Source organism: Dendrobates tinctorius, unplaced genomic scaffold (genome assembly GCF_039654945.1).
Source record: "Dendrobates tinctorius isolate UK_male_01 unplaced genomic scaffold, ASM3965494v1 ptg000189l, whole genome shotgun sequence".
NCBI lineage: Eukaryota > Metazoa > Chordata > Amphibia > Anura > Dendrobatidae > Dendrobates > Dendrobates tinctorius.
In genome coordinates, this window is record NW_027361856.1 from 9,767,982 (window position 1) to 9,832,500 (window position 64,519).

Sequence of the window (64,519 nt, forward strand, 5' to 3'; positions counted from 1 at the left end):
GCGCTGCTTCCCTTCCGAGCTCTGCCATGCGCCCAAATAGTGGTTTACCCCCACATGTGGGGTATCAGTGTACTCAGGACAAATTGCACAATAACTTTTAGGGTCCTGTTACCCTTGGGAAAATAAAAATTGGGGGTGAAAAGATCATTTTTTTGGAAAAAATATGATTTTTTAATTGTACCGCTGTACGTTATAAACGTCTGTGAAGCCCTTGTGGGTTCAAAGTTCTCACCACATATCTAGATAAGTTCTTTGGGGGGTCTAGTTTCCAAAATGGGGTCACTTGTGGGGGGTTTCCACTGTTTAGGTACATCAGGGGCTCTCCAAACGTGACATGGCGTCCGATCTGAATTCCAGCCAATTTTGCATTGAAAAAGTCAAACGGCGCTCCTTCCCTTCTGAGCTCTGCCATGCGCCAAAACAGTGGTTCCCCCCCACATATCAGGTATCAGCGTACTCAGGACAAATTGCACAATAACTTTTGCTGTCCAATTTCTCCTGTTACCCTTGGTAAAATAAAAGAAATTAAACCTGATGTATTTTTTTTGTGAAAAAAAGTTAGATGTTCATTTTTTTTTAAATATTTAAAAAAATTCCTGTGACGCACCTAAAGGGTTAATAAACTTCTTGAATGTGGTTTTGAGCACCTTAAGGGGTGCAGTTTTTAGAATGGTGTCAGTTTGGGTATTTTCTATCATATAGACCCCTCAAAGTGGCTTCAAATGTGATGTGGTCCTAAAAATAAAATGGTGTTGTAAAAATGAGAAATCGCTGGTCAATTTTTAACCCTTATAACTTCCGAACAAAAAAAAAATTTTGGTTCCAAAATTGTGCTGATGTAAAGTAAACATGTGGGAAATGTTACTTATCAAGTTTTTTGTGTGCCGTATCTCTGCGATTTAAGGGCATAAAAATTCAAATTTCCGTTTTTTTCACAAATAAACGCAAGTTATTTGAATGAAATTTTACCACTATCATTAAGTACAATATGTCACGAGAAAACAATGTCAGAATCACCGGGATCCATGGAAGCGTTCCAGAGTTATGACCTCATAAAGGGACAGTGGTCAGAATTGTAAAAATTGGCCCTGTCATTAACGTGCAAACCACCCTTGGGGGTGAAGGGGTTAATGAGAAACAAATGAACTTTTTTGAATTTAGCAAATGGCTGCAATGAAATCAAGAGTGAAACATTTGAAGGGGTCTGAATACTTTCCGTACCCACTGTATATATATATATACAGTGGGGAAAAAAAGTATTTAGTCAGTCAGCAATAGTGCAAGTTCCACCACTTAAAAAGATGAGAGGCGTCTGTAATTTACATCATAGGTAGACCTCAACTATGGGAGACAAACTGAGAAAAAAAAATCCAGAAAATCACATTGTCTGTTTTTTTTTCATTTTATTTGCATATTATGGTGGAAAATAAGTATTTGGTCAGAAACAAGCAATCAAGATTTCTGGCTCTCACAGACCTGTAACTTCTTCTTTAAGAGTCTCCTCTTTCCTCCACTCATTACCTGTAGTAATGGCACCTGTTTAAACTTGTTATCAGTATAAAAAGACACCTGTGCACACCCTCAAACAGTCTGACTCCAAACTCCACTATGGTGAAGACCAAAGAGCTGTCAAAGGACACCAGAAACAAAATTGTAGCCCTGCACCAGGCTGGGAAGACTGAATCTGCAATAGCCAACCAGCTTGGAGTGAAGAAATCAACTGTGGGAGCAATAATTAGAAAATGGAAGACATACAAGACCACTGATAATCTCCCTCGATCTGGTGCTCCACGCAAAATCCCACCCCGTGGGGTCAGAATGATCACAAGAACGGTGAGCAAAAATCCCAGAACCACGCGGGGGGACCTAGTGAATGAACTGCAGAGAGCTGGGACCAATGTAACAAGGCCTACCATAAGTAACACACTACGCCACCATGGACTCAGATCCTGCAGTGCCAGACGTGTCCCACTGCTTAAGCCTGTACATGTCCGGGCCCATCTGAAGTTTGCTAGAGAGCATTTGGATGATCCAGAGGAGTTTTGGGAGAATGTCCTATGGTCTGATGAAACCAAACTGGAACTGTTTGGTAGAAACACAACTTGTCGTGTTTGGAGGAAAAAGAATACTGAGTTGCATCCATCAAACACCATACCTACTGTAAAGCATGGTGGTGGAAACATCATGCTTTGGGGCTGTTTCTCTGCAAAGGGGCCAGGACGACTGATCCGGGTACATGAAAGAATGAATGGGGCCATGTATCGTGAGATTTTGAGTGCAAACCTCCTTCCATCAGCAAGGGCATTGAAGATGAAACGTGGCTGGGTCTTTCAACATGACAATAATCCAAAGCACACGGCCAGGGCAACGAAGGAGTGGCTTCGTAAGAAGCATTTCAAGGTCCTGGAGTGGCCTAGCCAGTCTCCAGATCTCAACCCTATAGAAAACCTTTGGAGGGAGTTGAAAGTCCGTGTTGCCAAGCGAAAAGCCAAAACCATCACTGCTCTAGAGGAGATCTGCATGGAGGAATGGGCCAACATACCAACAACAGTGTGTGGCAACCTTGTGAAGACTTACAGAAAACGTTTGACCTCTGTCATTGCCAACAAAGGATATATCACAAAGTATTGAGATGAAATTTTGTTTCTGACCAAATACTTATTTTCCACCATAATATGCAAATAAAATGAAACAAAAACAGACAATGTGATTTTCTGGATTTTTTTTTCTCAGTTTGTCTCCCATAGTTGAGGTCTACCTATGATGTAAATTACAGACGCCTCTCATCTTTTTAAGTGGTGGAACTTGCACTATTGCTGACTGACTAAATACTTTTTTGCCCCACTGTATATATATATATATATATATATATGGTTTTTAGCTCCAGGCAGTGTCATTGGCGCCTTCCGACACTGTTTCCCCATACACTGCGCTGTGTGTGCTGCAGTGATGCTGCTCTGCGGAGACCATACCGCCACCGCCACTCCTTGATATTTTGTATAAACATCAGCCGCTGGCACTGAAACAAATGTCCTAAGAATGAAGCCAGAGGAGATCAACATGGCGGTGTGTGAAGGGCACAGCGCCAAGTGACCCAGGTCAGGGTGTGCTATAATCTGAGGAAACCTACTGAGGAATCTGGGACACGTCAGACCCAAAAACAGCCACACCTGCTGTCAACGCTCCTACCATCGTGTGGCATTGCATGGGGTAGTAGTTGATGCCATGACCACGTACCATCACTGCTGTATTTCTGGTGTCACGGTGGTTTAGTGCTGTGTTCCAGGTGTCCCTGTGGTTTAGTGTTGTGTTCCAGGTGTCATTGTGGTTTATTTTTGTGTTTCTGGTGTCCCTGTGGGTTTAACGTTTTGTTCCTGGTGTTCTTGTGGTTTGGTGTTGTGTTCCTGATGTCTCGCTGGTTTAGTGTTGGGTCCCTGGTGCCTGTATGGTTTAATGTTGTGTTCCTGGTGTCCCGGTAGTTAGTTTGGGGTTCCTGGTGTCACTATGGTTTAGTGTTGTGTTCCTGGTGTCCTTGTGATTTAATGTGTTCCTGGTGTCCCTGTGGGTTTAACGTTTTGTTCCTGGTGTTCTTATGGTTTGGTGTTGTGTTCCTGATGTCTCGCTGGTTTAGTGTTGGGTCCCTGGTGCCTGTATGGTTTAATGTTGTGTTCCTGGTGTCCCGGTAGTTAGTTTTGGGTTCCTGGTGTCACTATGGTTTAGTGTTGTGTTCCTGGTGTCCTTGTGATTTAATGTGTTCCTGGTGTCCCGGTGGTTAAGTGTTGGGTTCCTGGTGTCTCTATGATACAGGAAAGATGTATATCTTTGTACCGTGTTAGCCAGTAGATAGAAAAATATTCAGAATTGAGACTCCTCAGTGGTTGATACCTTTTAATTGCTAACTGAAAAGATGGTAACACATTGCAAGCTTTCAAGACTACTCAGGTCTCTTCTTCAGGCTAGACTAATAGACTCTTCAGATTTTGTATTAGGGTAGCCTGAAGAAGAGACCTGAGTAGTCTCAAAAGCTTGCAATGTGTTACCATCTTTTCAGTTAGCCATTAAAAGGTATCAACCACCGAGGACTCTCAATTCTGAATATTTTGGTGTCTCTATGGTTTAATGTTGTGCTCCTCGTGTCCCGATGGTTTAGGGTTGTGTTCCTGGTGTCCTGTGGTTTAGTGCTGTGTTCCTGGTGTCCCAATGGTTTAGTGCTGTGTTCTTGGTGTCCCCATGGTTTTGTGTTGTGTTCCTGGTGTCCCAGTGGTTTAGTATTCCTGTGGTCTCTGTGGTCTATTGCTGTTATCCTGGTGTCGCTGTGGTTTAGTGTTGTGTTCCCAATGGTTTAATGCTGTGTTGCTAGTGTTCCGGTGGTTTAGTGTTGTGTTCCTGGTGTTCTTGTGGTTTAGTGTTGTGTTCCTGATGTCTCGCTGGTTTAGTGTTGGGTCCCTGGTGTCTGTATGGTTTAATGTTGTGTTCCTGCTGTCCCGGTGGTTAAGTGTTGGGTTCCTGGTGTCCTTGTGGTTTAATGTGTAGCGGGTGTCCTGGTGGTACAGTGTTGGGTTCCTGGTGCCCCTATGGTTTAATACTGTGTCCTGGTGTCCCAGTGGTTTAGGCTTGTACTCCTGGTGTCCCGGTGGTATAGTGATGTGTTCTTGGTGTTCCCGTGGTTTACTGTTGTGTTCCTGGTGTCCCAATAGTTTAGTGCTGTTTTCCTGGTGTCCCAATGATTTAGTGCTGTGTTCCTGGTGCCCTGGTGGTTTAGTGTTCCTGGTGTCCCTGTGGTCTATTGCTGTTTTACTGGTGTCCCTGTGGTTTAGTGTTGTGCTCCTGTTGTCCCAATGGTTTAGTACTGTTTTCCTGGTGTCCCAATGGTTTAGTGCTGTGTTGCTAGTGTTCCGGTGGCTTAGTGTTCCTGTTGTCTCTGTGGTCGATTGCTGTTTTCCTGTAGTCCCAATGGTTTAGTGCTGTTTTTCTGGTGTCCAAATGGATTAGAGCTGTGTTGCTAGTGTGCTTTAGTGTTCCTGTTGTCCCGGTGGTTTAGGGTTGTATTCCTGGTGTCCCGGTGGTTTAGTGCTGTATTCCTGGTGTCCCTGTGGTTTACTGTTGTGTTCCTGGTGTCCCAATAGTTTAGTGCTGCTTTCTTGGTGTCCCAATGATTTAGTGCTGTGTTCCTGGTGTCCCTGTAGTCTATTGCTGTTTTCCTGGTGTCCCTGTGGATTAGTGCTGTTTTCCTGGCGTCCCAATGGTTTAGTGCTGTGTTGCTAGTATTCCGGTGGTTTAGTGTTCCTGGTGTCCCGGTGGTTTAGGGTTGTATTCCTGGTGTCCCAGTGGTTTAGTGCTGTGTTCCTGGTGTCCCTGTGGTTTACGGTTGTGTTCCTGGTGTCCCAATAGTTTAGTGCTGTTTTCCTAGTGTCCCTGTGGTTTAGTGTTGTGTTTCTGTTGCCCCAATGGTTTAGTGCTGTTTTCCCGGTGTCCCAATGATTTAGTGCTGTGTTACTGGTATCCCGGTGGTTTAGTGTTCCTGGTGTCTCTGTGGTTTATTGCTGTTTTCCTGGTGTCCCTGTAGTTTAGTGTTGTGTTCCTGTTGTCCCAATGGTTTAGTGCTGTTTTCCTGGTGTCCCAATGGTTTAGTGCTGTGTTGCTAGTGTTTCGGTGGTTTAGTGTTCCTGGGGTCCTGGTGGTTTAGGGTTGTATTCCTGGGGTCCTGGTGGTTTAGTGCTATGTTCCTGGTGTCCCTGTGGTTTACTGTTGTGTTCCTGGTGTTCCAATGGTTTAGTGCTGTTTTCCTGGTGTCCCAATGGTTTAGTGCTGTGTTCCTGGTGGCCCCGTGGTTTAGTGTTGTGCTCCTGGTGTCATGGTAGTCTATTGCTGTTTCCCTGGTGTCGCTGTGGTTTAGTGTTGTGTTCCTGTTGTCCCAATGGTTTAGGGCTGTGTTGCTAGTGTTCCGGTGGTTTAGTGTTGTGTTCCTGGTGTCCCTGTGGTTTAGCGTTTTGTTCCTGGTGTTCTTGTGGTTTGGTGTTGTGCTCCTGATGTCTCGCTGGTTTAGTGTTGGGTCCCTGGTGTCTGTATGGTTCAATGTTGTGTTCCTGGTGTCTTGGTGGTTAAGTGTTGGGTTCATGGTGTCACTGTGGTTTACTGTTGTGTTCCTGGTGTCCTTGTGATTTACTGTTGTGTTCCTGATGTCTCGCTGATTTAGTGTTGAGTCCCTGATGTCTGTATGGTTTAATGTTGTGTTCCGTGTGTCCCGGTGGTTCAGTGTTGGGTTCCTGGTGTCACTATGGTTTAATATTGTGTTCCTGGTGTTCCTGTGGTTTAGTGCTGTGTTCTTGGTGTCCCTGTGGTTTACTGTTGTGTTTTCCTGGTGTCCCAATAGTTTAGTGCTGTTTTCTTGGTGTCCCAATGATTTAGTGCTGTGTTCCTGGTGCCCCGGTGGTTTAGTGTTCCTGGTGTCCCTGTAGTCTATTGCTGTTTTCCTGGTGTCCTTGTGGTTTAGTGCTGTTTTCCTGTTGTCCCAATGGTTTAGTGCTGTGTTCCTGGTGTCCCTGTAGTCTATTGCTGTTTTCCTGGTGTCCCTGTGGATTAGTGCTGTTTTCCTGGCGTCCCAATGGTTTAGTGCTGTGTTGCTAGTATTCCGGTGGTTTAGTGTTCCTGGTGTCCCGGTGGTTTAGGGTTGTATTCCTGGTGTCCCAGTGGTTTAGTGCTGTGTTCCTGGTGTCCCTGTGGTTTACGGTTGTGTTCCTGGTGTCCCAATAGTTTAGTGCTGTTTTCCTAGTGTCCCTGTGGTTTAGTGTTGTGTTTCTGTTGCCCCAATGGTTTAGTGCTGTTTTCCCAGTGTCCCAATGATTTAGTGCTGTGTTACTGGTATCCCGGTGGTTTAGTGTTCCTGGTGTCTCTGTGGTTTATTGCTGTTTTCCTGGTGTCCCTGTAGTTTAGTGTTGTGTTCCTGTTGTCCCAATGGTTTAGTGCTGTTTTCCTGGTGTCCCAATGGTTTAGTGCTGTGTTGCTAGTGTTTCGGTGGTTTAGTGTTCCTGGGGTCCTGGTGGTTTAGGGTTGTATTCCTGGGGTCCTGGTGGTTTAGTGCTATGTTCCTGGTGTCCCTGTGGTTTACTGTTGTGTTCCTGGTGTTCCAATGGTTTAGTGCTGTTTTCCTGGTGTCCCAATGGTTTAGTGCTGTGTTCCTGGTGGCCCCGTGGTTTAGTGTTGTGCTCCTGGTGTCATGGTAGTCTATTGCTGTTTCCCTGGTGTCGCTGTGGTTTAGTGTTGTGTTCCTGTTGTCCCAATGGTTTAGGGCTGTGTTGCTAGTGTTCCGGTGGTTTAGTGTTGTGTTCCTGGTGTCCCTGTGGTTTAGCGTTTTGTTCCTGGTGTTCTTGTGGTTTGGTGTTGTGCTCCTGATGTCTCGCTGGTTTAGTGTTGGGTCCCTGGTGTCTGTATGGTTCAATGTTGTGTTCCTGGTGTCTTGGTGGTTAAGTGTTGGGTTCATGGTGTCACTGTGGTTTACTGTTGTGTTCCTGGTGTCCTTGTGATTTACTGTTGTGTTCCTGATGTCTCGCTGATTTAGTGTTGAGTCCCTGATGTCTGTATGGTTTAATGTTGTGTTCCGTGTGTCCCGGTGGTTCAGTGTTGGGTTCCTGGTGTCCCTATGGTTTAATATTGTGTTCCTGGTGTTCCTGTGGTTTAGTGCTGTGTTCTTGGTGTCCCTGTGGTTTACTGTTGTGTTTTCCTGGTGTCCCAATAGTTTAGTGCTGTTTTCTTGGTGTCCCAATGATTTAGTTCTGTGTTCCTGGTGCCCCGGTGGTTTAGTGTTCCTGGTGTCCCTGTAGTCTATTGCTGTTTTCCTGGTGTCCCTGTGGTTTAGTGCTGTTTTCCTGGTGTCCCAATGGTTTAGTGCTGTGTTGCTAGTATTCCGGTGGTTTAGTGTTCCTGGTGTCCCTGTGGTTTACTGTTGTGTTCCTGGTATCCCAATAGTTAGGTTCTGTTTTCCTGGTGTCCATGTGGTTTAGTGTTGTGTTTCTGTTGCCTCAATGGTTTAGTGCTGTTTTCCTGGTGTCCCAATGATTTAGTGCTGTGTTCCTGGTGTCCAGGTGGTTTAGTGTTCCTGGTGTCTCTGTGGTCTATTGCTGTTTTCCTTGTCTCACTGTGGTTTAGTGTTGTGTTCCTGGTGTCCCTGGGGTTTAGTGTTCCTGTTGTCTGTGGTCTATTGCTGTTTTCCTGGTGTCCCTGTAGTTTAGTGTTGTGTTCCTGTTGTCCCAATGGTTTAGTGCTGGTTTCCTGGTGTCCCAAAGGTTTAGTGCTGTGTTGCTAGTGTTCCAGTGGTTTAGTGTTCCTGGTGTCCTGGTGGTTTAGAGTTGTATTCCTGGTGTCCTGGTGGTTTAGTGCTGTGTTCCTGGTGTCCTGGTGGTTTAGAGTTGTATTCCTGGTGTCCTGGTGGTTTAGTGCTATGTTCCTGGTGTCCTGGTGGTTTAGAGTTGTATTCCTGGTGTCCTGGTGGTTTAGTGCTGTGTTCCTGGTGTCCCTGTTGTTTACTGTTGTGTTCCTGGTGTCCCAATAGTTTAGTGCTGTTTTCCTGGTGTCCCAATGGTTTAGTGCTGTGTTGCTAGTATTCCGGTGGTTTAGTGTTCCTGGTGTCCCTGTGGTTTAGTGCTGTGTTCCTGGTATCCCAATAGTTAGGTTCTGTTTTCCTGGTGTCCATGTGGTTTAGTGTTGTGTTTCTGTTGCCTCAATGATTTAGTGCTGTGTTCCTGGTGTCCCGGTGGTTTAGTGCTGTGTTCCTGGTGTCCCGTTGGTTTAGTGCTGTGTTCCTGGTGTCCCTATGGTTTAGTGCTGTGTTCCTGGTGTCCCGGTGGTTTAGTGCTGTGTTCCTGGTGTCCCGTTGGTTTAGTGCTGTGTTCCTGGTGTCCCTATGGTTTAGTGCTATGTTCCTGGTGTCCCTATGGTTTAGTGCTGTGTTCCTGGTGTCCCGGTGGTTTAGTGCTGTGTTCCTGGTGTCCCTATGGTTTAGTGCTGTGTTCCTGGTGTCCCGGTGGTTTAGTGCTGTGTTCCTGGTGTCCCGTTGGTTTAGTGCTGTGTTCCTGGTGTCCCTATGGTTTAGTGCTATGTTCCTGGTGTTCCGGTGGTTTAGTGCTGTGTTCCTGGTGTCCCGGTGGTTTAGTGCTGTGTTCCTGGTGTCCCAGTGGTTTAGTGCTGTGTTCCTGGTGTCCCAGTGGTTTAGTGCTGTGTTCCTGGTGTCCCTATGGTTTAGTGCTGTGTTCCTGGTGTCCCGGTGGTTTAGTGCTGTGTTCCTGGTGTCCCGGTGGTTTAGTGCTGTGTTCCTGGTGTCCCGGTGGTTTAGTGCTGTGTTCCTGGTGTCCCGGTGGTTTAGTGCTGTGTTCCTGGTGTCCCGGTGGTTTAGTGCTGTGTTCCTGGTGTCCCTATGGTTTAGTGCTGTATTCCTGGTGTCCCTATGGTTTAGTGCTATGTTCCTGGTGTCCCAGTGGTTTAGTGCTATGTTCCTGGTGTCCCGTTGGTTTAGTGCTATGTTCCTGGTGTCCCGGTGGTTTAGTGCTGTGTTCCTGGTGTCCCGGTGGTTTAGTGCTGTGTTCCTGGTGTCCCGGTGGTTTAGTGCTGTGTTCCTGGTGTCCCGGTGGTTTAGTGCTGTGTTCCTGGTGTCCCGGTGGTTTAGTGCTGTGTTCCTGGTGTCCCTATGGTTTAGTGCTGTGTTCCTGGTGTCCCGGTGGTTTAGTGCTGTGTTCCTGGTGTCCCGGTGGTTTAGTGCTGTGTTCCTGGTGTCCCGGTGGTTTAGTGCTGTGTTCCTGGTGTCCCGGTGGTTTAGTGCTGTGTTCCTGGTGTCCCGTTGGTTTAGTGCTGTGTTCCTGGTGTCCCGGTGGTTTAGTGCTGTGTTCCTGGTGTCCCGGTGGTTTAGTGCTGTGTTCCTGGTGTCCCGTTGGTTTAGTGCTGTGTTCCTGGTGTCCCGGTGGTTTAGTGCTGTGTTCCTGGTGTCCCTATGGTTTAGTGCTGTGTTCCTGGTGTCCCGGTGGTTTAGTGCTGTGTTCCTGGTGTCCCGTTGGTTTAGTGCTGTGTTCCTGGTGTCCCAGTGGTTTAGTGCTGTGTTCCTGGTGTCCCAGTGGTTTAGTGCTGTGTTCCTGGTGTCCCGGTGGTTTAGTGCTGTGTTCCTGGTGTCCCGGTGGTTTAGTGCTATGTTCCTGGTGTCCCGGTGGTTTAGTGCTATGTTCCTGGTGTCCCGGTGGTTTAGTGCTGTGTTCCTGGTGTCCCAGTGGTTTAGTGCTGTGTTCCTGGTGTCCCGGTGGTTTAGTGCTGTGTTCCTGGTGTCCCGTTGGTTTAGTGCTGTGTTCCTGGTGTCCCAGTGGTTTAGTGCTGTGTTCCTGGTGTCCCAGTGGTTTAGTGCTGTGTTCCTGGTGTCCCAGTGGTTTAGTGCTGTGTTCCTGGTGTCCCGGTGGTGTAGTGCTGTGTTCCTGGTGTCCCGGTGGTTTAGTGTTGTATCTCCGGTCAGCAATGCAGACAGAAGCTACACAGGCAGGATGTTGGGCTGGAGCATGTCCTTCTGCCCAGGATGTTACTGTGGACAGCCTCCACGTATAGTGAGACACACCCCACCCATGCACCCACAGAGAGACCTGCAGCTTTGTCTTTTAACCATTCCACCACAGCAGAGAGGGAAGGTATGGAGGAAGAGAGCAAGGAAGAGCTGCGCTTACAGCAGTTCAGACATACGTTGATGTGGAAATTCCTTTATTTATCTCAAATCACAGAACAGTTTACATATAAATAGAAATTTCTGTAGTCACATGGAACAGAGTACACCCATCTGCAACACCTGTATACACCGCAATTTGCTCTCCGCTCAAGCCAACTGTGGGGTATATAGATGGATCAGACTGTGGGGTATACAAGTGGAGCAGAAAGTGGGCTATACATGCAGACTGCAGGGTACACAGGCGAAGCAGACTGCGGAACATACACGTGGCACAGATAGTGAGCTATAGGGGCAAACTGCGGTGTATACATGCAGAGCAGAATGTTATGTATACAGAAGGATAAGTATACAGACTATACAGGTAGACCGTGGGATGTACAGGCAGAGAAGAATACAGGCTATACTGGTAGACCGTGGGGCATAATCACAGAGCAGAATTCCGGCTATACAGGTAGACTGCAGGGTATACAAGTGGAGAATAATACGGGCTATACAGGTAGACTGTGGGGTATACAGGCGGAGAATAATACAGGTAGACTGTGGAGTATATAGATGGAGAAAAATACAAGCTAAATGGGTAGTCTCTAGGGTACACAATCAGATTAGAATACAGGCTATACAGGTAGACTGTGGGGTATACAGGGGGAGAACAATAAAGGCTATACAGGTAGACTGTTGTATAATGGCTGAGCGGAATGCAGGGTGTACAGGTAGACTGAGGTATACAGGTGGAGAAGAATACAGGCTATACAGGTAGACTGCATGGGTATACGGGCAGAGAAGATTACAATCTATACAGGTAGAGTACAGGAGTATACAGGCGGAGAAGGATACAGGCTATTCAGGTAGACTGTGGGGTATACTGGTGGAGAAGAATACAGGCTATACATTTAGATTGTGGGGTATACAGGCAGAGCAGAATACAGGCTATACAGATAGACTGCAGGGTATACAGGAGAAGAATACAGGCTATACAGATAGACTGCAGGGTATACAGGAGGAGAAGAATACAGGCTATACAGGTAGACTGCAGGGGTATACAAGCAGAGAAGAATACAGGCTATATAGGTAGACTGTGGGGTATACAGGCAGAGAAGAATACAGGCTATATAGGTAGACTGTGGGGTATACAGGCAGAGAAGATTACAGGCTATACAGGTAGACTGCATGGGTATACAGGCGGGGAAGGTTACAGGCTATTCAGGTAGACTGTGGGGTATACCAGTGGAGAATACAGGCTGTACACGTAGAATGTGCAGTATACAGGCAGAGCAGAATTTGGGGTATACAGGCAGTGCAGAAAGTGGGGTATATAGAAGGATTAGTGTACAATCTATTCAGGTAGACTGTGGTATATACAGGCGAAGCAGAATATGGTCAATATAGGTAGACTGTGAGGTATACAGGCAGAGAATAATGTGGTGTATACAGGCAGACTGCTGGGTATACAGGAGGATAATATTAGTATATCGGTAGACTGTGGGGTACACAGGCTGAGCTGAATACAGGCTATATACAGTCATGGCCAAAAGTATTGACACCCCTGCAATTCTGTCAGATAATATTCAGTTTCTTCCTGAAAATGATTGCAAACACAAATTCTTTGGTATTATTATCTTCATTTAATTTGTCTTAAATGAAAAAACACAAAAGAGAATGAAGATCATTTCACACAAAACTCCAAAAATGGGCCGGACAAAAGTATTGGCACCCTCAGCCTAATACTTGGTTGCACAACCTTTAGCCAAAATAACTGCGACCAACCGCTTCCGGTAACCATCAATGAGTTTCTTACAATGCTCTGCTGGAATTTTAGACCATTCTTCTTTGGCAAACTACTCCAGGTCCCTGATATTTGAAGGGTGCCTTCTCCAAACTGCCATTTTTAGATCTCGCCACAGGTGTTCTATGGGATTCAGGTCTGGACTCATTGCTGGCCACCTTAGATGTCTCCAGTGCTTTCTCTCAAACCATTTTCTAGTGCTTTTTGAAGTGTGTTTTGGGTCATTGTCCTGCTGGAAGACCCATGACCTCTGAGGGAGACCCAGCTTTCTCACACTGGGCCCTACATTATGCTGCAAAATTTGTTGGTAGTCTTCAGACTTCATAATGCCATGCACACGGTCAAGCAGTCCAGTGCCAGAGGCAGCAAAGCAACCCCAAAACATCAGGGAACCTCCGCCATGTTTGACTGTAGGGACCGTGTACTTTTCTTTGAATGCCTCTTTTTTCTCCTGTAAACTCTATGTTGATGCTTTTGCCCTAAAAGCTCTACTTTTGTCTCATCTGACCAGAGAACATTCTTCCAAAATGTTTTAGGCTTTTTCAGGTAAGTTTTGGCAAACTCCAGCCTGGCTTTTTTATGTCTCGGGGTAAGAAGTGGAGTCTTCCTGGGTCTCCTACCGTACAGTCCCTTTTCATTCAGACGCCGCCGGATTGTACGGGTTGACACCGTTCTACCCTCGGACTGCAGGGCAGCTTGAACTTGTTTGGATGTTAGTGGAGGTTCTTTATCCAACATCCGCACAATCTTGCGTTGAAATCTCTTGTCAATTTTTCTCTTCCGTCCACATCTAGGGAGGTTAGCCACAGTGCCATGGGCTTTAAACTTCTTGATGTCACTGCACACGGTAGACACAGGAACATTCAGGTCTTTGGAGATGGATTTGTAGCCTTGAAATTGCTCATGCTTCCTCACAATTTGGTTTCTCAAGTCCTCAGACAGTTCTTTGGTCTTCTTTCTTTTCTCCATACTCAATGTGGTACACACAAGGACACAGGACAGAGGTTGAGTCAACTTTAATCCATGTTAACTGGCTGCAAGTGTGATTTAGTTATTGCCAACACCTGTTAGGTGCCACAGGTAAGTCACAGGTGCTGTTAATTACACAAATTAGAGAAGCATCACATGATTTTTCAAACAGTGCCAATACTTTTGTCCACCCTCTTTGTTATGTTTGGTGTGGAATTATATCCAATTTGGCTTTAGGACAATTCTTTTTGTGTTTTTTCATTTAAGACAAATTAAATGAAGATAATAATACCAAAGAATTTGTGTTTGCAATAATTTTCAGGAAGAAACTGAGTATTATCTGACAGAATTGCAGGGGTGTCAATACTTTTGGCCATGACTGTAGGTAGACTGTGGAGTAAAATGGCAGAGCAGAATACAAGTATCTATAATAATAAATGCCCTAAGCAGCTTCCGGTTGTAACAACTTCCATCCAGTTGTAACCGGTGACGTCACCGCACACCTCTTTCCATGTTAACCCTCAACACACCACTCCTCAACACACACTCCTCTCACCTTTCACCATCTCCACTCACGTCCACTCACTCTTTCACTCCACATACGACCCCTTCTCTCACTCCGTCTCTCATACTCACGCCGTCATCGCCGCTGATCCACGATCCCCGACATCTTCCGCCGGCGCCATCCTGGATCCAGACGTCCTCCATGCCGGCGACATGTTCTTGCGGCGACGCCATTTTGGATCGGCGAAATCCCGCGATAGTCAAGATGGCGTCGCCGCAAGAACATGTCGCCGGCGTGGAGGACGTCGGGATCCAAAATGGCGTCGGCGAAATCTCTCGAGATTTCGCCGACGCCATTTTGGATCCCGACGGCATCCACGCCGGCGACATGTTCCTGCGGCGATGCTATTTTGGATCGCCGAAATCCCGCGATACTCAAGATGGCATCGCCGCAAGAACATGTCGCCGGCGAGGACGACGTCGGGATCCAAAATGGCGTCGGCGAAAACTCGCGAGATTTCGCCGACGCCATTTTGGATCCCGACGTCGTCCACGCCGGCGACATGTTCTTCCGGCGACGCCATCTTGACTATCGTGGGATTTCACGATACTCAAGATGGCGTCGCCGCAAGAACATGTCGCCGGCGTGGACAACGTCTGGATCCAGGATGGCGCCGGCGGAAAATGTCGGGGATCGTGTCGTGGAGCAGCGGCGATGACGGCGTGAGTATGAGAGATGGAGTGAGAGAATGGGTTGTACGTGGAGTGAAAGAGTGAGTGGACGTGAGTGGAGATGGTAAAAGGTGAGAGGAGTGTGTGTGTTGAGGGTTAACATGGCAAGAGGTGTGATGCTATCGCATCCTCCCGATGCGATAGCATCGGGCCATAATCTAGTATGGTATAATGGCAGAAGAGAATGCAGGGTGTACATGCGGATGGGAATGCAGGCTATTCAGGTAGACTGTGGGGTATAAAGGCGGAGAAGAATACAGGCTGTACAGGTAGACTGTGGGGTATAAAGGCGGAGAAGAATACAGGCTGTACAGGTAGACTGTGGGGTATAAAGGCGGAGAAGAATACAGGCTGTACAGGTAGACTGTGGGGTATAAAGGCGGAGAAGAATACAGGCTGTACAGGTAGACTGTGGGTATACAGGCGGAGAACAATACAGACTATACAGGTAGAATGCAGGGTACACAAGCGGCAAATACAGGCTATATAGCTAGACTGTGGGGTATACTGGGGGAGAAGAATAAAGGCTATACAGGTAGACTGTGGGGCATAAATGTGAAGCAGAATATAGGCTACATAGGTAGAATGTGGGGTATACAAGCAGAGAAGAATATGGTATTTACAGGCAGACAGGAGGATTAGTATACAGGCTATACAGGTAGACTGTAGGGTATACAGGCGGAGAAGAATACAGGCTATATCGGTAGACTGTGGGGTATACAGGCTGAGATGAATACAAGCTATACAGGTAGACTTTGGGGTATAATGGCAAAGCAGAATACAAGTAGACTGGAGTATAACGGCTTAAGAGAATGCAGGGTATACAAGCGGAGAGGAATACATGCTATTCAGGTAAACTGTGAGGTATAAAGGCAGAGAACAATACAGGCTATACAAGTAGAATGCAGGGTACACAAGCAACGAATACAGGCTATATAGGTAGACTGTGGGGTATGCAAGGGGAGTAGAGTAAAGGCTCTAAAGGTAGACTGTGGGGTATACAGGCGAAGCAGAATATAGGCTACGTAGGTACTGTAGAATGTGGGGTATACAGGCAGAGGAGAGGAATGCAAGTAGACTGGTATAATGGCAGAAGAGAATGCAGTGTATACAGGCGGAGAGAAATACAGGCTATTCAGGTAGACTGTGGGGTATAAAGGCAGAGAAGAATACAGGTAGATTGTGGGGTATACAGGCTGAGAACAATACAGGCTATACAGGTTGCATGCAAGGTACACAAGCAGCGAATACAGGCTATATAGGTAAAGTGTGGGGTAGAAAGGTTGAGAAGAATACAGGCTATACACGTAGAATGTGGGGTATACAGGTGGAGCAGAATGTGGGGTATACAAGCGGAGCAGAATGTGGGGTATACAGGTGGAGCAGTACGTGGGGTATATAGACGAAGCAGAATGCGGGAATAAAGAGGCAGAGCAAACTTTAATGATCACTGGTGACATGTTGGGCAGCCACTACCCCCCAGACAGCAGCATGGGAGCAGTGTATGAGTGGATACTTTGGCACTTAGCAGCAGTGAGGGAGGAGGAACAGTCATGCACCATTGGTACCTGCTGAACGGAAATCATCCAAAACCTGCCCTCACCCAAAAATGGAGGATGGGACAGGACAGTGAGGGTCCTCATGCACTGCACAACATATCAATGGCCCCTTGTAGTCCCATAGCCTGAACTCACGCCTTAATTACAAGTCACTTTTACAATCTCCATAATCCTCCATGCCTGGTCACAGACCCATCCCCCCCTGGTCTTCTGCTGGACATGGTGGCATGGGCAGGAGTTGGGGGGATCATTAGGCCAGTGCCCTGGTCCAGAGTGCAGTCACATGACATGCTGTAGGAGGTCTGCACAGCCCAGGAAGAGACTTCACCCTGTACACCCAGCACTATACATTAAGACACTGGTTCTGCTGCTCTAGAGAGGTCTTCTCTGTGGTGGATAAGAAGTGGGTTATTGTCGTAACAAGAACAAGTAGCGGGGAATCGCTGCCATAGCAAACCAAAGGCTCCAGAGCAAGCAAGTTTATGCAGGTTGCTGAGGGTGTCAATATAGGGAGAGAACATTCTTACTGTTCACTGGGGCAGAAGACAGAGTAAAAAACAGGTCTCCTCTATGAAATAACCGTACACTCCTCCTCTAAACAAACAACCGTACAGTCCTCTCACCATGTCTTAACGACCGTACAGTCCTCTCACCATATGTAACAACCGTACAGTCCTCTCACCATATCCAATAACTGTACAGTCCTCTCAAAATATCTAACAACCATACAGTCCTCTCACCACATCTAAAACTGCACAGTCGTCTCACCATATCCAACAACCATACAGTCATCTCACCATATCCAACAACCATACAGTCCTCTCACTATGTGTAACAACCATACAGTCCTCTCAACATATCTAACAACCATACAGTCTTCTCACCATATCTAAAAACAGCACAGTCCTCTCACCATATCCAACAACCATACAGTCGTCTCACATATCCAACAACCATACAGTCGTCTCACCATATCCAACAACCATACAGTGCTCTCACATATCCAACAACCATACAGTCGTCTCACCATATCCAACAACCATACAGTCCTCTCACATATCCAACAACCAGTCGTCTCACATATCCAACAACCATACAGTCGTCTCACCATATCCAACAACCATACAGTCCTCTCACATATCCAACAACCATACAGTCGTCTCACATATCCAACAACTATACAGTGCTCTCACATATCCAACAACCATACAGTGCTCTCACCATATCTAAAAACTGCACAGTCCTCTCTCCTTATCTAACTGTACAGTCCCTTACATAAGTACCATACAATGCTGTCTGCAGATAATATATACACTCCATATAATCATTTCAATAACAATATTCAGTCTTCTCTCCATATCTAGCAACCATACAGTCCCCTAAATAACAACCATACAATGCTCTTTCCATATCTAACAACCCTTACAGTGCCCTGTCCATATCGAACAACCCTACTGTCTTCTCTCTGTATCATACAACCATACAGTCCCGTAAATAACAACTATACGTTACTCTTCATCTCTCACAACCGAGTCGTCTCTCCCTACATATTTAATAATGGTACAGTCCCCTCTCCATATCTTACAAACGTACAGTCCTCTAAAACCTGTACAGTCGTCTAAATAACAACCGTGCGCTTTCTTCATATTATATACATACATATATACATCATATAGTACACTCAAAAACAACCATACAGTCAGTGTAAATTCTTTATATATCAACCGTACAGTGCTCTAAATGACTGTACAGTGCACTCAATAACAACCGTACACTCCTTTCTATACAATAATATGAAATTTGATGGCTTCCTCCTTTACTCCTGTTTGAAGACCATGAACATGGCGGTTTACACTTTTAAACCTCCTGTCTCATAGGGAGTGCAGCACTGAAGTTGATGTTTTTCCAGTGTCCATGATTGTCTTTTTTATATGGGGGTGATGGTGCAGATTGCTGTGATTGTAGTTATTGTCCGCTCACAGCAAATGTCTGGATTGAATCCACATCTGTATATGGCCAGATACCATGTAACATCTGAAGCCCTGGTAATGTCATCAGTATGTGATGAATTGTTCATTAAGAGAAGAAAAATTCTGGTTGGTGAGCAGGGGCAGGAGCAATGTCATCAGGCAAGCTGTGCATAATGGTGGAAGGACAATGGTTTCCAACTGTGAGCTCCTTTGAACTGCTGATAAGAAGACCTTGGCATATGGCCCAATGCCACAGGATACAATGGTGTGGAGATAAGAGGATTAGGGAATGACACAATACAATGCCATGAGGTGAAGATATCACGACAGAGATACAATTATATGGAAATATGATGCACAGATACAACAATGGATTCTTCACTTGTCCATTTAAGCGCCATGTCCATAACAAGTCTGTGGTCAGGGTCCATGGCCCCTACCCCGGAGCTCTGGCCTGATCCCATAGTTTTGTGGTGCAGCTCACAAGTCATTGGTCTCTAGGCCTTGATTGGAGTACGAGTACAGGTTTTTAGTCCCATTACCTGAAGGCTGAAGAGAGAGAAAGAAAAAGGGTTAATGTAAGATCTGAGGCTCCTCAAGGTGCAGGATATGAAAAGTCTCCAGCAATAAGAGGCTTAAGAAGAAGAATGAAGATGTGACCACGGAGCGTGTTCGGTTACAGGAAGAATCTGATAAATACCCCAGAACAATGGAAGGAATTGACTTAAGAGGACAATAAGATTCAAGACATAAGTGTGCAGGAAATCAAAGTGACTCCTGGAGACTCAAGGTGGGGGGTGGATTTGGTGCAATTGTGTGCACTGTACCCAGTCAAATGTCTCAGGTGCCCAGGAGTAGCAGGTGCCACCAGCTGTGGACAAGGGAGGCTTTTTGTCACTATTTGCATATGGAAGTTCATGTAAGTCAAGGTGGTAATGATTAACCCTGGAGGACATGTCTCTGTTTTCACCTCCCCTTAGAGATCCAGTCACCACCAGCTTTTCAGATCTGAGCAAAAACACTTGCATCATATGTGACAAAGCTTTGTGGGGTCAGATGGTGCCAAGAATTACCCCAGAAAAAAGTGACCCCAAATGACTCAACCTCTTCAACCACTAGCTCATACACCACATAATGGTCCAGACTGGATCTGTACCACTGGCAGGATATCCATGGAAAGATTCAATACAAGATCTCCTGACGCCTGGCAGTCAGCCCTCCCTTCGAGGCCTGGCCCCAGTGACCAAATCTAATAAGCTATAAAATATATGATGTAATTTTGCTCAACAAGGTGTGGGGGACTACTGTTCTAACTTTGATTTTCTGGATTTTCTGCCCTCTTTATAAATGGTCAAGGCCTGAGAATAACGGGAATAGCTAGAACCCAACCATGTCTGGTTTATCGGTCTGCAGAGGGGATTATAAAGAAGAGATTCTGGTGCCACCAGAAGGGAGAGGGGCTGCTGGTGTCACCAGGAGGGAGAGGGGTTTCTGGTGTCACCGCTTGGAAGAGCGGCTCTTGGTGTCACTGCAGGGGAGAGCGGCAGCTGGTGTCACCTGAAGGGAGAGGGGCTGCTGGTATCACTGCAGGGGAGTATGGCTGCTGTTGTCACCAAAGAGGAGAGGGGCTGCTAGTATCACTAAAAGGGAGAGGGGCTGCTGGTGCAACCACAAGGGAGATGGTCTGCTGTGCCCACAAGAAAAAGAGGGCTGCTGGTGTCACCAGAAGGGAGAGGGGCTGCTGGTGTCACCGCAGGGGAGAGCAGCTGCTGGTGTCACTGCAAGGGAGAGCAACTGCTGGTGTGACTGTAGGGGAGAGCAAACGCAGGTGTGTTTTGCCAAGTATTTAAACTGGTCGGATACTGCTTTAAAGAAGGTGATTAATTTTATTAAAATAATTAAATAAATACAGAAAACAGGAAATAGTGTAATATTGGGTACACTTTTGCATAATATAAATCACAAAGGTAAAGTACTTTTATTACACACTACTACATAAGAAAAACTTCACCAAGAATAGCAACATCATCTGTCCAGAAACATCAACCATGAGAAGCAGAACGGCGAAGACAGAGAAATTCCTGGGATCCACACTGTGGTGTCACGGGCGTCCACTCAGTCCACAGGTTAACAGGCTTCTGTCTTAGCTGAAATCTTCCCTAGCTTATGTCTTGTTTGGAAAAAACAATTCTTGCATAACCAAATGTTACACAAGCTGTAACAAATTCTATTTGTTCAATATAGTAACTCTCTTCTGCGTGGCCAATCTACACCAGACAAATACATCACCGGATATGATATGCCAAAACTCTCCTGGTACCGGATGTTCTACCATACAGTGGGGAAAAAAAGTATTTAGTCAGTCAGCAATAGTGCAAGTTCCACCATTTAAAAAGATGAGAGGCGTCTGTAATTTACATCATAGGTAGACCTCAACTATGGGAGACAAACTGAGAAAAAAAATCCAGAAAATCACATTGTCTGTTTTTTTTTCATTTTATTTGCATATTATGGTGGAAAATAAGTATTTGGTCAGAAACAAGCAATCAAGATTTCTGGCTCTCACAGACCTGTAACTTCTTCTTTAAGAGTCTCCTCTTTCCTCCACTCATTACCTGTAGTAATGGCACCTGTTTAAACTTGTTATCAGTATAAAAAGACACCTGTGCACACCCTCAAACAGTCTGACTCCAAACTCCACTATGGTGAAGACCAAAGAGCTGTCAAAGGACACCAGAAACAAAATTGTAGCCCTGCACCAGGCTGGGAAGACTGAATCTGCAATAGCCAACCAGCTTGGAGTGAAGAAATCAACTGTGGGAGCAATAATTAGAAAATGGAAGACATACAAGACCACTGATAATCTCCCTCGATCTGGTACTCCACGCAAAATCCCACCCCGTGGGGTCAGAATAATCACAAGAACGGTGAGCAAAAATCCCAGAACCACGCGGGGGGACCTAGTGAATGAACTGCAGAGAGCTGGGACCAATGTAACAAGGCCTACCATAAGTAACACACTACGCCACCATGGACTCAGATTCTGCAGTGCCAGACGTGTCCCACTGCTTAAGCCTGTACATGTCCGGGCCCATCTGAAGTTTGCTAGAGAGCATTTGGATGATCCAGAGGAGTTTTGGGAGAATGTCCTATGGTCTGATGAAACCAAACTGGAACTGTTTGGTAGAAACACAACTTGTCGTGTTTGGAGGAAAAAGAATACTGAGTTGCATCCATCAAACACCATACCAACTGTAAAGCATGGTGGTGGAAACATCATGCTTTGGGGCTGTTTCTCTGCAAAGGGGCCAGGACGACTGATCCGGGTACATGAAAGAATGAATGGGGCCATGTATCGTGAGATTTTGAGTGCAAACCTCCTTCCATCAGCAAGGGCATTGAAGATGAAACGTGGCTGGGTCTTTCAACATGACAATGATCCAAAGCACACCGCCAGGGCAACAAAGGAGTGGCTTCGTAAGAAGCATTTCAAGGTCCTGGAGTGGCCTAGCCAGTCTCCAGATCTCAACCCTATAGAAAACCTTTGGAGGGAGTTGAAAGTCCGTGTTGCCAAGCGAAAAGCCAAAAACATCACTGCTCTAGAGGAGATCTGCATGTAGGAATGGGCCAACATACCAACAACAGTGTGTGGCAACCTTGTGAAGACTTACAGAAAACGTTTGACCTCTGTCATTGCCAACAAAGGATATATCACAAAGTATTGAGATGAAATTTTGTTTCTGACCAAATACTTATTTTCCACCATAATATGCAAATAAAATGAAAAAAAAACAGACAATGTGATTTTCTGGATTTTTTTTTCTCAGTTTGTCTCCCATAGTTGAGGTCTACCTATGATGTAAATTACAGACGCCTCTCATCTTTTTAAGTGGTGGAACTTGCACTATTGCTGACTGACTAAATACTTTTTTTCCCCACTGTACTATAAACATCACATTTCTCACCAAACATTAATAGCGAAACTATGCAGTAGAAGGGAGAGCTGCTGCAGGTGTCACCACAGAGGAGAATGGCTGCTGAAGTCACCTCAGGGGAGAGGAGCTGCTGGTGTCACCGCAGGGGAGAGGGGCTGCTGGTGCCACCAGAAGGGAGAGGGCCTGCTGGTATTACCGCAGGGGAGAACGGCTGCTGGTGTCACCACAGGGGAGAGGGGCTGCTGGTGTCACCGCAAGGGAGAGTTTCTGCTGGTGTCAACGCAGGGGAGAGGGGCTGCAGGTGTCACCAGAAGGGAGAGTGGATGCTGGTGTCACCAGAAGGGTGAGGGGATGGTGGTGCCACCAGAAAGGAGAGGGTCTGCTGGTGTCACTGCAGGGAAGAGGGTCTGCTGATATCACTGCAGGGGAGAGGGGCTGCTGGTGTCACTGCAGGGGAAAGGGGCTACTGGTGCCACCAGAAGGGAGAGGGCCTGCTGGTATTACCGCAGGGGAGAACGGCTGCTGGTGTCACCACAGGGGAGAGGGGCTGCTGGTGTCACCGCAAAGGAGAGTTTCTGCTGGTGTCAACGCAGGGGAGAGGGGCTGCAGGTGTCACCAGAAGGGAGAGTGGATGCTGGTGTCACTGCAGGGAAGAGGGTCTGCTGGTATCACTGCAGGGGAGAGGGGCTGCTGGTGTCACCAGAAGGGAGAGGGACTGCTGGTGTCACCGCAGGAGAGTGTGGCTACTGGTGTCACTGCAGGGGAGAGCGGCTCTTGGTGTCACTGCAGGGGAGAGCGGCTGCTGGTGTCACCAGAAGGGAGAGGGGCTTCTGGTGTCACTGCAGGGGAGTGGGGCTGCTGGTGTCACTGCAGGGGAGAGCGGCTCTTGGTGTCACTGCAGGGGAGAGCGGCTGCTGGTGACACCAGAAGGGAGAGGGGCTTCTGGTGTCACTGCAGGGGAGTGGGGCTGCTGGTGTCACTGCAGGGGAGAGGGACTGCTGTTATCACCAGAAGGGATAGGGGCTGCTGGTGTCACTGTAGGAGAAGCGGCTGCTGGTGTCACCACAGGTAAGAGCGGCTCTTGGTGTCACCGCAGGAGAGAGGGGCTACTGTTGCCACCAGAAGTGAGAGGCGCTGCTGGTGTTACTGTAGCAGAGGGGCCGCTGGCATCATTACAGGGTAAAGGGGCTATTGGTGTCACCAGAAGGGAGGGGCTGCTGGCACTGTTACTTCAGGGGAGAGGGGCTGCTGGTGTCACTGTGGGGGAGAGGGGCTGCTGGTTAAACTGCTGGGAGAAGGGCTGCTGGTGTCACTGCAGGGGAAAAGGGCTGTTGATGTCACTGCAGGGGAGAAGGGCTGCTGGGTCAGTTGGTCAGGTTTCAGGTGCACCATGGATGATGGTGGTGCCACCTGTCTCTGATTTATTATGTGAACATGTGACTGCACTACGTGGTGCAATGTTCTGTGAGAGGCTTCCTGCTGGCACCAGTCACACAGCTGTCAAGGACAAGAGAAATGTGACCTGCAGGCATATTTGGAGCCGTGACTATAATGGAAGAGGTGAAAATGTGTAGTAGAATGATCAGGGTAGGAGAATATGTCAAGCAATAAGCCAAGCAACAAGCAGATGATGAAGATTACAATCTTCTCTTCAAACACCATGATGTCGGAGTATGTTAGATGTTACATCAGTGCAGATGGCCAGAGGAAGAAGAAGAGGAAAAGGAACAGGAGGAAAGAAGAGCAACAAGAGGAATGGGAAATGGAATAGGAAGGGAGAAGGAGGAGAAATACTTGGATGAAGAAGAAGAGGAAGAAAAATAGGAACAAGAAGAGACAACAAGGAGGAAGAGGAAAAGGAAGAGAAGGACAAAGGCACAGAGAAGGAAAAGGAAGCAGAAGAGGAAGAAGAAAAGGAAGAAGGAGGATACAAGGAGGGAGTTACATAGAGAGTTACAAGAGAAAGAAGAAAGATGAGGAGGAAACTGAGGAAGAGAAGATGAAAGGAAAATAAGAATAAGAGAAAGAGGAGATGAAAGAAAGGGAAGGGAAAAGATGGGGAGGATGACAAAATGGAGGAGAAAGAGGTATGGGAAGCGAACAAGAGCTTAAGGTAGGAATGAAATGAAAAGAAGATGAGGAGGACAAAGAAGAAAAAGTGGGGAAGAAATAAGAGCAAGATGTAGAAGATTGGAGCCAGAAGGAAGAGAAGGTGTAAGTGGGACAAAAGAAGGAAGAGGAACAATAAAAAGAGAAAGAAATGGAGGAGGAATAACATGAAGCAAGGTATTGGAAAAGGAATAAAAGGAGGAAGAGGAGACATTGAAGAGTAAAAGAAAGCGGAATATGATAAGAAAGTAAATGAGGAACGATAAAAAATGGGGGGAGAAGTAAGAGCCAGCAAATGATAAAGAGGAGCAAGTAAAGTAGGAAGCATAGTGAAAGGGTTAAAGATGAAGAAAGAGAAAGGAATCCTGAAGGAGGCCGACAAGGGAGGAGAAAGAAGAGGAAGGAGAGGCATTAGACAGCTTAAAACACGTCAAGGTTGTTCCACTTACAGCTGAGACTTAGACTTTTGCTACAATATTCCATTACCCACAATATCCCTGTCCCACAATGTTCAGGGCTCGATACTGTGTTTATACAGTAACTGCGACCAACACAGGGGTGAATAGGATACTTAATGCATAAACCTCCCGTAAAGCATCGGCTGCTTCCCTTAATGTCACCTGCTCCATTCACATGTCTACCGGGCATCGAGCCGAAAAGTACATTTTTAACCAGGTGCAACAAGCGAAGAAATGTTCATAGCAAAAAGGTGTGAAGCTACATCACAAAAGGAAAGAGGCCACAAGCCCCAAGTTAAGCTACCTCTATTGACTGAACCATGTGCTCCAAGAGGAGTTTATTCTATAACTGGAGCCGCCAACCCAGGAAGATTACTCAATAAATACAACCACAAACCCTGAGAGGAGCAGTTTCCATAAATTAAGCCACAAGCCCTAAAAAGAGCCACCTCTAGATTGAGCCACAAATTCAGAGAGGAGCCACCAACCCTGATAGGAGATATCTCTATAGATCAAGCCACCAACCCCAAGAGGAGCTACCTCTATAGATGAAGCGAGCAACCCTGAGAAAAGCTACCTCTATAGATGAAGATACCAACCATGACAGGAACCACCCCAATAGATGAAGCCAACAACCCTGAGAGGAGCTACCACTATAGATGAATTCACCAACCCTGAGAAAAGCTACCTCTATAGATGAAGACACCAACCCTGACAGGAACCACCCCAATAGATGAAGCCAACAACCCTAGGAGGAGCTACCTCTATAGATAAAGCTGCTAGATAAATCCACCTATATCAATTGAACTATAAAATCTGAGAGGAGATTCTTGTATAACTGGAGCCACCAACCCTCAGAAGATCTCTCTTTGTAAATTTAATTGCAAGTCCTGAGAGGAGTCATTTCTGAAAATGGAACCACGGGCCCTGAGAAGAACTGTTTTTATAAATGTAGCCACAAACCCTGAAAAGAGTCACCTGTATAGATGGAGCCAAAAACCTTGAGAGGATCCATCTTTATAAATGGAGCCACCAATCCAGGGAGAAGTTACCTCTATTTATAGAGCCATAGGCCCTAAGAAGTGATGACCTGAGTGCAGTCACCGCTGATGTTGAGCTACAAACCCCAAGAGGAGCCATGTAATGAAGTAGTAAGAACTTCTTTTATAGGAACTAGAACAACTGCACCTCTAAACAGCACAACCTTCTTTGGGGTTCTAAACAATTTTGGGCATCAGTTCAATCTCTAGAGACTCTGGTTAAAATGTCTACTACACATTACATCAGCCCAGTCATGTGCAATGAAGAGCTCAAGCCATGAGTAGCAAGAGCACTTACGTCATGTTTGGTTGGGGCCACATATCGTCCATGTGTTTGGTAGGATGTATAGTCATTCATGGAGTGGTAGGAACCACGAGTCGCAAACACATCCATGTATCCTGTAGACCTCCTTCTGCACAACATGACAGTCTGAGGAGAAGACAATCAGAGTTAGCAGGACACAAGTGACAGAAGAACCTCTGGAGAACCAGGACACAAGGACTGAAGTCATTCACAGATCATTACATGGATTGAATCGAGCCAACACTCTTCATAGGTCACTGCATCCCCCTTCCTCAATAACAATTAAAGTTAAATGTTGAAAATTGAGGGATTGTACTCACCATGATAATCAGGAAAATAATGACATGCAGCAGAATGATGGCGGCCAGAACCAGCAGAGCTATGCCCCATCCTGGGACTGGGGCTGAAGAGCCTTCAGATGAGGTTGGATTGGTACTGACTGTAAAAAGGAAAATCATGGTCACGTCACAATGTCATATTATACTTGTATAATGGTATACCTGCCTCCGAGAATGGTATGTAACACACCTGCCTGTGGACCAGGAATCTCACCTTGCAAGTCAGTGATTCTGAGTCCATTAATCTCATTTGAATTGGTGGACAATGCTTCACCTAGGATGGCATTAGCTCCTTCTGCAGTCTGAGATCCTGTAAATTCAACCCTGGTGTTGGCGATCACAGACCCAGCGCTGATGGGAGGATATGACCAATGACATGAGACCGAAGCAAAAAACAGAAAAAGGAGCAGCAATGTGCAGCAGCGGCCACTGATAACACAATGTCCACCACACTGTAGCTGATAACCTACATTGGAGATCAAGCCCCAAATATACTCACCTGAAGCGAAGGATGGTGACTCCGGCATAAGTGTTTCTGGTGGAGCAGGTAGAGCAGTTATAGACATCATTGAACTGCAAGAGGCAAAAGTGTCAGAATTCAGTATAATAGTGAGAAAATTGTCCAACTCTGCAACGCATCATTCCTGGAGAACGCAGGCTGCTTACCATTGTTTTAATGCTGGTCTCCAAATTCTTAAATTCTGCAGATGTGGGGTCATTCAGGAGGATTGAATAAACGATATTGGTAATTCTCATTTGTACGTACACATTTGTAATAGCTGGTTGAGTAGATACCGTGGTAGGTATAGGTATCATTGTTGTTGTGGGTTCTGTGGTATTGACACCTTTAGTGCTTGATTCTGTGGTATTGGTAGGTGTGGTAGCAGTGGTGGTGGGTTCTGTGGTATTGACTCCTTTAGTGGTAGATTCTGTGGTACTGGAAGGAGTGGTAGCAGTGGTGGTGGGTTCTGTGGTATTGACACCTTTAGTGGTTGATTCTGTGGTATTGGTAGGTGTGGTAGCAGTGGTGGTGGGTTCTGTGGTATTGACACCTTTAGTGGTAGATTCCGTGATATTGGAAGGAGTGGTAGCAATGGTGGTGGGTTCTGTGGTATTGGAAGGAGTAGTAGCAGTGGTGGTGGGTTCTGTGGTATTGACATCTTTAGTGGTAGATTCTGTGGTATTGTAAGACGTGGTAGCAGTGGTGGTGGGTTCTGTGGTATTGACACCTTTAGTGGTAGATTCCGTGGTATTGGAAGGAGTGGTAGCAGTGGTGGTGGGTTCTGTGATATTGGAAGGAGTAGTAGCAGTGGTGGTAGGTTCTGTGGTATTGACACCTTTAGTGGTAGATTCTGTGGTATTGTAAAGCATGGTAGCAGTTGTGGTGGGTTCTGTGGTATTGACACTTTTAGTGGTAGATTGCGTGGTATTGGAAGGAGTGGTAGCAGTGTTGGTGGGTTCTGTGGTATTGGAAGGAGAGGTAGCAGTGGTCGTGGGTTCTGTGGTATTGGAAGGAGTGGTAGCAGTGGTCGTGGGTTCTGTGGAATTGGAAGGAGTGGTAGCAGTGGTCGTGGGTTCTGTGGTATTGACACCTTTTGTGGTAGATTCTGTGATATTGGAAGGAGTGGTAGCAGTGGTGGTTGGTTCTGTGGTATTGACACCTTTAGTGGTAGATTCTGTGGTATTGGAAGGCGTGGTAACAGTGGTGGTGGGTTCTGTGGTATTGACTTCTTTAGTGGTAGATTGCGTGGTATTGGAAGGAGTGGTAGCAGTGTTGGTGGGTTCTGTGGTATTGGAATGAGTGGTAGCAGTGGTGGTGGATTCTGTGGTATTGTGAGGAGTAGTAGCAGTGGTGGTTGGTTCTGTGGTATTGACACCTTTAGTGGTAGATTCTGTGATATTGGAAGGAGTGGTAGCAGTGGTGGTGGGTTCTGTAGCATTGACACCTTTAGTGGTAGATTCTGTGATATTGGAAGGCATGGTAGCAGTGGTGGTAGGTTCTGTGGTATTGACAGCTTTAGTGGTAGATTCCGTGGTATTGGAAGGAGTGGTAGCAGTGGTGGTTGTTTCTATTGTACTTTGATCTACCATTGGTGTTGTTGAGTTGGGTGGTGTTATATTTTCATTTGATTGTGCCTTTATCTCTGAAATGGAAATGAACATATTAAACCAATAATATCACTATAGAACATTCTTAATTCCTTCTCCCTGCCTCATGCTCATGTTTCTTCTAAGACATGTTTAGTTTCCTGTGCAAGGAAAATGTGGAAAAACAAACCTGACCATGTAGAAAGTATGAGACTGTGGAAGGAGAAGAGACCTCAACATGGAGAGGATGAGACTGCAAAGGGAGAACAGACCTTAACATGGATAGAGAAGAGACCAGAGCATGGAGAGGACAAGACTGTGGAGGAAGAACAGATCTTAACATGAAGACATGATGAGATGAGACTGTGGAGAGAAAAGAGACCTGAAAATGGATATAGAAGAGACCTGAACATGGAGAGAATGAGACTGTGGAGGGAGACCTGAACACGAAGAGAGGATGAGACTATGGAGAAAGCAGAGACCTGAAGCTGGAGAGGATGAGACTGCGGAGGGAGAACAGATGTGAATATGGATAGAGAAGAGACGTGAACATGGAGAGGATGAGACTGCAGAGGGAGAACAGACCTGAACATTTTTAGGTTAGGTTATGCACCTATTCACACTAGTGTGGATGTGCCAGTCAGTTTTTTGTCATTTGTATGTTAGCTTACTCACCGAGCACTCCGCCCTTCACCGGGTGGTGATTTTAATTACAGCAGGTCCCTACTTACCAATAAATGCCATAAATGCAGGCATTGCTGACAGAGGTGTCCATATTCACCCAGGAATTCAGACATCATCCTTAGAGAGGTATTCACACAGGTCAGGGACCCATCAGACTTGACGATGGTTGATGGGCAGATATAATTTGGCCAGATTAAATGCTAAGTGTCTCATATTTTTTCCTAATACTCCACAGCTGTATTGCTATTCAAATTTCACATATTCCACATTGACATGCCTTAGCATGATAGAGTGCAACCTTATTTTGTATGTTGTATATGGAGGTAGCTCCTCCTGGTTATGCACCTATTCACAATTGTCTGGATGTGCAAGTCAGTTTTTTGTCATTTGTGGAGAGAAAAGAGACCTGAACGTGGATAGAGAAGAGACCTGAACATGGAGAGGACAAGACTGGGAGAACAGACCTGAATATGGATAGAGAAGAGACCTGAACATTGAGAGGATGAGACTGCGGAGTGACAACAGACCTGAATATGGATAGAGAAGAGACCTGAACATAGAGATGATGAGACTGCTGAGGGAGAACAGATCTGAACATGGATAGAGAAGAGACTTGAACATTGAGAGGACAAGACTGTGGAGGAAGAACAGATCTGAACACGAAAAGAGGATGAGACTGTGGAGAGAAAAGAAACCTGAACATGGAGAGAATGAGACGATGGAGAGAAAAGAGACATGAACATGGATAGAGAAGAGACCTGAACATGGAGAGGACAAGACTGCGGAGGGAGAACATACAGTATGTGAATATGGATAGAGAAGAAACTTGAAGATGGAGAGGATAAAACTAAGGAGGAAGAACAAACCTGACCATGTAGAAAGTATGTGACTGTGGAAGGAGAAGAGACCTGAACATGGACAGGACAAGACTGTGGAGGAAGATAAACAGATCTTAACATGAAGATATGATGAGTCTGTGGAGAGAAAAGAGACCTGAACATTGAGAGGATGAGACTGTGGTGAGAAAAGAGACCTGAACATGGATAGAGAAGAGACCTGAACATGGAGAGGATGAGACTGCGGAGGAAGAACAGACCTTAACATGGATAGAGAAGAGACTTGAACATGGTGAGGACAAGACTGTGGAGGAAGAACAGATCTGAACATGAAGAGAAGATGAGACTGTGGAGAGAAAAGAGACCTGAACATGGAGAGGATGAGACGAAGGAGAGAAAAGAGACATGAACATGGATAGAGAAGAGACCTGAACATGGAGAGGACAAGACTGTGGAGGAAGACCATATGTGAATATGGACAGAGAAGAAACCTGTAGATGGAGAGGACAAAACTGTGGAGGAAGAACAAACCTGACCATGTAGAAAGTATGTGACTGTGGAAGGAGAAGAGACCTGAACATGGTGAGGACAAGACTGTGGAGGAAGAACAGATCTGAACATGAAGAGAAGATGAGACTGTGGAGAGAAAAGAGACCTGAACATAGAGAGGATGAGACTATGGAGAGAAAAGAGACCTGAACATGGATAGAGAAGAGACCTGAACATGGAGATGATCAGACTGTGGAGAGAAAAGAGACATGAACATGGATAGAGAAGAGACTTGAACATGGAGAGGACGAGACTGTGGAGGGAGAACAGACCTGAACACAAAGAGAGGATGAGACTGTGGAGAAAGAATAGACCTGAACATGAAGAGGATGAGACTGCAGAAGGAGAACAGACCTGAACATGGATAGAGAAGAGACTTGGACATGGAGAGGACAAGACTGTGGAGGAAGAACAAACCTGCACATGAAAAGAGGGTGAGACTGTGGAGAGAAAAGAGACCTGAACATGGAGGGGATGAGACTGTGGAGGAAAAACAAATCTGAACATGAAGAGAGGATAAGACTATGGAGAGAGGAGACCTGAACATGGAGAGAGAAGGGACCTGAACATGGTGAGCAGAGAAACCTGAACATGGAGAGAGGAGAGAGCTGACAATGGAGAGAGGAAAAGACTGCAGCGAGTGAACAGACCTGACCATGAAGAGAGGACAAGACTAAGGAGAGAGAATTGCTAAAAATAAAGTAGCGCTCTGTAGCGCTATAGCATGTAAACATGACATACAGTGAAGGAACTAATTATTTGATCCCTTGCTGATTTTATAAGTTTGCCCACTGACAAAGACGTGAACAGTCTACAATTTTCAGGGTAGGATAACTTTAACATTGAGAGATAGAACATCAAAAATAAAATCCAGAAAATCACATTGTATAAATTATATAAATTTATTCGCAATTTGCAGTGAGAAATAAGTATTTGATCTCCTACCAACCATTAAGAGTTCTGGCTCCTACAGACCAGTTAGACGCTTCTAATCAACTCGTTACCTGCTTTAAAGACAGCTGTCTTACATAGTCACCTTTATAAAAGAATCCTGTCTACAAAATTAATCAGTCAGACTCTAACCTCGACAACATGGGCAAGACCAAAGAGCTTACTAAGGATGTTGGTAACAAGATCATAGACCTGTGTAGGGAGGGGGACCTGACGAAGAGAGATCTGCCTTTAGTGGTAGGCAGAGGGATAGCTCAGTGTAGGAATGGAAGCACTGAGATGAAGAGGAAATGGATGCCGTGCTGTAGAGTGACCATTAGAGGGCAGTGGGGAGTGAAGAAGAAAGTGGTTATGTAACTGCCTGGGGTCAAGGTCACCGTCATTGGTCAGAGGTCTCGGTCAGGTGATAGTGGGCGGAGCTACCAGGGCAGGTAGTATAAAGGCTGAGGGAAGATTCCAGAAGCTTGAGTCAGCCAGGGGAGCTCACTAGATAGGAGGGTCTGCTGTGAAGTGAAAGGCAGCGGAGGGCCCTCAGAGAGTATCTGACAGGAGAGACGGTCACAGGGGGTGGCCCAAAGGACAGCAGTGGCAGACAGAGATGGTCTGGGAGTGACAAGTAACGGTGTACTTTGAATGGTGAAGCACTCTGGTGAAAGTGCCTAGGGCAGCCACAGTGGGAAGAGCCGCAAAGGACGCCACGATGGTGAGACAAAAAAAGTGAAGGTATCCGGGTCTGTGAAAAAATTGAAGTGTGAAAGTCCTGTAGTGAAGTGTGGAAGTCGTCAAAAAGGCGGTGAATAAATACGGACCTGTTGAACTCAATTTCTGTCTCAGTCTCCAGTCTGTCAGCGTCAAGAAGTGGGTCACCCCCCATCCCTGCTGGTCTCCCTATCTCTTCCATCATCTCCTCTACCCAGTCCGGCCCGAACCCTACATTTGGCGTAGTCGGCAGGATAGCCGCCACCAATACTACAACTTCAGTGGCAAGCCTGCGACAGAGGAAAATAAGACTTGAGTTACCTGGTTGTGGATTACAAATTTGGGACTCGGTTCCGGCCTTCAGAGGAACTGGAGAGGTATTGGAACTGAAAATGGCTGTGGTGATTTGCCAGCAAAAGAAACAGACACAGTCGTTTACAACTAAACTGGATGACCCGGGGCTATATCAAATCCACCCCTGGGGGGAGTGGTGTTCATCTGGAGAGAACTGCCCCCTCATGTTGGACCCTGGAAGATGGGTGGAGAACCCACCGCCACACCACCCAAGATTGGGAGTGGCCCGGGTGGAGAGACCTGCTGCGGCTGTTTGGCGCCATTCAGCCACTGGACCCCGGACGGAATGAGACGTTGCAACTGTCGGGGTATCGGATGCCTGGAGACTCTTCGGGAGACCTTCCCAGGGAGCCTCCCCGCGGAACTGTCGGGCCTGGAGGCCGGCCCTGCCGGATGGTGGGGTGAAAATCAATGGCCGGGAAAGGAGCGATGGGAAAACCTGCTGGGGGCCGCGGCGGCTGGGAAGGTGAGCGTGTCCCCGGCCCCACCGGCGGCACCCCAGGCAGACCCCGTCCCCACGCTCCATGTCGCAGATAGATCTCGGGGCCCTGACATCGGCCCTCGGCCTCCCCGCCCGACTCCTTACGCTGTAGTACTTCCCGCTCTGGATGACGACGGGGCCCCCGCCAAGCTGACTGTCGCTCCATCGGTTTCACTCCCGGTCACTGCTGTGATCGGGCCATCAGCTGCAGTGGTTGACTTACCGGCAATCGCGGTCGCTGCTTCATCTGCGGCCCTGCCTGCGGTTGGTTTGCCGGAGCCTGTGGCCGCCTTGAGTCCAGCTGCGGCCTCCCCCGCGGCCACACCAACTTCACCGCTAAAGACGGCTGCGGCCAATTCACCACCGGAGCCTGTGGCCACTTCTGCCCCACCCTCGACCGTGGCCCGCCCACCGGACTCTGCGGCCTATACCGGACCCTCCGCTTGGGTTGCGGAGGTCATCCAGAAAAAGAAGGCCAGGGAACGGGAGATCTGGGGGCTGCTGCATCAAAAAGGAGAGGCTGGCATGGCGGTTCCGCGTTCCATCGGGAGGCTGGTGCACGCAAAACGGGAAAAAGGGTATGGATTCATCCGGGACCTCGCCACTGGTGAAGAGGTATATTTGAACGTGGCGTCTATCCGTCATGGCCGGGCTCTACAGGAGGGAGACTTAGTCTCTTACTATAAGGAGTACTGCCCCCGCGGCTACTACGCCGTTGCGGTGATTGCCTGTCCTGAGGACTACGTGCCCCCGTAAAAGCGACTCACAGAGACACTCCAAAAATCCCGGGACTTCACGGCCGTGGAGTCCCTTGCTGAGTTGGCGGAACACCGGCCTCAGGTGATGACCCGGACTACCAGGAATTTGATGCATCGTTGTGCAATTCATGGGACAGTTCTGCATCCAAGTTAATAGAAATGTTTTTTTTTTTCTCTCTCCTGACACAGCGGGGACGCATACGAGGAGGTGCTCATGGCAAAGGAAAGGGGGAGTATCCCTATCTGGTTAACATTTCGTTTTAGTGTGTTAAAAAAAAAAAGAGAGAGGTAAAAGAAAAAAAAATCTGTTTTGATAAAAACATGTTGCAGCAAATATGGAAAAGTGTGTAGTGAATTTGAAATGTTAAGGTAAAAAAAAAATGTGAAATGTGTGTCCAACAGGTCCCGGGTGTCAGGGTCCTGACAGCACCGACGTACAGCCTCCGCTAAGCAGGGACTCACCCGCACCATAGGGACCCCTGGGGACAAGAACAGCCGGACAATAAAGATGCACGGGACCTGAATGTAGAATATTAGAAAGCCGGCACAGGACCTATGGTCATGTGAACGGTCATGTGACTGCCAGGGGGCGGGGCTTAGCGTCCTGCTTTCAGAGGAGGAAGAAAACTCAGAGTCGGACAAAGCAGAGGTCAGGCACAATACAGGCAAGCGAGGTACAGGAGGGATAAACAGACGGGAGGTCAAACAAAGCCAAAGGTCATACACAAGATATCAGTAAAGTACCAGGGATGTGACAGAACGGACAGTCAGGGCCAAGCAGAGATCAAAAACCAAATGGACATAGAAGGTACCAGGCAGAATCCAAAGCAATATCCAGAGAGCAGACCGAGTCATACACAGGGAATCATGCAACCAGAACACAGCACAAACACACTCAGGGGTCACCACACAATGCCAAGGGCGAAAGTATAACTGACGGGGGATGGGATCTTCCTGAGGATATAAGAAGCCTCCCCAGAACCAATGAGAGGCCATCCTAATAGGTCCCAGGTATGCAGGTGAGAGTCTGCACTGAGATCAGAACATTAACCCCAGAAGTGCCGGTCACCCAGCACTGGTATCATGACACCGGGTACGTGACGTATGATGACCACGACTTAGTCAAGAGGACAGGACTTCAAGACAGTAAGAGTGTAGACAGACCGGGGTACAGGAGTCAGGTCCCTAGTATCATGCCCCCAAGGAGGATAGGACGAGATTGTCAAGGACGACAATGGACAAAGGAAGGGAGAATGTAGGGAGGGGGACCTGACGGAGAGAGATCTGCCTTTAGTGGTAGGCAGAGGGATAGCTCAGTGTAGGAATGGAAGCACTGAGATGAAGAGGAAATGAGTGCCGTGCTGTAGAGTGACCATTAGAGGGCAGTGGGGAGCGAAGAAGAAAGTGGTTGTGTAACTGCTTGGGGTCACTGTCATTGGTCAGAGGTCTCGGTCAGGTGATAGTGGACGCAGCTACCAGGGCAAGTAGTATAAAGGCTGAGGGAAGATTCCAGAAGCTTGAGTCAGCCAGGGGAGCTCACTAGATAGGAGGGTCTGCTGTGAAGTGAAAGGCAGCGGAGGGCCCTCAGAGAGTATCTGACACGAGAGACGGTCATGGGGGGTGGCCCAAAGGACAGCAGTGGCAGACAGAGATGGTCTGGGAGTGACAAGTAACGATGTACTTTGAATGGTGAAGTACTGTGGTGAAAGTGCCTAGGGCAGCCACAGTGGGAAGAGCCGCAAAGGACGCCACGACAGTGAGACAAAGAAAGTGAAGGTATCCGGCTCTGTGAAAAAAAGGAAGGGCGAAAGTCCTGTAGTGAAGTGTGGAAGTTGTCAAAAAGGCGGTGAATAAATATGGACCTGTTGAACTCAATTACTGTCTCAGTCTCCAGTCTGTCAGCGTCAAGAAGTGGGTCACCCCCCATCCCTGCTGGTCTCCCTATCTCTTCCATCATCTCCTCTACCCCAGTCCGGCCCGAACCCTACACCTGCACAAAGCTGGACTGGGCTATAAAACCATACATTAGACGCTGGGTGAGGAGGAGACAACTGTTGGTGCAATAGTAAGAAAATGTAAGAAATACAAAATGACTGTCAGAATTCCAATTCAGATGAAATGATCCGCATCACTGCAAAACTTCTATTTGGCTAATTACTGTATAAATGTCCAATCCACTTTTTGGCTGCCCAAATTAGACTCTTGGATACCCACTCATGGAATAAACAAAACAAATGTCCATGCAGCAAGTAAGAGAGGAGTGGCACTCACCATCCTTAAATTTCACTTTATTTCAGAAATTTTAAAGCATCCAGGCCATGATAGTGGTTAGTGGAACAAAGAGCAGGACAACAATCGTTTCGCACACAAGCGTTTCTACAGGTCCTGAGTACCACTCCTCTCTTACTTGCTGCATGGACAAAATGACTGTCAATCGACGTTGATCTGGGGCACCATGGAAAATCTCACCTCATGGGGTATCCTTGATCATGAGGAAGGTGAGAGATCAGCCTAAAACTACATGGGAAAACTTGTTAATGATCTCAAGGCAGCTGGGACCATAGTCACCAAAAAAAACCATTGGTAACACATTACGCCGTAGAGGTTTAAAATCCTGCAGTGCCAGCAAGGTCCCCCTGTTCAAGAAGGCATATGTGGAGGCCCGTCTGAAGTTTGCCAATGAACACCTGGATGATTCTGTGTGATTGGGAGAAGGTGCTGTGGTCAGATGAGGAAAAAATTGAGCTTTTTGGCATTAATTGAACTCGCAGTGTTTGGAGGAAGAGAAATGCTGCCTATGACCCAAAGAATACAATCCCCACTGTCAAGCATGGAGGTGGAAACATTATGTTTTGGGGATGTTTCTCTGCTAAGGGCACAGAACTATTTCACCGCATCAATGGGAGAATGGATAGAGTCATGTACCGTAAAATCCTGAGTGACAACCTCCTTCCCTCCGCCAGGACATTAAAAACGGGTCGTAGCTTGGCCTTCCAGCAAGACAGTGACCCAAAACATACATCCAAGGCAACAAAGGAGTGGCTCAAAAAGGAGCCCATTAAGGTCATGGAGTTGCCTAGCCAGTCTCCAGACCTTAATCACAAAGAAAACTTATGGAGGGAGTTAAAGCTCCGAGTTGCCAAGAGACAGACTAAAAATCTTAATGATTAGAGATGATCTGCAAAGAGGAGTGGACCAAAATTCCACTTGACATGAGCGCAAACTTCATCATCAACTACAAAAAACGTCTGACTGCTGTGTTTGCCAACATGGGTTTTGCCACCAAGTATTAAGTCTTGCTTGCCAGAGGGATCAAATAATTATTTCTCACTGCAAAATGAAAATAAATTTATATAATGTATACAATGTGATTTACTGGATGTTATGTTTGATATTCTATCTCTCAATGTTAAAATTAACGTACCCTTACAATTATAGACTGTTCATGTCTTTGTCAGTGGGCAAACTTACAAAATCAGCAAGCAATAATTATTTCCTTCACTGTACAGTGGGGAAAAAAGTATTTAGTCAGCCACCAATTGTGCAAATTCTCCCACTTAAAAAGATGAGAGAGGCCTGTAATTGACATCATAGATAGACCACAACTATGAGTCAAAATGAGAAAACAAATCCAGAAAATCACCTTGTTTGATATGGCAAGATTTGTTTTGCAAATTATGGTGGAAAATAAGTGTTTGGTCATTAACAAAAGTTCCTCTCAATATTTTGTTATATATCCTTTTTTGGCAATGACAGAGGTCAAACATTTTCTGTAAGTCTTCACAAGGTTGGCAGGCACACACTGTTGGTGGTATGTTGGCCCATTCCTCCATGCACATCTCCTCTAGCGCAGTGATGTTTTGGGCCTGTTGCTGGGCAACATAGGCTTTCAAATCCCTTCAAAGGTTTTCTATGGGGTTGAGATCTGGAGACTGGCTAGGCCACTCCAGGACCTTCATATTCTTAGGTTATGGGTTGAACTAGATGGACTTAAAGTCTCCCTTCAACCTTAAATACTATGTTACTATGTTACTTATTCTTACGAAGCCACTCCTTCATTGCCCTGATGGTGTGCTTGGGATCATTATCATGCTGAAAGACCCATCCATGTTTCATCTACAATGCCCTTGCTGATGGAAGGAGATATGCACTCAAAATCTCACGATACATTCTTTCAGGAACACTGATCAGTCTTCCTTGTCCCTTTGCAGAGAAACAGCCCCAAAGCATGATGTTGCCACCCACACAATTCACAGTAGGTATGGTGTTCTTTGGATGCAACTCAGCATTCTGTCTCCTCCAAACACGACGAGTTTTGTTTCTACCAAACAGTTCTACTTTGGTTTCATCAGACCATATGACATTCTCCCAGTACTCTTCTGGATAATCGAAATGCTCTCTAGCAAACTTCAGAGGGGCCCGGACATGTACTGGCTTAAGCAGGGGGACACGTCTGGCACTGCAGTATCTGAGTCCCTGGTGGCGTAGTGTGTTACTGATGGTAGCCTTTGTTACGGTGGTTCCAGCTCTATGCGGGTCATTCACTAGGTCTCCCCGTGTGGTTCTGGGATTTTTGCTCACTGTTCTTGTGATCACTTTGACCCCACGGGGTGAGATCTTGCGTCGAGCTCCAGATCAAGGGAAATTATCAGTGGTCTTGTATGTCTTCCATTTTCTTATTATTTCTCCCACAGTTGATTTCATCACACCAATTGCCTATTGCAGATTCAAATTTCCTAGCATGGTACAGGGCTACAATTTTGTTTCTAGTGTCCTTTGACAGTTCTTTAGTCTTCTTCACCACAGTGGCGTTTGGAGTGTGACTGTTTGAGGTTGTGGACAGGTGTCTTTTATACTGATAACAAGTTCAAACAGGTGCCATTACTACAGGTAATGAGTGGAGGGCAGAGGAGCCTCTTAAAAATGAAGTTACAGGTCTGTGACAGCCAGAAATCTTGCATGTTTTTAGGTGATCAAATACTTATTTTCCACCATAATTTGAAAAATAAATCTTGCCGAATCAGACAAGTTGATTTTATGGATTTGTTTTCTCATTTTGACTCTCATAGTTGTGGTCTACCTATGATGTCAATTACAGGCCTCTCTCATCTTTTTAAGTGGAAGAACTTGCACAATTGGTGGCTGACTAAATACTTTTTTTCCCCACTGTATATAACATTTGAATTGCATTACTGCACTAGAAAATAAGAAGAAACGAGAATACTTAGCTCATAAATTGGCCAATTCATGTGTACCCGGCAGCCGCGATAATGCAATTCTCTTTGCTGGGACCTAACCCAATGTGATTCCTCTCCTGGGCTGATGGCCTACATTTATTTGGGTAGATAGGATCCTGCTGTGATTAAACCACCAAGTACACACTTGTTTTGTGTTTTGAAGTGACGGTTACTGTTTTGTTATAAGGAGAGAGAATAGCCCTGACCATGGACAATTGATGAAACCGTGAAGAAAGAAGAGACTTAATCGTGGAGAGATAACAAGACTGGGAAGAGAGAACAGACCTGCCCATGGAGAGGGGATGGGACTGTGGAGGAAAAACAGATCTGACCATATAGCAAGGATAAGACTAGAGAGAGAACAGACCTGACTGTGGAGAGGGGATGGGACTGTGGAGGAAAAACAGATCTGACCATATAGCAAGGATAAGACTAGAGAGAGAACAGACCTGACTGTGGAGAGAGGGTGAGACTGTAACTGTAGAGAGAATGGCCCTAACTGTGTAGAGAGAATGAACCTGACCATGGAGTGAGAATGAGACTAAAAGAGAGAATACATGTGACAGTGGACAAAGGACAAGACTATGGAGAGAAAAGAAACCTAACCATGGAGAGAAGACAAGACAGTGGAGAGAAAACAGACCTGACCATGGACAGAGGACAAGACTGTGGAGAGAAAAGAAACCTGACCATGAGAATGATACTGTAGTGGGAGAAGAGAAAGACTATGGAGGGAGATCAGACTGAGGAGAGTGATAAGGCCTAACCTTGGAGAGAAGATAAGACTGGAAAGCGCCTTATCATGGAGAAAAGGCAAGACTGGAGAGAGGAAAGATCTGACTGTATAGAGAGGACCCAGCTCCCTCAAACATGTCTTCTGCCTTTTAGAGGAAATGAAGAAGCACCGCAACACATAGTGCGATACTATAAGAATGTGCAATTCAGACAGTGTGTGAGACTCTCGCCTTTGGTTATTACGATAAGGTACAATAACTTGTAGTAACATGTAAGTCACATGTCTGTCTCTTTGACAGCAGCTGATGCCTCTAGGACTGTCTTAGATAGCTAGAAATATGCTGACCAGAGCGAGACATCCAAATTAAAAACAGCATAAAACTGGAAAAAACCCTGGCACTTCAGTAAGTAAAAAACATATATAGTCTAAACAAGATGCATTTCAAGGATGTCACCTTATTCTTCAGATGAAAAGAAAAAAAGTATATGGATCACAGTGATTGAGAAGATTTAAATGGAACAAATGGGCGCTGAAAACACGTAGTAGATGTGGGAGAATAAAATCTACATATCGTTTAATATAGGATAGGGTGAACGCCTCGAAACATGCTATGGATAAAACATTTTTATCAATTACAGAAGTCCTCATGGCTGGTTTTCTTTTCAGGGTCCAAGGTCACCACGTGCACCCCCAAACATGCTAGAGCTATTGAAACCACGTATAGATTCATTATGAATATGGCTGATCTATAGAATCTACAACACAAATAAGTCCCAAGATTCTCTGATTTTCTTAGATTGCGCTAGGACAATGCCTAAGATGACCATTTCCTCCAGCTTGGGCTGTACACAAGTACAGAGCAGAATGAGGCCCCCACTCGTGTATACCCCTCATTCTTAACAGTATTAGGGGAAAGGCGATACCCATGGCCTCGTCTCCTCTGTTTCCGGTAGAGCCAGGAGATTGGACAAAACTAAATTCACAAGAGTACAGAACGCCCTCATCTACAACTTGTGAGGGCTCCACTTAGAACATCAAGAACTCAGAATATGCCTTTATGACCATCAGACCCTACACCCTGACAATTAACCTCATCTGCTCAGCCATTTCATGTAGCAATCAGCATGGATTCTGTAACCATGCTATAGAAAATGCACACATGGTTTTAGCACAATCAGGGAAAAAAATGTAGCAAAATTAGGCAGAGTTCTACTAATTTCTGGAGATTCCCTCTGGAAAAGTGGAGAATTAACCTCATTGATTGACACCCCCTAATCCACACACACCCTATCCCTCATTGGTAACCACATACAGAGTAAAGATGAAGAACCTTTGATAATAAGGACAGAATTTATAGAGTTGAAAGCTGCGGGTTGGAAAATCATCAGAATCCGCCCTGAGGGATAAATACTTACACTGAAAATAAAAGTCAACAAAAGGGAAGAGAACGAAAGTCACGAAGAGGAGGAAATTAAGAGAGGAACGTGTAATAAACAAAACTAGCAACAGGCGTTGTGCGTCATCAGGTGCTCAGCAGCTCGAAACCCTTCACAGAAAGGAATTCTCAACCCAATAAAGGCCCAGGAAATGGCTGTCACCCAGCTTTACCAGGACTGGACCAAACTTAGAAGTGGCCCAAAAGATATTTACTGGGGCTGGTCAGCAACAGACAAGGACCAAGATCCCAGTGCTGCCCCTGCAATATAATCCTAAAGAAAAGGGGCAAGTCTCCTGAAATTACTTGGTTCGGCCAATATGTGTTTGGGGGTCTCCTGGCTGTCCCCCAATGGCAGGTATTCAGGGTGTGAGGAATGTTCTATGCTTTGTTCTCAAGGAGATATGTCCCTGTTTGATGAGTCTAGAAGGGACAGAGAGATTTGGAGAGGAGAGAATGGTCTGGGGGATGACAGTGATCTAGTAAGGACATTGTTTTATATAGGAGAAAAAATCTGCAGGGGGGCATGTAGTCTGGAGGGGATAGGACAGGGGCAGAAGAATCTAGAGGAAGAGAGCAGAAGAGTTAGGAGGTGAAGAAAAAAGTCAGTAGATAGACAGAATAGTAGAGGAAAGACAAGATTTTGAAGAGAAACAGGAGTCTGGAATGGACAGCGGTGTCAGGAGGATACAAAAAGGTATGGAGATAAGCAGAGGTGTTTGTAAGAGACAGAGAAGTTGGAAAGGGGCAAACAAATCTAACTGGCAGTTTGGATGAAGCAGAGGGGTCTGAAGAGGACAGAAAAGCCAGGAAGGAGTAAAGGAGTTTGAAGGGGATAAAGGTATCTGGAAGAGGACAAAGGTTTCTTAGAAGAACAGAGGATTCTAGAGTTGAAAGGGGTCTGAAGAGAACAAAAGATGATGGTGGATTGCAGTGCTGCTAGTTCACTTGGTTGAGCGTGCATGTTTCTCAGTGATATAAGCTGCTGTTTCCCAGGTACACACCCTGTCCATCACTGCTATCTCGATCACTTCCTCTAACAAAAAGGGCAAATCATGAAAGGAGATCAGGAGCTTTGTACCATTATGATATATTGTAATCATCATGGACCCTATAAGACAAGTGAATTATAGATTCTAGTGTTCCTATCGTATACTAGCATAAAAAAAAGCAGCTAGATCCCAGACAGAACTTACATCAGTATCTTCTTATGTCATGAGATCACTACATTAGTATTAGAAACATTCTCCATTATTGGATTGTGGGTGGAGATTTTAACACTATTTTCTCTGACTCATTGGACAGGTTGACCATTAACAATCAATTGTCGAGCCCGTCTCAACGTAAATTGACAGCTGCCTTTCGAAGACTGATCCGCAGGTTTGCCTTATTTGATCTATGGCGAGTTAAACATCCCTCAGAAAAAACCTTTACCTTCTACTCCCCCCCTCATGGCACACACACCAGGATCGATTTTTTCTTTGGCAACATTCAGACCCTTAGATTGACGAGCAATGTGGATATTGGTGCAATAACGTGGTCAGACCACGCGCCAATGACTCTCACCCTAGACCAGACAATCCCACGTACAAGAGTCTGCCACTGGAGGCTCAATGAGTCCCTCCTCAAGAGGGCTCCCTAAAGAGACAAACTGGAAGCCGGATTGATGGAATACTTCGAGAACAATGAGGGGTCAGTGCCTAATTTTTCTACTGTCTGGGAAGCCCATAAGGCCGTCTTTAGAGGGCAATGCATAGCATTAAGCTCTCGTATAAAAAAAGATAGATTATATCAGAGAGATCAGCTCCTCAAAAGTCTCAGAGACTTAGAGAATAGGATGACCCTTAACCCAACAATACGTACCCTTAGAGGTATAGTAAAGACTCGTGCCCAACTGAGGGACTTAGCGGTCAATACAACAGAAAAATTACTACTTTATAGCAAGCATAAATATTATGACAAAGGAAATAAACCTCACTCCCTTTTAGCCCGCCAACTTAGAGAGGATAGGGGGAACTCATCCGTTTATGCCTTGAGAGATTCGGGAGGGAATATGTTCTATGATCCCACTAAAGTCGCAAACATCTTTCAGGATTATTTGTCAAGATTGTATTCTTTACCTAGCACTCTTCCTACAGACCCAGGAAAACAGAGGGACCTAATCCACTCCTTTCTTGAGCAGTGTAAGCTGCCTACTCTTACTAAGAACACTGTAAATACACTGAATAAAGAAATCACGGGTGAAGAGGTAGGAGAGGTGCTTAAATTACTTCCTAATGGAAAATCACCGGGTCCAGACGGCCTGACATACTTCTACTACAAGGCGTTTGCGGTTCGACTCACCCCCTATTTAGTTAAATTATTTAATAGCTTCCTCACGGGCTCCCCTATACCCGCAAGTATGCTACATTCTTACATTACACTTATACCCAAACCGGGGAAGGATGCTATGGAATGTGCCAATTATAGGCCCATAGCACTCCTTAATGCTGATATGAAAATCTTTACTAAACTACTGGCTCTACGTCTTTCAGCGCTACTCCCTCACCTAATACACAAAGACCAGGTGGGTTTTGTCCCATGTAGACAGGGAGGAGACAATACCAGGAAGATCATTGACTTAGTAGAGGTTGTTAATAAGACAGAGAGTGAAGCACTCCTTCTTAGTTTGGATGCGGAGAAGGCATTTGACCGACTGGGGTGGCCATTCATGTTCGAAACGTTACATCATTTTGGAATTTCGGGTGCATTTATTACTGCCCTGAAAAGTCTATATTCATGCCCCTCAGCTTCGGTCAGGCTTCCTTATGCCACATCTCAACCCTTTCAAATACACAACGGCACCCGTCAGGGATGCCCTTTGTCCCCCCTTCTTTTTGTCTTGTGTATTGAACCATTGGCTGCTGCTATTCGCAATGACCCTAATATACGTGGAGTAATGGTACGAGATAAGGAGTTTAAGCTATCTCTATATGCGGATGATGTCCTATTGATTTTGTCCCAACCACATATCACCCTCCCGAATTTGCATTCCTTATTGCTACAATTTGGAAGGCTGTCGGGGTATAAGGTCAACCAGAACAAAACGGAAGCTCTGCCTCTTAATATTCCACAGGTGCGGGTTTCCTCATTACAGGAAAACTACAACTATAAATGGAAAAATATATCCTTGACATACCTGGGGATACAATTAACATCTAAGTATAAGCTATTATACCAGCAGAACTATCCTAGTTTATTTACTGAGATAAAAAAGCTCCTGCTCAATTGGAACAGGCTCCCGTTGTCTCTGTTTGGCAGAATCTCTGCAGTCAAAATGTCTGTTCTGCCAAAGCTACTTTACCTATTTGAGACCCTTCCGGTGTGTGTGCCATACAAAGAGTTGCGCAACATTCAGTCTAGTATACTTCAATTTGTTTGGGCCCACAAGAGACATAGAATCAAGAAAACCACTTTATTTGACAGTAAACTGAGAGGAGGCTTGGGGGTCCCAGATATTACTAGGTACTACTGGGCAGTACACTTACGTCACATCCCTGCATGGTCTAATCGCTGTGCCTTCTCTACATGGATGGAAATAGAGAAGTTATGGCTTGCCCCAATACACCCCAACTCCTACCTCTGGGGCACCTCATCTAACAAGCTTGATCCACATACCCTGGGCCCTATAGCCTTCACTAAGAGGATATGGGACTGTTGTGTCAAAAAGTTTCCACTTAAATCCGAACGTTCTCCCTTGACTTCTTTTCTTTTTAATCCCAGAATGCCAGACGGTATGCAGGGTATAGCGACTAAAACATGGTTTGACAGGAAACTCTTTTGCTTTGCTGACATAGTAGACGCAAGTTCCAGAGTCCTTCTCCCCTACGCCAACATATCTGCTAAATTCAATCTCCCTGGCAATTTCCAGTATCGGTATTTACAAGTAAGACACCTAATGCATTCCCTTTTTGCCTCCTTAGAAGTCTCTATCCCTACACTATTTGAAAGATTATGCAGAGCTGGGGTTTCTACTAAAGGCCTCATCTCAGATATATATCGTATTTTAGTTGCCCCATGCCCAGAAGACAAGCCAAATCACACCTATATGAGGAAATGGGAAGATTTCCTTGGTGAGACCATTCCCTTGTGTACGTGGAAACGGATCTGGGATACTGCCTCAAAGACATCTTCGTGCTATGTTTATAAGGAAAATCAGTATAAATTAATTATGTATTGGTATCACACCCCATCACTACTACATAAACTAAACCCAACTATACCTGACAATTGTTGGAGGTGTGGAGCTACAGGAGGAGACATACCGCACATATTCTGGGTATGCCCCAATATCCAGGGTTTCTGGAGGCTGGTGCAATCTCTTATTTATAAAGTAACTAACCTTCGGGTTCCCCTGGATCCTAAATTCTACATATTAAATATACCACTTGTTCAGCTGGGGAAGAGAGTGAAGCGGTTACTGTTGCATATGACCACAGCCGCCAGGTGTCTAATTGCCTGTAACTGGAGGTTATCCCACCCACCCTCACTTGCCGATCTCCATTCTCGGATCGAAGATGTGAGAAGGATGGAGTATCTATCTGCCTTGTCAAATGACACGGTAGATCTTTTTGAAAGTGTTTGGTCACTATGGGACACTTATTGGGCCAATAAAGAATAACAGTGAAGTTTGGCATTGATGGAAGCCTGAAATATTCACCTTCCCCGCTCCTTCCCCCCCCTCCTTATATTTCCCTGTCTAGTATTGTATTGTTCGTCTTGTCATATTCCCTGTTTTCATTGTATTAGGGGATATTAAGATATGTATACTGATTTCTGGTTTACAGTTATTGCTAACAAGCTTGTGAGACATATCTATACATTCATGTACTTTTTCTGTATCTGTTTAAAAATGTTAATAAAATACACAGTTAAAAAAAAAAAAGAAACATTCTCCATTATACTTTGTTATTGGGCTACATGTGGACCCCATGGCGGTGCCCTATTATATCAATCCTACAATCATCAACCCAATTCATCCATATACTTAAATACATATCCATCAGAGTTAACCCTTCTATCCAGCTGTGCTCTGCCTCCACATTCCATTCCTGCCTCTAATATCTGTAGGGTGCAGTGTTTGTATAAATAATGGCAGTACATGATCCATAAGAAGAATATCCTCTTTAATCAGCTCAAGCAAACATACCATGCCTTATCATGGTACAAAAAAGGTCACAAACCTACGCGTTTCGATGGAGTGTCTTAATCGTGGTCATAAGGCACTCAATCGGAACACTTAAGCCCCCGTCACACACAGCGACATCACTAGCGAGATCACTGCTTGTGACGCAACAGCGATCTCACCAGCGATATCGCTGTGTGTGACAGGTATCAGCGACTGGCCCCCCTGCCGGGTATCGCTGATTGTGCTCAAAAGCCCTGAACTTTTTTTTGATCGTTGGTCTCCCGCAGGCTAGCACGCATCGCTGCGTGTGGCAGGCAGGAGTGGAACGATCAGTGAGCTCCCAGCTCGTATCCAAGTTAAACAGCGGGTTTCTAAGCACAGAGCGGCGCTTAGAGACCCGCAGTGTACCTTAGGTACCAGCACGCTGGTGTAGGGAGCTGGTAACCAAGGTAAACAGTGGGTTTCTAACCCGCTGTTTACCTTGGTTACCAGCTCCCTGCACCAGCGCGCTGGTATCTAAGGTACACAGCGACGCGTGCGCTCGTCGTCGCTGGTGAAGCTGCCTGTTTGGCAGCTCACCAGCGATCATGTAGCGACACACCAGCGATCCTGACAAGTTCATATCCTTGTCGGGATCTCTGGTGAGTCGCTATGTGTGACGGGGCCCTTAGGTCTGTGACTGCCTTTTTTGTATTGTCTAACAGTCAACTGGTTCTTAAAGGGAGCTTTGAATATGGCTTAATTAAAAGTTTCCTTGCTGAATTTCTCCTTACTTTCTGATGTTCATGCTGCAGCTGCTCTGAGCTAATTCTTGCGAAGAACTCCATGCTCTACACCCTGTCAGGTGAGCTGACTAACCTTGGTGTTTTTTCGTTATGCCTTATATGCTCATGTATGTACAGAAGTCAAGGGGACATATCATTTATCCCAGGAATGGATAGATAGGTCTGAAGAGATACAGATCTAGAAAAGTGTCTGGAGGGTGGCAGATAAATTAGAAAGTGACTGGAGACATTAAGTGACAATGATGTCTGAAGGTGAACTGAGAAGTCTGGAAGATACTGTAAGAGAAGAGTTGGTGTATGTGCACACATTAAGAATTTTTTCAGCAGAAAAATTTGCATAAAAATGATGTAGTTTACAGTACCAGCAAAATAAATATGATTTCTAAAATCTCGTGCACATGATGATTATTTTTTCTTGCAGTTTTGAAGCAGTTTCAAATCTAAATCACCTATTGAAATGAGAAAAGAACAGGAGAAAACTGGAGTCCAAAACTATTTAAATGAAGTTAGACTTTTGGGTCGCCCTCACAGGGCCGTGGGGTACTCGGTGCCGGGCCGGTGTCAGGGGGATGTGTCACAGCAGCAGTGACCCGGTCCGTGGCCCTGGGTGGCCAAGTAATCAGGGGTGTTGAATGGTGGTTTGTAGTTAATGGAATAGTTTGTGACGCCACCTGTGGTGTTCGGCAAGTGGGATGTTGGGCCGACGCTGCATGCAGATCCTCTGGGGCTGGTGGTGTGTTGCAGCCAAGATGGTGAAGCTCCCCACAGGTGGAGGTGTAGCCCCAGGGCAGTGTAGATGTAGGGGCAGAGGAGAGGTGCAGGCGGTGTAGAAGCTGATACCCAGATGTAGTGGTACAGGGTGTGTTGGCGCAGGAATAATTGGAGGACACCAGGGCATGTAGTTCCAAATCTTTACTCACAGTCTGTAGTACACACAGATGCCTGCCTCCGTGCTGTGTCCTCCGGGTCAGGGACCCAGTCAACCTCCAGATCAGATGGAATGCTCCCTTCCAACACTCCGCCAACACGTGCCTTTCTGAACGTCTCCTCTTATAGCGCCTTGAAGTGTGAAGTACTCCTAGTACTGAGTTACACTGGAGTGCCTCCTGACAGATGTTCCCAAGAACTCTACTTGTACGGCAGACAGCTGTAGCCTGCTTCGGGGACTCTCTACTCCTGAGTCCCGGCTCACTATTCACGTTGCTGTTGTGTCCCCAAGTCTTAGATGGGAGTAGTGCATTTACAGCCCACTACTCCACCGGTGTCTGCTGCAGGACCTTCAGTATCCATACAACTTCGGGGACGAGCCCCGGCCTTGCGCTTAGAACTTCTAGGCAGGGTTCTTCTCTAACCCACGTCCTCTCGGTTCCCTTTTACTCCTTCGTTTCGTACTAATCCCTCTCTCTCATAGAAGATCAGGTTTCAGTCCAATGTCTTTCTCCTTTCCTTTTTTGTGCCAGATGGCTCAGATCACTGAGGCAGCTGCAGCACTCCTTCCTCCATCCCTCTTCCAGGGATCCTCACTCCTCTCTGAGTGACTCTCACTCCTCTCCCTGACTGACTGACTCTGCCTGCTCTTTATGTATTCTAAACTCCACCCGCCTCCCAGCACGTTTCGTGTTCCAAGCAGGGAGCCACCAAAGGTGCTCTGCTACACTCCAAGCAGGGAGCCGCAATGTGGCTTTGCTGAACTACCATGTTGTGTGGGATGCAGGTGTTGGAGTGTGGTTAGGAGCCTCCAACTCACCTAGATGGAGGGGTACCACACCTCAGGAGGAGGTGCAGTACCTCTGTGGCAACTGAATCCTCAGGGGCGCCACACTTTTATTGTAGCAAAAAGACACATATGAGAAAACAGGACAAATTTAATATATCAATGGATAAGGCATCATGTGAATAAATAACCCAGAACTGATAGCAGAAACAGACCAACAACTAGGTAATTTTCATAACATCCAAATGGACAGCCTATTGAGGGATAAGTAAGTCAAAATTACATTAACATATTAGGGCTAAAAATGGATTATTTACTGTCAAAACAGTCCCTCACTTAATTGTTGATGTATAGGTTATTGTACTTTGCCCAGCAGTATCAAATCAATGGCACAGTGCCACAGCGGAGAAAATAGCTACCACAGACATGAAAAAAATCCACAATAGTGTGTGTACAAAGTTGCCTCAATAGATTTAATCACGCCTGAAGGAGCCACAAACATCACCGTGAAGAAATCAAATCATTTAAGCCATACAACAAAGATGGACAAAAAATAAAAAATAATGGCGTTCAGAGGAGGGAATGTGCAAAGGTCAACATATACTAAGTATACACATAATATAAAATTCAATTAAAAGAAAGCCCAGATGAACAGCACCAAGGCTCTAATCCACCAGCAACAAGTCGAGGATCAATCACAGGCACACAGTGTGTAAAACACTGTTGGGAATAACGGTGCTCAGCATCAGAAAAAACATGCTAAATTTGTAAAAGAAGGAAAAAGATGCGTCACTCACCCAGATTTGCAGTGCAGTGTTTCTTTATTCAACCATTAAAGTTCACACAATAAAGGACGGGCAGATAACATGAGGCATGCGGGGAAAAAAGACGGACGACTGGCGTTTCGCGTACACAGATGCTTCAACAGGTCCAGGTGTTTTTCGCGGTTTGAATACCGCTTCCTCGGGGGGCGTGGCTTGAATAGTGAAAATGCCTAGTCAAATATACGGCTGAGGACAGTAACCTGACTGAAACCAGCCAATTCAATGACAAGAGTATGGGCATGCGCATTGCAGCGGGGGAAAGCTACATCCCCTGAACCATCACAGGGTGCGCCTGCGTCACCTGATGACGGCCGGCGCCCTGCCGTCACCCGGGCAATGCCAGAAAGTGCTCCGTGCGTCAGAGCATCACCCGGAAGACGGCCAGCATCAGGCCGCCGACCAGGCAGCGCCCAGAGCACTCCAGTTTTCTCCTGTTATTTTCTCATGCTGAGTCATCTCAATTGAAAATATTGTTGAGGCATATTAATGTATTTACAGGTGATGGATTGAAAATGTCTTTTTGGAGTATCTTTTTCATACCTATTGAAATGAGCAGGGAAAAAATGCAACAAAAACAATTTTATTCAGCTTTTTATTGCCAAGTGATACACAAGAGATACACTTTTGGTACAGAAATTTCTGCTGGAAATACTTAATGTGTGCACATACCCTTGGGTGAACAGAGTAGTTTTGAGTCGGTGTACTAAGGTCTGGAAGTAACAGAGGGGTTGGAAGAGAACAGTTGAGTCGGGAGGAGGCCGGAGTGATCGGGTAAGGTCAGAGGTTTGTAGAAGGGAGTCTTGAGGGGATAGAGAAGTGAAGGGAAAATAGAGGCATCTGTAGGAGTGTTTGAAAGGGGCAGATAAGTCTAGAGGAGAAAAGCAGAGGACTCTAAAAGAGGGTAAAAGAGTCTGGAGGTGAACGGCAAAGTCTAGGGGAATCAGAATTTTGAGGGGACAAAGGTCTTGAAAGGGAAACAGAAGTCTGGAGGAGACAAAAGGGGCTGAAGATAAGTGGAAGGGATAGAGAGGACGGAGGGTTTTGGAAGGGACAGAATAGTGTATTCGGGGACAGTTTAGTCTGGAAGGAATAGAGAAGTTTGGGAGATGCAAAGGAATATAAAGGGGACAAAGGCATCTGTAGGACAGAGGAGTTTGGAGGGGACAGGGGTCTGAAGCGGATAGGAGAGTTGGAGAGAACAGTGGTTTATTTTCCTTTTAAAATAATTATTAGCCTTTCTTTGGTCTTCAACACAAAACAGTATCTTATGTGTTGGCAGCTCTGTACCAGATGCACACCCTGTCCACACGGCCATTACCAAGTGTTAGCTGTCTCTATACTTCCTCTTACAAAAAGGGAAAATAAGAAGTGATCATTAGATTTGGGCCACTGTAACATATTTTTATCACCATTCCTATTATATGACATGAAAAGAATGCAGCTGGATCTTGGACAGACCACTGGTAGGCCCCATGGCGTTGCCCTTTATATCAACCATGCAATCATCACCTCAATTTACCCATATACTCAGGTATCCATCAGAGTTAACCTCTGTATCCACAGCCTCTACATTGCATTCCTGCCTCTGAAAACTGCTGTGTCCGATATTGAGATCAATGTTGGCAGTTCACAATCCATGAAGATTTCACACAAGCAAAATCATTTCAGTGTTGAGGGCACAGGTAGACCCCATTGAGGTGCCATTTTTTCAGCCATATAATCATCGCACCCATCCTTCCATAAACTCCATACATATTTAGATGGGTTCATCCCTCCAGCCAGCTTTGTGGCACCCCCACATGCTATGTCTGTTTCTAATATTCCCTTGCCACTCCAGAAGAACATCTCTCTACATCGTGAGCAGCTGTACCATGGTTTCTCATGTTTTGTGTGCTCATGCATGTACAGAGCTCAAGGAAACATATCTAATACCACAGAGCTTTTTTTCTGGTACATCATCATGTTCATAAAGACAAAGGGGGCTGGAGAGGACAGAGAGCTCTGGACAGGTAGAAAGAATTGTGAAGAGAAGCCTGGAGGTGACAATGTCTGGAAGACTTAGGATAGTACAAAGGGGTCTGGAAAGGACTCTATAGACAGGCATGTAGAGTAGTCTGGAGGCAAATGGTGGTGTTTGCAGGGGAGCCTGGAGGAATGCAGGGGATTCCGGAGTGAGTCCGTAAGGAACAGTGAAGTCTGGAGGGGAGAAAAGTGTCTGTAGGGGGATAGAGGAGTTTGGATGGAGACAGAAGAGTCTAGAGGGTACAATGATATCTTGCAGGGTCCAAGGAGGTTTGACATGACATGAAGCTCTTTAGGGGAAATAGGAGTCTGGATAGGAAATAGGAGTATGAAGAAGGAAATAGAGAAGTCTGAAGGTTTAAGGACACCAGCCATTCTGAGCTGTGTCCACGCCCTGTCCATCCTGTTACTGTGTTTTCTGGATTATTTATCTCCATACTTTCCATGGGAAAAGGCAATTACTGGACAACATATCATTAGCTTAGTGTCATTGTGATAATTCCTGGTCACCACTGATCTTACAAAACATGATAGAACATTTTGAGTCTGTTGAATTAATGAGAATTGAGAGTTCACATCATATTCCGGGTTCACATGTTATAATAGTGTAAACATGGTTTTCTAGATAAGGAAGAACTGATCTTCTAAAATCCCATAATCTTATGTGATCATTATATCAGTGGGATAATCTCAGTGTTGGGGTTACATGTGCACCCCATCGCTGTGCCCTTTATATCAACCATCTATTCATCACATCCATCCATCTACTCCATACATATTCAGCAGGGTTCAGCCCTTCACTATTGCAAACCACAGCACACCATTTCTGCCTCTGATATTTGCAGGGTCGGGGTTTGGATCAGTAATGGTAGTAGTAATACAATCAAGAAGAAGGTGTTCTCTCTATGACTCCAGCAGCAGTACCATGCCTCGTCATATGTTTGCTTATACATGGAGACATGATATCTTGCTCAAGACTGCGTACGCACCTCTGCTACATCATTATGTCCAGATATATACCATCAATGACTAATAATGGCTCAGTTTGCTGTCTGGGGCTCTCATGGAGGTCGATGTGATCCATTGCAGAGCTCAGTATGTTACCTGCTATTCAGTCACTGTAGAGTTAACACTGAGCACTCAGCTCTGCTACATCTGTAGTTTCTCCGTCATACACATCCATATGTCACACCAGTTTCCCCTATTTCTTACATAATCCAGGTTTTTCCCTGCATCTGCCTGACATTGATACATTACATATAGAGCTTAACTTACGGAGAAGATGAGAAGAGGAGAGGATGATGAGGAGAGTAGTAGCAATCATATTGGGAGCCATCCTGAGGTTCTGTGTAATTCAGTTGGAGCTAACAGTCTGAGCCGCTGCTGCCTGTGGCTTTAGGATGTCATGCTGGAGCCACCTGTAGGCAGGTGCATGTCCCCCACCCCACCCCAGGCCAGGAATGATAGGCTGCGTCCTGTGTCACTCATTGCAACTGTGAGGTCACAAAGCAAATTTGTCCAGATCTATTCTTAGCTCAATACCTGTCACCAATTCACTCCTTCCAAACCATGTGGCCACCACACCTGCTGACTGAGCCCCAGGAAGAGTGACCAGGGCCCAAAACTGAAAAAAAGCACTCCTGAATCTGGGCAAATCCAGAAGCTGCAAATGTTTACTCTCTAACTGTTTGCTAACTCCGAGCTTCCTCCAGTCACTCACTTGCGAGGGGAAGAGCCCGTGTTGCGAGCCCCTCGAGGGGCCTGACCTGTGCTGCGCACCCACAGGGGGCAGAGCCCATGTTGCCCACCCCTCAAGGGGCCAAGTCTGTGCTGCGCACCCACAGGGGGCAGAGCCCATGTTGCCCACCCCTCGAGGGGCCTGGCCTGTGCTGCGCACCCACAGGGGGCAGAGCCCATGTTGCCCACCCCTCGAGGGGCCTGGCCTGTGCTGCGCACCCACAGGGGGCAGAGCCCATGTTGCCCACCCCTCAAGGGGCCAAGTCTGTGTTGTGCACCCACAGGGGGGGCAGAGCCCATGTTGCCCACCCCTCAAGGGGCCAAGTCTGTGTTGTGCACCCACAGGGGGCAGAGCCCATGTTGCCCACCCCTCAAGGGGCCAAGTCTGTGTTGTGCACCCACAGGGGGCAGAGCCCATGTTGCCCACCCCTCAAGGGGCCAAGTCTGTGTTGTGCACCCACAGGGGGGGCAGAGCCCATGTTGCCCACCCCTCGAGGGGCCTGGCCTGTGCTGCGCACCCACAGGGGGCAGAGCCCATGTTGCCCACCCCTCAAGGGGCCAAGTCTGTGTTGTGCACCCACAGGGGGGGCAGAGCCCATGTTGTGCACCCCTCGAGGAGCCAGTTCTACGCTTCGCAACCACAGGGGGGCAAAGCCCGTATCGCTCACCCCTCAAGGGGTCAATTCTGTGTTGCGCACCCACAGGGCAGCAGAGCCCGTGGCACGCACCCCTCAAGGGGCCAATTCTGTGTTGCGCACCCACAGGGCAGCAGAGCCCGTGGCGCGCACCCCTCAAGGGGCTTGGCCTGTGCTGCGGGGGGGCAGAGCCCGTGTTGCTCACTCCTCAAGGGGCCAAGTATGTGTTGCGCACCCAAAGGGGGGCCGAGACCGTGTGATGCAACCCCTCGAGCTACCAGTTCTATGCTGCACACCCACAGGGGGCAGAGCCTGTGTCACTCTCCCATCGGTGGTCTGAGCCCATGTCGTGCACCCACCGGGTGTCTAAGTCCTTATAACATATGATATGATGATGGTGGGGGGCGTTCTGGGCTGATGATGGGGTCTCATACACAATGCCCCTGCCCAAGCGACACATTGTCCTGAAGAAGAATTCTCTCTTGCAGAACAGAGTGTTTTAGGAGAAGAGCGTAGCTCCCAGTCACATAATACAGGCTGCCAGTCACAATGCTGGGAGATATGGTCCGCTAATCTTATATTTTACACCAAACATGGTACCAAGGTGGTATTTCCTGATGAAGGGGGCATGAGACCCCTGAAACGCGTTGAATAAAACCACTGCAATCGTACAGCATTCTCCTGGAATTTGTCTCAGCGGCAGTGCGGAATATAACTACGAATTCCCTTTGGATATATCATATCTTGCAAAGATAGCAGACAAACTGTAGGAGCTGATATAAGAGGTAAATAATAACCATTCATCAATTTACAATTATCAATTTAACCTACAAGAAGTATCAACATTTCAGTCTCTTGACCAACCAAAGAAAGAAATACATAAATTCAACATATAGATGACATTCTATGCCTCCTGGCTTACTGAAAAAAGACGTTTGGATAATTAAGATACAATACTGTCATCACAGAGGGTTAATTCAAATCACAAAAAAGATGCTGTGTGACCCGTCCATCATGTGTGGGGACCTCCGAGAATTCTTAAGGTCAGGATACATTTGAGATGTAGGAAGAGCTCAGGGCTGATGTATGGGTTAGGAGTTGGATGCTGTTGGTGGATGTAGCATGGGTTTGGGGTTGGTGAACGTGGTGTGAGTTTGGTGGAAGTGGGATGGGTTTGGTGGATGTAGGATGGGTTAGAAGTTAGTGGATGTGTGATGGGTTTGGTGGATGTGAGATTGGTTTGCTTTATATAGTATGGGTTAGGAGTTGGTGGATGTCAGATGGGTTTGGTGAAAGTTGGATGCGCTTGGTGGATGTGGGATGGGTTTAGCGTTTGATGATGTGGAATGGATTTGGTGGGGTGGGTTTGCGGTTGGTAGAAGTGGGATAGGCTTGGGGTTGGTGGATGTGGGATGGGTTTGAAGGATGTGGGATGGGTTTGAGGTTGGTGGATGGGGGATGGGTTTAGCGTTTGTGGATGTGGGGTGGGTTTGGGGTTGATTGATGTTGCATGGTTTTAGTGTTGATATATATGGAAAGGGTTTAGCGTTGGTGGATATTGGTTGGATTTGGTGGATGTGGGATGGGTTTGGGTTTGTGGATGTGAGAAGGATTTGAGGTTGGTGGATGTGGGATAGGTTTGGCGTTGGTGGATGTGGGATGGGTTTAGTGTTGGTGGATGTGGGATGGGTTTAGTGTTTGTGGATGTAGGATGGATTTGTTGGATGCGGGATGGGTTTAGGGTTCGTGGATGTGTAACGTGATGTGGGGCAGCAGTTTTGCGAGAGGTACTCATCTTTTACGCCCAGCACATTACATGAAGGTAGTAGACTTGAATGGGTGTGTACATGTGCTGCGAGGGCGCTAAGCCTGTGCAGGCAACATGTAACCTATGATGCTGGTTTGCCAGGACCAGATGTTTTACAGTTCAATGAAGGAGATCACCACTTAAAAATACACTTTTTACTGAATGGGAACATGGTAGGGAATGTATAGAAGAGATAGCGGGTACACAGTCTTATAAACGTTTTCTTTACAACTCGAAGCATTTTCCACACAGTTTCCTTCCTCCTCTTCTATATTATTCTCGACATTCACTTTTCCTTCTTATTCTCTATATTGGTCTTCTGTATTTGTTGTTAGTCACTACTTCACAACCGGACTCATTTACCCTTCACACTGTTCAGCATTTCTTTACCCCTTAGGGTGTCAGTATGGTCGGTGTACTTATCTTCTCTAATGTTGACGCCCTGGAACTTCCGCCTGGGACACTTCACTAGTCTCACATACTCAGTCCTGTATAGGCACGTTACCTCCTAGAATTGTAAACTCTGGGCCTTGCGGCAAGGTATCCTCAGTCAGGACCCAGCACTGGAAAAATCATTCCATCATTCTTTTCCTTTCGGTCTCCTTTCACTTAGAGACACCCAAGAATTCGTCATTGCACACTTTGGACCTTTGGTCCTTTCTCTATGCACACTGGGCTCTTTCTGACTTACTACCAGGAAATTGTCACTTTCCCTTCAACTTAGTGTTTCCCACTCTGGGCTAGTCCCAAACATTAACTGTCCCTATTGTCAGACTACATATATTTTCAATATTACTAATGCCTTTAACACATATAGAAATTCACATTATACATCACATTTCACATTATATCACATGATATTAAACCTGTTTCTTCAAGGGGGAAAGTGGGCAGAAAGTCCATCTCTTTACACATGTGGGATGGGTTTGTGGATGTCGGATAGGGTTGGTGGATGCAGAATTTTTTCCTAAAATGTGGTTATGAGAAATAGTATTAATGGTATGCTACATTTGCAAACCAATAATATTACATCACTCATTAATGTTGTTTGAAGTCTTGTTGGTATTTCTTGAGGGGCAGACAGGGCTAGGCGATTGCTATACTTTTCATGCTTTTTTAGAGTGTAACTAGCCTTTTGGCTTTTTAAATGTTAATTATGTCTAAGTGTTCCTTTGTCATTTCATTATTAAGTGATCCCAAACTGTCTATGCATACTACTTTATTCTAACCAATTGTCTAGTTTATGGCATGTGTTTGCATGATCCCACTTATATTCAGTGGTGCCATTAGTAACTTTTTTCTAAGGGTTTGGTGGATGCGAGATGGGTTAAGGGTTAGAAGATGGGTAAGGGTGGGCAGTTCAGGGATGCCACTAACCATGACCCCAGCACTACCCAATGAACCCTCTCCAGTTTCCTGACTACCCCTCCTTCCACTGCCTCCTCCCAAGTCTCCCTATCATTTTCTGGCCCATCCTTTGACCCCAGCACAAAATTCAGTCTCCACAACTAACTTCAGACCCTAGCTCAATCCACAAGCCAAGCCCCAGGTTTGATGTAGTGAAGTGCGGGATCTGGGAACTGCTTATCTCTTATGTTCTCAGGAGACTTGTTCCTGGACACTAAAAGCAGAGATATTAATCTGAGCTCCCTCTGCAAGTGCCAGATAAATATGTACAAGGGGATTACATAAAAGGCTGCACGAGTCACTGAGTCATCAGAACAGACTAGGCCGCAATCTGCAGAGAGAAACAGGATTTAGGAACAGGCAAAAAAGGAGAACATCTCCAAGGAACAAATAAGCAGTCATTGATGAATGTAGTTACCACAGAGCAAGAGGGCAGAAGGGAAAAGATTGTGGAGGAGGGCAGAAGAGTGTGGAGGAGGGCGGAAGGCAGTTGAGTGTGGAGTTGGGCAGAGGGCAGAAGAGTGTGGAGGAGGGAAGAAGAGTGTGGCGGAGGGCAGAAGAGTGTGAAGAAGGGCAGAAGAGTGTGAAGAAGGGCAGAAGAGTGTGAAGAAGGTCAGAAGAGTGTGAAGAAGGGCAGAAGAGTGTGGCGGAGGGCAGAAGAGTGTGGCGGAGGGCAGAAGAGTGTGAAGAAGGGCAGAAGAGTGTGAAGAAGGGCAGAAGAGTGTGAAGGAGGGCAGAAGAGTGTGAAGAAGGGCAGAAGAGTGTGAAGGAGGGCAGAAAAGTGTGGAGGAGGGCAGAAAAGTGTGGAGGAGGGCACAAGAGTGTGGAAAGAGAGCAGAAGAGTGTGGAGTAGGGCGTAAGGCAGAAGAGTGTGGAGGAGGGCATAGGGCAGAAGAGTGTGAAGGAGGGCAGAATAGTGTGAACGAGAGCAGAAGAGTGTGGAAGAGTGCAGAAGTGTGTGGAGGAGGGCAGAAGAGTGTGGAGGAGGGCTGAAGAGTGTGGAGAAGGGCAGAGGGTAGAAGAGTGTGGCGGAGGGCAGAAGAGTGTGGCGAAGGGTAGAAAAGTCTGGAGGTGGGTGGAGGCCAGAAGAGTATGGAGGAGGGCAGAAGAGTGTAAGGGAGTGTGGAGGGCAGACGAGTGTTTCGGAGGGCAGAAGAGTGTTGCGGATGGCGTAGGGCAGAAGAGTTTGGAGGAGGACGGAGGGCAGAAGATTTTGGAGGAGGGCAGAGGGCAGAAGATTTTGGAGGAGGCCAGCAGGCAAAAGAGTCTTGAGAAGGAAGAGGAATAGGGAGTCTGGAAGAGGACAGGGGAGTATCTAAGTGCTCCTGTGTGACAATACTCGATATCTGGCCCAGTTTGAGTAGAAGATTCTGTTGTAGAGATGGTGCCTGAGATGACGCAGGTGGAGTGGCATTAGGTAAAATGTCAGCTATTGTATGATGAATAATGATTAACAGCAGATCAATCTCTCCAATAAATACCACAGGCTGCCACAATGCAGACAGCGCCAGCTGTGACCTGCCCCGGGAGTACCGACTGTAGGAGTGACACCACCGTGTCCTGTAGACTGTCCACACCCCAAGAATATCTATATAATCACCAGAGTAAAGAATCTGCTGCGGTGGTCATCGCTTTAACGGCCTTTTGAATACTTTTACACCCTGATATATTTGTGGGGGTAGATGGATATGGGGGCAGGTGTTTTCTAGAGGCATCTAACCCTGGGGGGCACTTTGTTTTGGGAGAGGAACAATTAGTTTGGGGGCATCGGAATTTAGAAGGCACATTTTTTTCTGAGACCAGTAAATTTGGGGGGAAATTTGTTTTCGGGGCATCTAGGGGGCAGGTGTTTTGGAGGCATCTATGGGCAGGTGTTTTGGGGGCATCTAGGGAAGCAGTTATTTTGGGGGCATCTAGAGGGGCAGGTGTTTTGGGGCATCTAAAGGGTAGATGTTTTGGGGGCATCTAGAGGTCAGGTGTTTTGGGGCATCTGGGGGGACAGGTGCTTTGGAGCATCTCGAGGGACAGGTGTTTTGGGGACTTCTAGAGGGGCAGGTGTTTTGGGGCATCTAGGTGTGTAGGTGTTTTGGGGGCATCTAGGGGGGGCAGATGTTTTGGGGGCATCTAGGGGGGCAGGTGTTTTGGGGGCATCTAGGGGGGCAGGTGTTTTGGGGACACCTAAAGGGGCAGGTGTTTTGGGGGCATATAGAGGGGCAGGTGCTTTGGGGGCATCTAGGGGGCACATGTTTTCGGGGCATCTAGGGGGGACAGCTGTTTTGGGGCTTCTAGAGGAGCAGCTGTTTTGGGGGCATCAAGAGGAGCAGGTGTTTTGGGGGCATCTAGGGGGGTACGTGTTTTGGAGGCATCTAGCGGCAGATGTTTTGGGGGCATCTAGAGGGGCAGGTGTTTTGGGTATCTAGGGGGACAGGTGCTTTGGGGCATCTAGTGGGACAGGTGTTTTGAGGGCATCTAGAGGGGCAGCTGTTTGAGGGCATCTAGAGAGACAGGTGTTTTGGGGGCATCTGGTGGGTAGGTGTTTTGGGCGCATCTAGGGGGGCAGATGTCTTGTAGGCATCTAGGCAGGCAGGTGTTTGGGGGGGCATCTAGGGGGGCAGATATTTGCTAAGAGCAGCAGAATCAGGGGCAGGTATTGCTTGTGCCCTCAGCTCCTCACCTTCTGATGACTCACAGAAACTTCTGATAAGACCCTGTTATCTCAGTGATGACTCCTGACTCAGGGACATGAGAGGACACAGAACTTCCCTCTCTGAGCCGGGTGATATCATCGCCGTGCGGTGACATCATTCTTTTCCTGTGGTGCCATCTGTGTGTTACTCAGTGGCGGATTAAGTGGACTATGGGCCCGGGGCTGTTCATAAAACCTGGGCCCCTGTACCCCCCTTCCCACCTGAGCGCTGCGGTCCCCGTGCGGGAATTGACAGCCGTACGGACCGCAGCACTTGGGTTTGCTGCGGGTCCATACGGAAAACCCGCCACCATTCCACCACGTGTGGACATGGCCTAAAAAGACGTTGCACATAAGCTGTAGGCCTACGGCCAATACGCACAAAATCGCCCAACGTGATCCTGGCCATAGGGGATCTACTTTAATGTCCCCACTTTAATTTGAAGTCCCCTTACTTCATCCATTGCAGTCCCCTATCACCCACTCACTTCATCTGCAGTGCCGCTTCATCATTTGCAGCCCCTTATCCCCCCTTCCATTTCATCATGTGCAGTCCCCTTCCCCCCCAACTTCATGTGCAGCCCCACTCCCCCATCATCATGTGCAGTTAATTTTACCCCCACATCATGTGCAGTCCCCCTTACCCCCACTTCATGTGCAGTGCCCCTTACCCCCAATTCATCATGTGCAGTCCCCCTTACCCCCAATTCATCATGTGCAGTCCCCCTTACCCCCAATTCATCATGTGCAGTCCCACTTACCCCTTAATTCATCATGTGCAGTCCCACTTACCCCTTAATTCATCATGTGCAGTCCCCCTTACCCCCAATTCATCATGTGCAGTCCCACTTACCCCTTAATTCATCATGTGCAGTCCCACTTACCCCTTAATTCATCATGTGCGTTCCCACTTACCCCTTAATTTATCATGTGCAGACCCCCTTATCCCCCACTTCATCATGTTCAGCCCCACTCACCCCCCCTTCATCATATGCAGCCCCACTCACCGCCCTTCATCATGTGAAGCCCCCACTCATCCCCCCTTCATCCTGTGAAGCCCCCACTCATCCCCCCTTCATCCTGTACAACCCCAGTCACCCCCCTTCATCCTGTACAACCCCAGTCACCCCCCTTCATCCTGTACAACCCCAGTCACCCCCCTTCATCCTGTACAACCCCACTCAACCCCCCTTCATCCTGTGTAGCCCCACTCACCCCCCTTCATCATGTGAAGCCCCCACTCATCCCCCCTTCATCCTGTGAAGCCCCCACTCATCCCCCCTTCATCCTGTACAACCCCAGTCACCCCCCCTTCATCATATACAGCCCCCAGTCACCCCCCTTCATCATATACAGCCCCCAGTCACCCCCGTCATCATATACAGGCCCCAGTCACCCCCCCTTCATTGTGTACAGCCCCCACTCACCCCCTCCCCCACTTAATTCATTTTATAAATAAAAAAAAATAAAAAAAGTTCCCCATACTTACCTCACAGCCGGCTCGCTTCCCAGCAGCGCCTCTGCTTTCAGCATCCTCCGGGACATGTCGGCGCGTGCACGATGACGTCATCGCGCACGCCGCCCGACATCTGACCCGGAAGTACAGCCGGAGGGAGCCGGAGCTGAGCAGCCGTCAAGGTGACGGCCGTGCACAGCTCCCGGCCCCGGCCTCATAGAATGTGACGCGGGCGGCTGTCTGCTGCCGGCGGCGTCACAGCACAGGGCACGGCCGGCACTGTACAGGTGCTGGGGGAGCGGCCCGGGGGGCATTTGCCTCTCTGACACCCGGCCCAGCCCGCCCCTGGGCCCCCAAAAAACCTTGGGCCCGGGGCGACCGCCCCATCCGCCCCTATTAAGATCCGCCATTGGTGTTACTGGACCTCCCTCCTCGGTGCCTTGCTGAGATCACAGGTGTCACCATAAAGCAGCAGACCACCCAACACAATCATGTGGGTCTTCACTCCTGCTGGAGAGCAGAAGCTGACATAATGTGCGGGTCAGCGGAGGACAGTAGGGACACTCATAATATCTATATGCACTGGCACCAAGATCCAGAGACATCATTGGTAGCTGCACAATCCAAACAGAAGAGTGTGAGACCACCACAAAGCGTGAATTAGAAGCCTCCCCCCAGTAATGGCTGATAACAGTGAGTAATAGATTGTGTTGTGTTGCTCTCTGCTTCCCTCTGGTGGATACATGAGGTAATTGCAGTCTGTGGATTTCTTAGACACGATGTAAGGCTGGTTTCACATTAGCGCTTTTGTGCGCAGCGCATCGGGCGCACCAGTGCGCATGCGCACTGCGCACCTATATTTTACATGATGTGCGCATGGTCTTGCGCATATTTGCGCTTTCGTGCGCATGCGTTTTTTTGTCTTTTGCGCCAGGCGCGTCAGACGCAACATGTTGCATTTTTGGTTCCGCCCTGTCTCGTTAAAACAACGCATGCGCACGGAATGCGCACGGAATGCGCAAAAACACCACATTGGAGCCTATGGGAGCGCAATACTTGCGCATGGTCTTGCGTTTTTATGCGCATGCGTTTTTTACATAAACATGACTGAAATTTGGTCTAGACAGTAAAAAAAAAAAATTGAACCAAGGTGATAAAATGGTGTGGGCACTGGGATTCCACAATACTTTAAGGATTGCTCACTAGTGGACACACAGCACAAGCTGCACCAATGTAAGTATGAAAAACCTAATGTCTGGCTGAAATTTCAATACATTTCTATGTACTTATGTCTCTTTTTTTTTATTGCAGCATGTCTTCATCTGGTGAAGAATATGTCCCCGGGACAGGGCAAGAGGCAGAAGAAGTGAGTACTATGCTTCCGTATGGATTTGAAAAAATAAACACATGTGATTAATTTTTTTGGTTTAATTTTCAGAGCTCATCCTCCATCACGCCACCACCACCGGAGGAACGGCAGGAGCAGCAAGGCCAAGTGCGGGCGGGTAGACGTGATGTAAGTACAGACGGACTGTTTTTATTTTTTTTTTTTACTTATTTTCTAGTCTGGTTTTTTTTTTTTTTTTTTTTTTGGTATTTTTTAATTTTATTTTTTTTAAATTTTCATGGTTGTTTTTTTCGATGTTTGTTGTTTTTTTTCCATTTATTTCCATTTAAAACAAATAATTTTTTCATGGATTGTTTATCTAGGGCTCAAAGTGTGTATGTGTGTGTGTGTGTGTTTGTGTGTGTGTGTGTGTATGTTTGTTTGTTTGGGTATATGGGCACGGGACTATGGGATGGAGGATATATATGATGGGTATATGGGCATGGGATAGAGGATATGTATGATGGTATATGGGCACGGGACTATGGGATGGCGAACATGTATCATGTGTATATGGGCACAGGCATATGAGATGGCGAATATGTATGATGGGTATATGGGCACAGGACTATGGGATGGAGGATATGTATGATGGAATATGGGCACGGGACTATGGGATGGAGGATATATATGATGGGTATATGGGCATGGGATGGAGGATATGTATGATGGTATATGGGCACGGGACTATGGGATGGCGAATATGTATGATGGGTATATGGGCACAGGCATATGGGATGGCGAATATGTATGATGGGTACAGGACTATGGGATGGAGGATATGTATGATGGAATATGGGCACGGGACTATGGGATGGAGGATAATTTTAAATTTATATAACTAACCACAGTTAGTTACTATGCCCGGGCAGCGCCGGGCTCTTCAGCTAGTTATCGATATTTTTTTTTTTTAAATCTTTCAAAGATTAATGTTTGTCTTTCTTTTCTAGGCTCCACAGCGGGAGGAGGACCTCGCCCTGGACAACGACGAGCTCATCCGTCTAGTCCAGGAGCGAGTCCCGTTGTGGGACACCCGTCACCAACTGCACTCGGACAACGTGGTGATCCGGCGGCTCTGGAACGAGGTGGCCGCATCGCTGATGGATGGCTGGGACAACGCCTCTCCCCGGGTCCGCAAGGATTTTCGTAAGTATTTAAATGCAGTGTGATGCAGCAGTGATCTTGGCCGGGATCACCCAACTGTGTGTGATGCTATTAACTCCATGGAGTTTCTATCATCACACACAGTTGGATGATCACAGCCTCCAGTGCATAGTCTTACTTTTTTTCTTTTTTTTTTTTTTTCCATCACAGTGAACAAAGTCAGAACCCGTTGGCGCTCGATGAAGGACCGCTTCAACAGGGATATCCGTCAGGAGAATAAGGTTCGCAGTGGTGCTGCGGCAAGGACCGGCACGAAGTACCGATACCATCGTGCCTTGGCATTTTTAAGACCGGTCCTTGCCTCCCGAACGTAAGTATTTTCTAGTTGTATTGTGTTTTATTCTGTGCTTTTCTATTCCACAGGAGTTGGCGATTGTTAATTTATGGTAGTAATTTCTTTCTTTTCTTTTCACAGCACCTGGAGCAGCACCCTGCAACCTGGTCCCGAAGCGGTCCTTCATCAAGCTGCCCCGGACCCCTCCCAGCCATCCATCAGCGAGGAAGCACCTTGCAGGTCTGCACCACAGTC

The 64,519-nt window shown here is 46.7% G+C and overlaps 1 protein-coding gene across 1 annotated transcript; it reads right to left on the reverse strand.

Annotated features, from left to right (window-relative positions):
- Window positions 1–17,971: 17,971 nt before the first annotated feature.
- MUC1 (mucin 1, cell surface associated) lies at window positions 17,972–53,120 on the reverse strand. The gene is made up of 7 exons (XM_073552366.1): window positions 52,987–53,120; window positions 27,058–28,535; window positions 26,891–26,964; window positions 26,606–26,742; window positions 26,374–26,492; window positions 26,048–26,179; window positions 17,972–18,756 (listed from the first exon to the last, which is right to left on the reverse strand). Exons 1-7 carry the CDS (start codon window positions 53,045–53,047, stop codon window positions 18,688–18,690), a joined length of 2,070 nt encoding a protein of 689 aa, XP_073408467.1. The 5' UTR covers window positions 53,048–53,120; the 3' UTR covers window positions 17,972–18,687.
- Between the last annotated feature and the right edge of the window lie 11,399 nt (window positions 53,121–64,519).

What these genes read in the sequence shown, in the direction of transcription:
- MUC1 (XM_073552366.1), bottom strand. Translation starts at nt 53,047, where the DNA reads ATGGCTCCCAATATGATTGCTACTACTCTCCTCATCATCCTCTCCTCT. An exon ending in AGACCAGCATTAAAACAATG is followed by an intron (nt 26,965 to 27,057) that starts GTAAGCAGCCTG and finishes TGCCTCTTGCAG; the next exon opens with TTCAATGATGTCTATAACTG. An exon ending in TGGCCCCAACCAAACATGAC is followed by an intron (nt 18,757 to 26,047) that starts GTAAGTGCTCTT and finishes CTCTCTCTTCAG; the next exon opens with CCTTCAGGTAATGGGACTAA.